The following is a 68,772-nucleotide window of genomic DNA, read 5'->3' as shown; positions in this document are numbered from 1 at the left end:
ATTCAGGACACGCTGCCACGATCGCTCTGGCCTGGTCGTGCTTCAAATTGAACTGCCGAACTAGGGGAGGCGCATTCTGATGGAACAACTGATGGCTGATTTTGGCCTGCTCAAATACATTTGGAATCGGGGCCATCACAGCTGGTGCAGTGAAGGCATCTGCCCTCCTGTTGCCTTCCGCGATGAATCCAGGCAGGTCCATGTGTGACCTGACGTGCATCACGTAAAATGGTTGCTCTCAGTGGGAGACTAGGCTAACCAATTTTGAGAGCAATTCATACAAGGCTGTGTTGGACACCTCTCGCAATATGGCATGTTCAGCTTTGGAGACTACCCCTGCTACATATGCAGAGTCAGTTATCAAATTAAAGGGTTCGGGGAATCTTTCAAAAGCCCTGACGACTGCGTCTAACTCAGCAACTTGAGGTGATCCTTCCACCTCCTTAGTATCAGCCTCCCACCACTGAGTTTGGGGGTCTTTCCAAGTCATGACTGACTTATAGGACGCCCCAGACGCGTCAGTGAAAACGGTCAAGGCCTTTAAAGGTTCCTTGCTCCGAATGCTCTTTGTATTTAATTCAATTTGATTTCCGAATTAAAAATTTTGTGGGCTGGCCTGTGTAAGGAAATTTGGCCTGTGTAGCCCTCCAGAGCGAACTGCAAAGCTTCACAATCATGAAGCAAGCTCTCCAACATTGCCTTGGTAATTTGGCCCGTTTGTGTCCTGATTGGTACGTGAATGCAGTCGAAGTCACATCCTGATAACTCCCTGATCCGGACTCTGGCCTTCCGGATCAGTTCAGCCATCAGCTCTTGTGGCCGTGTCATCCTTTTGGACCTATTATGACTGAGAAAGACCCACTCTATTATCAAGAGAGGGTCCCTCTGGTCCCGGTCTTCCTTACTGTTCTTTTTGTCTTCCCATTGGAAGACAACCCCGTGCAGGTGTGGCAGATTACCCAGGATGATGAACTTAAATGGCAAGTCAGGTCTATACCTGCTTGCTTGCCTGGTGGACATCAGGTGTTGCACCCTCTCCAGGGCTGTCCGCGCCTCTGGGGCAAGTGTCCGGGGAGAACTAAGCTCCTCTCCCCCTTTTAGTAAATCAAAAAGGGGGGCTAGGTCTTTGTTGGATAGACCCAGCCACGGCCTTACCCAATTTAGTGACCCACACAGTTGGTGGACATCTGCTAAGGTCTTAATATTTGTATTGATAGCCAATTTTTGCGGCACAATGGTCCGCTTTGTAATTTCCAGGCCCAGGTACTTCCAAGGTGGCATCCTTTGAATTTTCTCTTCTTGGAGCTCGAACCCTGCAGCAACCAATGCACTGATTGTCAGGTCAAGCACATTCGCAAGCATGTCATTGTCGGGGGCACACACGAGGACATCATCCATGTAGTGGAATATGATGGCCTCTTTTGTGGCTGCGCGAACTGGGGCAAGCAAGGAGGAGACATACCATTGGCAAATGGTCGGGCTGTTCTTCATGCCCTGCGGCAGCACTTTCCAATGGTATCTCTTCCTCGGGGCTTCTCGGTTGTTAACCGGAACCGAGAAGGTGAAACGCGGGGCATCATCAGGGTGCAGAGGAATTTGGAAAAAACAATCTTTAATATCGATTACTGCCAGGTTCCAATTTTGGGGAAGCATCGTTGGGGATGGCATTCCCGGTTGGAGAGAGCCCATGTCCTCTATCATGTCATTAATTTGACGAAGGTCCTGGAGGAGCCGCCATTTGTCTTTGTTAGGTTTTTTGATGACAAAGACAGGGGAATTCCAGGGGCTGTTGGTCTCCACGATATTCCCCTTCTTAAGCTGCTCTTCCACGAGCTTCTCGAGTGCCTCTAATTTCTCATTACAGAGCGGCCCCTGCTCTACCCACACCGGCCGGTCCGTTTTCCAATTCAGTTTTTTGGTAGGGCACTCTTCAGTGGCCGCCACGCAAAAATTTATCGGGGGGTCAGGTATGTCAATGGTGACTCCCCAGTGTTGCATGAGGTCTCTCCCCAAGAGGGGTTCCTTGTAATCCAATACGAACGGACGTATGTTCGCCAATTGTCCGCTCGGCCCCTTAATTTGCATGACGCTTTTGGACTGTTTCACTAACTGGATGCCCCCAACACCCTGCACGTGTCCGGTCACGTTTTGCAATTCCCAATGTGCCGGCCATTCCCATGTGGGAATGATCGTCACATCTGCCCCTGTGTCCAGAAGCCCCTTAACGTGTAGGACTTCTTCCCCTCTGTTGATCTTACAGTCTACCCGCGGTTTCCCTGTTCCTATTACATGTGTGGCACACACCGTCGGGTGTGGCCCTTCTGCAGGGATAGCCTGGGCGACCATCTGCCCTCTAGGCAGAAACAGAGGTGGACGGACACAGCGCAGCCAGAGAACGGGTCCTTCGGGACTGGATGTCATGAGTCCCGGAGCGACTTCGATCTCTGGTGGTGTGCATTTAACATCTCCAACAATGACATACCTGCTAGGGCTTGGGTCCCACGTCCCCAGCTCACCACCGACACTTACTGGTGCAGCGTGCCACTCGTTGGTTTTCAGGAAGAGCGGTGTCGACAGCTGCAACCTGAAAGAACCATCAGCAGGAGAAGTGAAGTCAGGCTGAAAACTCACGTCTGGTAATTTTGTGTCATCGCTATCTGCCCTCCCCTGTCCCTCCTCCCCCTCGCGTCCCATCCCTTTTTTGTCTTCACATGGGGCGGGTGCGCGCTCCTCATTCAGTTTTTTTGTTCCCGGCCCTCAAGCCCCCCCGACCCTTGTTCTCTTTTAAATTGATAAAACTGTCTCTTGAGTGGACAATCTTTGGTCCAATGCCCGGGCTGGTCGCAGAGGAAGCAGGTGTTCTTGGTCTGCTGTTGAGGCCACTTCTGGCTGTTCTTTGCCGGAGGTGGTCTGTTGCTTCGGCCTGCGGTCCTCTTCTGGTCCGCAGCAGTATGGTGTGTTGCTGTTCCCACTGAAATCGTTCCCTGGGATCGCTGCTTATCCGAGCCGGCAGGTTGTAGGTGTGGCGCCTTCGCAGCGCAAACCTCTAACATCGCCTGTATCGTCGGCGGAGGGTCCAGGGGGAGGCTCAGGATGGCCGCCTTGCACTGCGGGTTGGCGTTGACCACTGCCATCTCTGTGATGACCTCCTCTCTGGCCGCCGGCTGCTTAACCTGCAACTCTATGGCTCGGGTTAATCGCTCCACAAACCTTAGGAACAATTCAGTGGGTTGCTGACGGACCTGGGAGTACGTTAGCACGGGTGCGTCTGGCCTCAGGCCAAGGAATGCCTTTCCGGCCGCTTCCTTGACCTGTTGCAGCACCTCTAAAGGCAGACCTTGGGCCTGCTTCGGCGCCAACGCCCATTCTCCCTTGCCACTCAGATGATCCATCGTTATTTCCTGATTGTCGGCATCAACGGCCGTATCCGAACTTTGCAGAAGCACCGGAAGGAGTCAACGGAGCTCCTTTTCCCATGCTGATTTCCAGAGCAGAAACTCTACTGAGGAAAGCAAGCACGAGAAAAGCTGACGCAAATCAAAAGGCATCATTACTGCTCCGGAGAGATTTGCCCTTAAAAGACCGCGAAAATATTCGCTTTCTCTCCCAAACTCTTTCTGCACCTTGCAAAGCTCCTTTATTGTTTGATGGGAGAGGGGTTCCCAGTTGGTGTGGGTCATTCCCCCTCTCCTGGACCTTTGATAAAAAACCGGAGCAGCTGAAGGAATGGGGTCCAGTTCCGGGTTCCGGTCCTCAGGCCCTCCCCCTTCCGGCCACTCACCGTGGGAACCGGAAGGCCAAGCGTGGGAACCGGAAGCAGGAAGCGGGTGGCAGCCAGACACGGACCTACAACAACTTCTAGGGGCGGAGCACGGGGGCGTGCACTGATGACAAGTGGGAGGGGCAACAGGGGTGGACCCAGCTTGGTGTGGGAGGAGTTAGGGTACTGGGAGGGGTCATGACGAAAGGGGTTGGGACTTGAGAGAAAGGGGTTTTGGGATGAAGAAACGGAGGGAGGGCAAGAGGGGGTTTCTGCCATGTGGCACCCGCCATCTTGTCCTCGTCGGGCAGGGAATCCATTTTCTAAGTTCTCAATATAACTAAAGCGAACCCGGGGTCTAGCAACTGGGGAAGTCGGGGAACAGGATAAGCCCCGGGCAGTCTGGCCAGGACTGTCTGGGCGGGGGGGCCGAGAATCCCGAGGAAAGCCAGGGAGTCGGTAGCAACCCTGCGCAGCATCGCAGTTTGCTTCCTTCAGGATGCCCGGTTTAGGGGACACGGGTTTAGGAGAAGGCTTAGGGGTAACTGGGGAACCGGGGACAGGCTGTGCTTCCCTCTCCCTTTTTTGATTTAAAGCAGACTGAATTTGTAGGTATAATAAAGAAAATCTATCTAGATCTTTTTCTTTTGTCAATTTGGACTGAGCTATTCTTGCTCCCACAGCGTTCCAAAAGGGATCGCTTAAAACCGAACTGTGGGAGCACTGAGGGAAGTGCTGGAACAGCCACCGCACAAACCGTTTTAAACACCCTTTAGAAAAATGCTCCCCCCCCCAGGAGTCCCGCAGCTTGGAAAAATACCCCCTTTTGTGCTGTGGACAATTTTGTGCCCATAATCCACAGCATGACGTCTGGAGCTTTAAAAATAAACCAACCCTCGGACACCGATTCCCCGAAACTAGCCGGAGGCAAGCAACACACGCGCTCCAGGGCTGCGCAGCCTACTCTGGGCTCTTACGAGCCGCGGACTGTGCGAAGCCATTCACCACGCGCTGCGCGCGGCCGGGTGGGCACCGCTGGGTCCCGCCGCGCCTCGCTCTGCCGCTGACACTGCGGCTCGTGTGGCTCCGCCCACACGCGGGAACTGCCTCGAAAGGCTTTACGGTAAGTTCCCCCCCCCGGGGAAATACTTACCTGCTGGTGTCCAGGCAAGCTCCAGGCGTCCCGATTTCCACCGAGGACGACTCTGCTGGCGCGGGCGGAGCTACCGTCCTCCTCCCCAGGAGCGCAGCTCACTAAAACGGAGCGTGCTACAACTGGGGTAGCTTGACGTCCCAAGGACGCACTTGGAAGTCCAATCAGTCCCTTCCGTGGGGTCCGGTGGAAGCGGGGGCCCCGCGATGGGCGCCAAGCTGCCTCTGCATCCTTTTTGGAGCAGTTCCCACTTTGCCCGGTCAGCTCTGGACGCAGCAGGCTGCGGGGGCCAGCCTCCGGAATCCGGGAGACCAGAGGTCTGGCTCGTGGGTCCTTCCACAGGACCACGGCAATAGAGGCAGGTAGTGGAAGAAGGAGGCAGGCTCAATTGTGGATGAAATCCGGAAGGTTTATTGTGTCTCCGAACAGGGGACCTCGCCCCCCGGGGGTGTCCAGCAATGAGCAACCCTGAGCGCGCCTGCCAGGGGTTTTATGGGGGGGTGGCGACAGGGGAGGGATGACAAAGGCATCGAATCAGGGAAGGAGTAGGACGGGTCTGCGGGATGAGGGACACACAAGGGAACCTATCTCGGGAAAGGAAGGGAGGGATCCTCCCCCCAAGACCAATCACTCGACGCCCCTGCCAGAACTTTCTAGAAGCTTGGGAGGGGTGCCGGAGGGATTGGCAGGGGTCTGGGAGGAGACAAATAGAGAAAGCAGGGTTATGAACACGAAACCAGGAGGGTATAAACTGGGATGGTACAGTAACACGAAACCCAAAGGGGAGACCCGGACTGAACAAAACAAGACACACTCCCAGAGTGGCTAAGCTTAAGTTTGCTAAGGTCAAGTCTGTGAAGGGCCTTCCTTGGCCTGCATGTTGTTTTAAAACTTGGCAAGTGCCTCATTCTGCCTTCATGTTCTCAGGCTTGTGACTCAAAGGCTGATCTCGAACTTCCTGGGAATGCTGGTGTTTGTCCCACACGGGGACACGAGTGGCTCAACCAACCTTCCCCTAAAGCTGCCGAGCCGAGTGGGGCAGCACAAAAGTTTTGCTGGCAGTGCTGTGCCTGGCTCAGTTCCCAGGTTGTTCCTGCAGCAGAGAAAGCCCCTGGAATCTGGTGTTTGTGAGGAACAGCAGCACTGATGCTGGATTGCAATGGTCAGGTGGCAACTGCTGCCCCAGCCAAAGGAGGGACAAAATTCTGTTTTCCCACTGCTGCTCAGGACAGAGGAATCTGCTGCCAGCAGGAGGACAGGATCTTTTGGGGAGGAACCAGCCAACAGCTCCAGAGGAGCCAAAAAGACTTCTCTGGCCCCGCTCCAAGCAGAGCCACAACAGCCCCAGGAAAACAACGCCAATGCAGCTGCCCCGTGGCAGCGAGTCTCCTTCCATCTGGACCCTGCCTTGTCCCAAGGACTGCACTGAGCACAGACTTGGCCCTGGTGCAGCGCCACAAGAACCAGGACAAGCCAGGGAGGCTCTTCCCAGAGCTGGGGGAGCTTTGGGATTGTGGCCAGTCCAATCCACTTCCACTCTCAGTGAAACACAGAATTTTAAGAGAAACTTTAAAGATTTAGTTAGAAAGTTAGCTTTGCTGAATTTAGTTAAAATAGAAGTTAGTTTAGGCTTGGCTAGAATTAATTAAAGGTTAATTGTTAAGAAGAGCTGCGCCTGAAATGAGTTTTTAAGATGCGAGTACCTGATTACTGAATAATTGATTGTCTGTCACTTCTGTGTTTGCTTAGCTGTGCTTAGAATGGGAAACAGAAACATTGATAATGTTGGTTAAAGGAATAAGGACAAGTACCAATTTCCTCCCTCTGTGAGAACCGATCCAAAAGTCACCCAAGAGGAAATTTGGAGGTCACCAAAGTGATTAGGATTGTTCAAGTTCAGAAAGGCAAAAAGGTCAAAATGAGGAAGACGAGTTTTACTTTATCTATCTGGGACCATTCCCCAAATAAAAGACCACCGACTCAATTCAGAGAACACACTACACATGCTTAATGACATTTAAGTTCATTTCCACATGAAGCGGAGAATGGGAAGTGTAAATGTTATAAATATGCATTTATATTTTAGATATTCACAATTTTTGTAGATAAATGAGCATGTGTTTGCTTGTATCCTTGCACTGCGTATTAGGGAACTGTCCCGTGCAGCTGCCCGGCGCTGGAAATAAACATACACTTTCTAACTCTAAGCTGTTAGAGAGACTTTGTCTGTCTTATTTGGATATTGATGCTAGATCCTTATCCATATTTTGGGAAATCATCAGCAGAGCCAGGGTGTGCGAGCCAAGGGACGCACAAGGGCTCAGCAGGTCCAGCAAGGGCTCCAGTGGCTCTGGCCTTTCCTGCTTTGAGGAAAAGCAGCTGGAAGTTTTCACTTACCAGTAGAATTTCAAGAGCAGGAAGAATTCCCAGCTTGGCCAAGCTTTGTAAAAATGCCTCTCTGTTCTGGTGGAACATGACAGAAAAGGCACAGAAGTCCTTCACAAAGGTCACCTGTTGCATAGGAAAAAGAATTTCAGGTGTCTTGTATTACCGCAGGCCTGGTTCCTACGGTATATCACCATGTCTCGCAGCCATAGGGAGGAGGAGGAGGAGAAGATCCAGCAGGCAGGAATTGTGCAGCAAGATTGATCTATTTAATTATTTTACAAACTCATTTATAGACTTTTTTCTTCATAGTCTAATTGGACAAAGGACCAGCCACCCCTTGGGGGTGATTGGCCAAAATCCTAAAACATCCATGATCAAAATATTTTCTACTATACCATAAACAAGACTTTCCAAGGTTGCAGGTGGCTTGGTTGTTTACATTCCCTGCTACCTCTTCTGTGAGAGAGAAGAATCTCTCACGGACTTAGAAAAATAACAAGAAGTCCTCACTAACAGCATTTTTGTACCTACAATTCCCCCTTTTTGTTTTATAAGATAACAACTCTACTATTAATCCTAAATAGAAATCCACATCAGTTAATAATTCTAAATATGTTCTTAAGGCTTTAACTATCTGACTCCATAACAAGAAATTTAAAGTTCAGTCTCTGCTTGTGGAAGGACCATCCCAGTCTCTGCTTGTAGAAGGACCATCTGCCTGATGGTTGACATCCTGGTCATCATCAGAAGAGTCATTAGGCTGATGATCTACATTCTGGTCGCCATTTGGATGGTTGGCGTTCTAGTCATCATTTGGAGGTTGCCTGTTCTGCCTCTGGTGCTGTAGGTCAGGGCGAACGCATTTTGAAGGTAGCCACCGTACTCCAGTATCTGTGGAAACGCAAGCATACCCACGACCCCAAACGATAAGCTCATGCGGGCCTTCCCACTGGTTAGTGAGTAAATTCCGTACCCAGACTTTTGCCCGGGGCAGTTGTATGTCGCCTGCAGACTGCAATGAGAGAAAATGATTCAGAATAACAGGATTATTTGAATTTTGTGGTACTGCAAGGTGATTAATTGTATACAAAGCTTTTGCTAGTCGGCTTCAGTAACCAAATTCAAAGGTTCCTGTGAGAATCGCTGAAAAGCCATGATAACAGCCCTTAATTCAACTAACTGAGCAGAGTCTGACTCGGATTGGTGTGTTAATGAACCACTGCAAAGGCAGTGTAGGATACTGTGCGCCCTTACGCACAGTGACCCCTGCTAAAAATTTGTCCCAATCCATATGCCCCAAGCTGCCAACACATCCCGTCCCCAAAGGTTATGGGAAGTGGTAGCAACATAAGGCCTAATTGTAGCTGTGTGCCCCTCTGAGTCCTTCACCACCACAGGCCGTTCGCTTAAATAGCTCTGTGTGGTTCCTCCTAACCCTGCGATGGCCGAGTCCACCAGGGCTAAAGGCCATGAGGGAGGCCACGCAGTGAAGGAGATGATCGTTACATCAGCACCAGTATCAATCAAACCTCGAAGCTGAGTCTGGGGTGGACGGGCGTTCGGCAGGGCCAGGGTACAGGTCATCTGTGGCCTTTGGTCAGAGATGTCTGCAGTCCAGAAGGCCTGCGGAAGTCCCGTAGATCCACTGCCATTATCTTCGTGAGTTTGTTCTATCCTGGGGACACAAGACTTAAAAGGCACTAATTTAGCAAGGCAGGTCTTTTCAGGAATAGTTACAGGGGGTTTTTGCGTGGAGACCATAGCGCAAATCCGACCTTTAAAGTCAGCGTCTGTAACTCCTGAGTGCACTAAGATTCCTTGATGGGCAACGTCAGGTTTTCCCACCAGCATCGCACTGGATCCCTGGGCTAAGGGTCCATATGCGTCCAAGGGAACCTTATAAATACCGCTAGAGTCTAAGACGACTGTGGCTGCGGTGTGGATGTCAAAACCGTCCGATCCGTGGGTGCTGTCTGATCCCTGGGTGCCATCTCTAGGGTGGCTGGGTAGGCCTGTGCCTGTACCTGTGCCACTCTCTGGGGGAGCGACTGCATCGGAGAGCAATTCCCCCTCCTTGCACCCCGGCGGAAGTTTCCCAGCAACAGCCAACCATCGGCATGAGTCTGGGATCTACAGTAGCCCGTGCAATGCCCTGGCCTGCCACACCTCTTGCACTGGGGGATCGGTGTGTTCTCTTTTTGGCTCGGCTTAGGCCGCTTCCGTTTTTTCGACTGTTTGGGTTGCTTTGGTTCACGACCAGAAGATGCGCGAACAGGCTGCAGCCAAAGCAGACCTTCTCTGGTTCCCAGATCCCACCTTAGTGCAGGCTTCGACCATGTCTGTTACCTCAGGATCCTCTGGTAAGGCATCTATGATTTTTCTGCACTCCTCGTTTGCATTATCTCTCACTAACTGCCTTAACAACATCTGTCTTAACCCGTCATCCTCAACCTGCTTCTCAAGAGAAGCAGCGACTTTCTCTACAAAAGAGAGGAATGACTCTGATGTCCCTTGAACTATTTCAGTATATCGCTTTCTGGATGCAGACAACTCTATGGTTCTCAACAGGGCAGCCATGCCAACCTGTTGAGCTTGCTGCAGGACGCCAGAGGACAAGGTACCCTGTAGACTGGGATCAGAGAAGGGAGCAGTCCCCATCAAAGCATCCACTCCTGCTGTCTGTCTAGGATCAGCAGCAGGGAGCTGTATATTTCCTAATGCAGCCTTGTCAGCCAGCTTTCTCCAGGTTTTCTCAAAAACTGTAAATTGTACAGGTTGAAATAGAATTTGACCTCAGTGTCTGATACCAAACGGAGAAAGTAAATCTGTATTTATCACCCTTATTATCTGCATAACCTCAGCAGAACCTAGCCCATATTGTGCCACCTTGGATTGCAGGTCCTGGGCAACTTTCCAAGCAATTACTTCATGCTTGTCATGCTCCCTGAATCCGGGAGAGCCTTATACACTGGGAAAGCTTGGATCTCTTTCAGGGAACCACTACCATCCTGAACTTCTGGCACAGCCTGCGGATGGAGTGTAACAGCTTCCCAGTTATGCCCAGAATCCTCAGATCTATTTGGCATTCCAAGGATTTCTAATAACCTCCAGTCACCCTCCCCCAATGCTCGCATCTTAATAGACTCTAAGAAGCTATTATAATGCATCGGACGTACAGTTACCGTGCAGTCCTGAAAAGTCCAGGGGCGAGACCGGCGCAGCCTTTTCCTTCGCCGCGTGGCCACAGCCGCCTGACGACCTGGGGCCAGAACCTCATCTGCCTCACTGCCTGACGAGGAATCATCAGGCAAAGGCAACTTTGGGGTGCTGGGAGTGAACAGAAACGTATGGGGAGGAGGGGCACTTTGGCTAAGTTCGCCAGAGCCAGAACAGACAGCACAGACTGCAGCTGGCTGTGCGGCAGTTTTTACAGCAGTTTCTTTACAGGAGACCATCTCGGCCAGATCCGACCGAGTCGGTACTGAAGCTGCAGCCACCGTCTCTAGGGCTATGGCTGCGCTCGGCGCCGCAGCCGGCACCGCGGCCGGCGCCGCGCTCGTCTCTCGCACAGCAGCCACGTTCGGCGCAGTCACCTCTTCCACTGCTGTTTCGCGCTCCCCGGGCGCGCTCGGCGCCACCATCTCTGGCCGGCGCTCCGCGGACGCGCCCGGCGCTGCCGCTGGCCCGTTCTCTGCGGACGCGCCCAGCGCCGCCACCTCTGCCCGCCGCTCCGCAGCTGCTGCCGCTTCCGGGTTTCCCTGCAGCAGCGCTGTTTCTGGTTTCGCCGCCGGGCGCGCCATTTCTTGGCTCGGAGCCACGGCTCCCGCAGCTGGCAGGGGGGGCGCAGGCGGCGCGGGTGGTGAGGGCTTGGGCATCCTCCGCTCTAACAGGCTGAGCAGGTCCTCCATCCTTCGGGATAGATTCGGCAACTCTGTCAGAAAAGGCAGATGCTGCATTAAAAGGTCCATGGCTCGGTTCTGCGACTGCGCAGAACAGTACAGCGCCAGGGAGAGCAGCGGACCATAAGCAGGCAGTCCCAGGGCAGGCACGCCCGGCGCTACGCCCGCTAAGTTAGATCCAGGTACAAACGGAACCGAACTAGGGGCCTCTCTGGGCGTCCAAGTTGCTAAGCTGCTGATCTGCGGATAAGCCGTGGCTGCCGTCCAGCCGAACGGCAAGGCAGGCTGTGCACCCTGCCTCTGCCCTGACCCCCCTGCCTCTGCTGGCGAGGGGCTTCCTGCGGGCTGCGGAGTCCTGCGACTGTGCAGGGTGAGGCGGCGCAGGCTCTGCCTGTGGAGCCGCGGGGGTTTTTCCGAATCCACCATCATTTGCCCCGGAAGCCCAGTCAGCGGGGCCCCCCTCGGACATTCCTCCGTCACTCATCACCAAGATAGGCGATCCAGCCCTGCTATCACAGTCAAGGGCTGTCAGCAGAATAAATAACAACCGCCAGGTTTTGTATAATTCTAACGCTGCCGGCTCCCCTGTCGGGAGCTCGTGTCGGACAAGACAGCGGAGTTCCTGCCATAAGGAAAAGTCCAGGGCAGTATCTCTGTCCATGGAAATCCCTTTTAAAGTAGCCCAATCTAATAATTCCCTAACTGAGTTCTCAGGAATGGAGGTGCACAATATGCTAAACACACCTTTCCAGACCAGTACCACAGCGTCGGTTTGTGAGCCACTGTTCGCCATTTCTCAGTTCTGTCGGACCTCCCGGTCCCGGGGGGGAAGGGGAACAGCGTACCTCTAGAGGAATTCGGCTTGGCTCGCAGCACCAGGACACGTCAGAGAGTGCAGAATCACGTCGGGGTCACCAAATATTACCGCAGGCCTGGTTCCTACGGTATATCACCATGTCCCGCAGCCATAGGGAGGAGGAGGAGGAGAAGATCCAGCAGGTAGGAATTGTGCAGCAAGATTGATCTATTTAATTATTTTACAAACTCTTTTATAGACTTTTTTCTTCATAGTCTAATTGGACAAAGGACCAGCCACCCCTTGGGGTGATTGGCCAAAATCCTAAAACATCCATGATCAAAATATTTTCTACTATACCATAAACAAGACTTTCCAAGGTTGCAGGTGGCTTGGTTGTTTACATTCCCTGCTACCTCTTCTGTGAGAGAGAAAAATCTCTCACGGACTTAGAAAAATAACAAGAAGTCCTCACTAACAGCATTTTTGTACCTACAGTCTTGGAGTCAGACAACTCTCTGAAAGGAGGAAAGGGTTGCAATTTCTAGCAGAGGAGGAGCCCAGGGTTGTTGTGACCTTCCTAGAGAATGGTCTTCTTCTCGTGGAGTCTCCTCCGAGCTTTGCCAACATCAACCAAGCAAAGCCACGGAACAGAAACACAGAGAAAGAAGAAATTCCTCAGCTGGCCTTGACCTCAGAAAGAAAGACGGTGATACAGAAATAAAGTTCTCTGGGATGCTGGAGCTTTCTGGGAAGAAAGCAGAGCTTGAAGTCGAGGGCGTTGGCTCTGTGCTGGTCCTTTCTCCACAAGGAAATCCTGATTCACATCAAAGACACCAGAGCTTACATTGCCAGAAATATTTCTCGGAGTGAGGACTTAAATGAAGACTGAGCTGCACTGGCAAGGATTGCTGGGTTCCAGAAAGACCTCAAGGACTACAGAAGGCCTCGAGAACAGTTTCCCTTTTCCTCCTTCACCCCTCTCCTTTCAAGCCTTGGAGGAAGCCCCGCAAGCACTGACTCACCAGTTCCCATCGCTGGTGGGCACCTGTAGCTCCAGCTGTTAATTGGGCCAGAACTTCCAACCAGAATTTCTGGTCTTTCTGTGGAACACACAAAAGGAACACAACTGACAGGGGCCTCTGGAAAGGCAGAACTTCCATCTTGAGAGGATCCCCCCCTGCCACAAGCCCAAGTCTCCACCCCTCCGTTCATTGCAGCCCAAGAAAGGCCAACGCCAGAGAGCACAGATCCCGCAGGATCCGTCCTTCCCAGGGCACTGTGTCAGCAGTGCCTGTGTGCAGCAGAAGCAGGGCCAGAAGCCCAGAGCCCCAGGGGAAGCTGAGCTCAGGGGAGGCTCCCGAAAAGTGCAACTCCCAAGAGCCAGCCGAGACACAGCTTGTCCCGTGCGGCACCTGCCCCGCTCCCCCTGCCCTGACAACATCCCACAGGGATCCCTTTCCCTCCTGAGCAGCTGCAGTCCTGCAAAGCATCTTTCCAGGCCCCCCGGGGCACGGGGGAGCAGATGAACAGGTTCCCAGCTGGCTGCAGCCACGGCCTGGTTGCCCTTCCTCACACTCAAAGCAGCTCCCCCCTTGCAGACGCTCTGCTTTGCGCTTCTGCCCCAGCCTTGGCTTGGCACAGTCACAGCCTCTGCTCCCAAGAGAGACTTCAGGACCTCCAGGACAAGAGCTCCCTTCTGGCCAAGCATTTCAGTTCCCCCATTGCTCAAGCCTCCAGTGGGACAAGAAAACCAGCCTGAACATCATCATCACCATCATCATCATCATCTCTCAAGGCTCTGGATGCTTTCTGCCCTCTCTGTCCCTGCATTTCCCGGCACTCCTTCCCATGGGAAGCAGCGTTGGCAGCGTTCTCCCCGAGCCTGCTCTTTGGCATCTCAGGGCCAGAATGAGTTCCACAGGCATCGCACCAGGCCCTGAGAGGGAATCCCAAAAGCTGCTTGTTCCCCAGATCCCCCCACAAACCATCTCCAAAGCAGTCTGTTGCTTGGGCATCAAAGAGCAGAGCTTGAAACTCTTGACAGCCCATGCAGGAAATGGTTAGATCCTTCCCCGCGCTGTTCCCTTTCTAAAGGACAGAATCCAAGGGAGGAGAAAGAAGGGGGATCATTCCCACGCTGTGCGCATGAAAGCGCCTCTGGCGAACAGCGACCCCTTGGCAACTGCAGCTGCAGGCCCCAAGCCATCGAGAGCAGGCCAGAAGCCCCTTACCTCCAACACCCGGAAGATCTCCTCCCTGCGGCTGGCTGAGGAGACAGCAGAGGTGAGCAGCTCAGCAACCTCTGCCAGTCTGTGGGCCTTGCAGGGAGGAAGGTTGTTCCCAGGGCCAGTTGCAGCCATGTCTTCCTGCTGTTCCTCTGGTGGCTGCAGAAGATGCAGGGTGGCTTCCAATGCAGCCTGCCAAAAGGGAGCGAGAGGGAAGCGACAGGGAAGCACGAGGGAAGGCCACGCTGCGCTTGCCTCCTGTCGTCTCTGCGCCTGGAGCTGCCTCAGCTTCCCCTGGCTCTGGCCTTTCTGATGTCACCTGCAGCACGAGGCTTCCATTGCTCTGCTCCTTGATGACCTGGCCTCAGGCTGCCAACGGTCCTACACTCTGCCGTGTCCCCCATTACCAACTGGTGGGACTTGAGGAGACAACTTGTACAACTGAGGGGACACATGCCAGCAGCTCCCCAGTAGCCACCAGGAGAGGACCACCTGAAGGCTGCACAGGGACTTTTCCCAGGGCCTTCAGGGATGGGACAGAACAGGGGGAATTGCCTGAAGCTGAGGGAGGGCAGGTTTCAATGAGGTCTTGGGAAGAAATTCTTGCCTTGAAGTGTGGCTGGGTGTAGGGACTCAGTGGGTTCGGTCTGGACCGGGCGTAGACGGACGGAGAGATCTCTATAGTCTGATCTTGGAACACATGCAGTTTATTGCAAAGGGCGTGGGTATAGGGGCACTGCTTAGAGCTGCCAGACTCAGCTCGGAGCAGGCCCAAGAGAGCAAGAGAGTAAGCGGGTAAGAGAGAGAGAGAGAGAGAGAGCGAGTGTAAGAGTGGAATGGAATAGAATAGAATGCAATGGTGAAGTCCTGGTTACAATACAATAAATCATCTTCTGTACTGAATATTCTAATTGTCACTAACCAATCTAATACAAGATACAAATCCTATAGCATTTACATACAGCCTATAAGAGTTCTTATATTACCATAGAGTGTTACATCTTAACTTCTAAAAACTACTCTTTGGACCCCTTCTGCTGAGCTAGTAGGGTCTGCTCTGACCCTTGGACCTGCCTGCAAGCAGAGGGTATTGTTCCATCAAGAGGGGATTACCTTCAGTTGGCCATACCATTGTTTTCCAGTTGTTCAGTAACTAAGACCTGGTATTTCAAAAGTGGCTTTCATTTCAATGTTGCCTGTAGTTTTCATATTCCCAAAATCTTTTGTCAGGCAATCATATTTATAAGGCTTTCCTGTTTCATCTTCCCCAACATCTCCCCCTTTCTGATGAAGAATTAAGATATTAGACATAGTCCTACTCGTTATTTTTTGCACACACTGAAGTATACAAGGTACTGCTACTAAAACTATAATTATTACTACTAGAATAATCAAGCCTATTTTACAGAGTTCCCTTAGCCAAGGTGCAAAGCTCCAACCATCAAACAAACTGTCTAGCCAAGACGGGTTATCTGTTGTAATTTGGTTAGCTAGGTCCCTTAGGTTTTGTAACTGTTTGTGAATGGAAACAGAATGATCGGATAGGTTCATACAGCATAATCCTTCAAAATCTTCACAGCCATGCCCATGTGCTAATAAAAGATAATCAATGGCAGCTCCATTTTGTAAAGTGGCATGTCTGACTGCCTCTTCATCGGTTAACAAGTCACTGATCATAGTAGAGGTGGCATTTACCTCCTTGCTGAGCCAACATCCCAACTTGTTTAACTGTTTTAATGCAATTGAGGAACTTAACTGAGGAAGAAAAATGCTCGCAACAATTGATTTTTCAGAGTTCCAAGGGTGAAAGTCACTATCACAGTCGGTCTCATACTGATGTCCCCAGGAAGATCTAATCTTTCTGTTTTTCTTTTTGATTACTTCTTTGACACTGGGAGCAATAATTGTAAGTTGTCCCAGAGCACAAGGGCCACCATCTATTTTTGAAGGTATACCTTGCCAGGCTCTGTCTCCAAAGATGAGCCAAATTCCTCTAGGGAATCGAATAGGAAGTTTGTTAAAACAATCTGCATGAGGTTCGTCATATATAAGAAGCTTAGCTTGGTTGCACCAAGAAGTTACATTGCTATAAGCTGGGTGATATGGGGTAACGTTTAAATGAGGACGTTCTCTCCTAGAAAGTGAAAGAAATAGCAGGTATCCATAGTTAACGAGCCTAGGATTTCTAGCTCCTGAAGGTCAGATTTATCAATTTTAGAATTATCAATATAAGTTTGGTGTTTATGGCTGGTAGTTGGAGATACTTGATGATCGTCGTATGGCCAGTACTTATCAAGAGTAACATTATCAAAACCTTCTGGTAAAGGTATTCCAACTAAACAGGTTGAAAAAGGTTTGTCCGGGCTTGTGTCAGATAGACAGATGGTATCGGAGCCTGCAGATTTGGCTAAGGCAACCCAGACATTTGTCTTTGGTTGATTTACAGGTAAAGCTTCACTACAAAAACTAAAACATAAGAATAAAAGCAACATGCACGCGCGCAGATGAGAAAACTCCATTATTTTCTTGAGCTGTTTTTGGCAGATCACTTTCTTCTGGTGATTCTGCGCACTTCAGGTTTGGGTGCTTGCTTCCTGGCTTCCACTTGCAGGGTCACTGGCTGGTGTGGAGGCGTCGGCAGGTTTTGATGTGTGGTATGGCCTCACGTTTTTTGCTGGAACCCACTTGAGCTCTCCACCTGTGGAAACACACGCAAACCCCTTCCCCCATGTTATAAGATTGTATGGTCCTTCTATTTTTCCTGATTCTAGATTCTTAATTAAAACTAGGGGGTGCTCCTTCAGTTTTGCTTTTTTGTTGTTTAAGAAATGTCTGAAAATGGGGAGATCAGGCTCTTCTGCAGAGCTATTCAAAAAATTATAAACATACAAAGCCTTATTCAACCTCCTTTGAGGTGTATCCTGGGCTTCTCCCCCTTTCTGTTGATCTAAAATGCGTTTTAGAGTTTGATGTGTTCTTTCTATTATTCCTTGACTCGTGGGGGAGTAGGGAATGCCAAATGTATGGCGGACACCCCAGTCATTTAAGAATGCAGCTAATTCTTGTGAAACATACGAAGGACTGTTATCAGTTTTAATTTCTTGTGGGATGCCCAAATAGGAAAAAGCTTGTGAAAAATGATGGCAAACATGCTTAGCTGTTTCTCCTGTATGCACAGAAGCGAAGACTGCATTTGAGAATGTATCGACAGAGACATGGATATTTTTAAGTTTTCCAAAAGAGGGGTACTTAGTGACATCTGTTTGCCATTTCTGTAAGCTCTCCAACCGCCGTGGGTTGGTGGCTCCTGAGGAGGGGATAGGTTGAACAAGCTGACAGTTTGGGCAAGCTCGTACAATATTTTGAGCTTGCTCTAGGGTAATGTGAAAATCTCGTGTGTGCCTGTGCATTTTGGTGAAAGAACGCATGACTTAATTTGGCTTGTTCAATAGTGTTAGGCAAGGTAGTTGCAGCAAACACCGAGGTAGGATTTTCGATGTCTGCTGCAATTTCTCCATCCGATGCTGCTGATGCCAATGCATCAGCTCGTGCGTTTCCTTCTGCCATAAATCCTGGAAGACCAGAATGAGCTCTAATGTGGCAAACGAAATAAGGGTTAGTTCTGTGTGATAAAATTTGGTAGAGACAGGTGAGCCAAAGACACAATTTGTCGTTGTTCACATCCTTTAAAACAGATCCTTCAATCCTCTTAATAATACCAGCAACATATGCTGAGTCAGTGATTAGGTTGAAAGGTTCTGGAAAGAGCTGAAAAGCTCTTAGAACAGCTGCCAATTCAACAATTTGAGGAGAACCTTCAACTTTTTGAACATCTTGCTTCCAGACTTTAGTATCTTTATTTTGCCATGTGACCACAGAATTGTGTGTTCGCCCTGACCCATCAGTGAAGATAGTGACCGCATCTAGAGGCTCTTCACTGATTAGGGGTTTTTCTTTGTAGCACAATTTAGCTTTGATTATTCCGTGTGCTGGGTAATGAATAGAGCAAACGCCTGGAAAATCGAGCAAGGCATACATCAAGTCCTCTGATTTTTGCATTGCCCAATCGAAATAGGATTTAATCATGGGCAAATAAATAATTGCAAATTCACAACCTGTTATTGAAAGAAGCCTTGCTCTGCCTTTGATGATGATTTGAGACATCATTTCTAAAGGTGTGAGGATTGTCTTTGGCGACCTGTAAGGAAGAAAAACCCATTCAATTATCAACAGCGGTTCTATTTGAGAGGAATCCCATTGAAAAATGAGGCCGTACAGTCTCAACTTTTCTCCTAAAACCGCAAGGAAAAAGGGTTTGTTAGGAATACAGCGATGTGCCTGCCTGTTCTGCAGAGCATCAGTAATTTTTTCCAGGGCCTTGCAAGCTTCAGGAGTGAGAGATTTAGGGGATTTAATGTCACTGTCTCCTCTCAATAAATCAAAGAGTGGAGCAAGTTCATCATTAGTGATTCCTAGCACAGGCCTGACCCAATTGATTTCTCCTAAGAGCCGATGCAAGTCCTGCAAGGTACGAACATCAGTTCGAATTTGTATTTTTTGAGGTGTAATAGACTGTTCTGTTAGTTTCCATCCTAGATATTTCCAGGGAGCAGTCTCTTGTATTTTTGATTCAGAGATCACCAGCCCAGCCTTTCTGATTTCAGCAACAACACTGTTACGAGTTTCTTCCATTTGTTTTTGTGTTGACGCTGCAATGAGCAAATCATCCATGTAGTGGAGAATAACTGATTGCGGGAATTGCTCATGGACTGGGGACAAAGTACGGGCTACAAAATGTTGGCAAATAGTCGGTGAGTTCTTCATGCCTTGAGGCAAGACTAGCCAATGATACCTTTGAAGTGGCTCTTGCAGGTTTGTACTTGGAACGGAAAAGGCAAAACGAGGAGCATCGTCTGGATGCAGTGGGATGTTGAAGAAACAGTCTTTTAGATCGATAATTACAAGCGGCCAATTTCTTGGGATCATGGAAAGGTTGGGCAGGCCAGGTTGGAGAGGGCCCATGTCTTCAATTACTGCATTGATTTTTCTGAGATCATGTAACAATCGCCACGTGTCAGAAGTTTTCTTATGGATTACAAAACACAGGTGAGTTCCAGGGACTGTTAGTAGGTTTAATGTGGCCTTTTTGCAGTTGTTCAGCCACTAGTTTTTTGAGGGCACTCAGCTTATGATCTGGCAGGGACCACTGGTCGACCCAGACAGGGGTGTCAGTTTTCCAGGTCAGTTTTAAAGTACTGAGTGCTTTAGTGGCCCCTATGAAAAATCCAGTTCAATTTTGGCTCCCCATTCAGAGAGCAAATCTCTTCCCCACACTGTGATGGGTTTTTGCACTACATAGGGACGGATCAATGCCTTTTTCCCTTGTGGTCCTGTAATACTGATGACAGATTCGCTCCGCAGGCATGGAGTGACACCTCCAATGCCTGTGAGAGCGCCTGGGGGGGTTATTAATTTCCAATCTGTTGGCCAATGATAATAAGAGATAACAGAAACATCTGCCCCCGTATCAATCATCCCCTTGATGTTGACTTGAATCCCACCATTTGACAATTCACAAGTTAGCATTGGTCGTTGTTGACTTATGTGTTGAACCCATAGAACCTCAGGACTTTCAGGAGCAACTGAGAAACGGCGCGGTGGTATTTGTTCCGCAGTTCCCATGGGCAGTGCTATGGCAATGGCTATAGGGGTTCTAGGTGGGATATACAATGGGGGATGGCAGGCATTTGCTAGCACTAGCAGTTCTTCATTGCAGCTAGCAGATATTACGCAAGGCAAAACCAGCAGTCCCAGGATGTCATTCCTCTCTTTACCAACAACCAAAAAGTCTTGTCTAGTTTGTGAAGTCCCTGTAATTCTTGTTGAAATATAGTCATAACCATTATCCTTTAAAAAGGTTGTTGGCTTGGAGGTTGCCAAAGTGCACTGGGACCCTGGGGGTAGCAGGCCTGGGTCATTACTTGGGATTGCGCTGATGGTGAAGCGAAGTGGTTCTGAGTCGGGGTATTCATAAATTTTACCTTGGGTGTTTGGGGTGCCACTATTTGTTTCGTCACGCGATGGCATTGCGCGCTCGTATTGGAGTTTTTTGGACTGTGTTTTCCACTTGTATCTTGTCTGGATCGACACTGCGAGGCAAAATGCTTTCCCTTCTTGCAGATAGGGCAGCGATCTGGTGCTTGTGCACCCTTTTTGAGTTCTGGGCAGTTCTTCATGATATGGCCGGGTTTTTTACAGGAATAGCAAGGTCCTGAAGTTACAGCAGCTTGCATAACAGTCATGGTGTTGCTTTGTTGCTGTAAGTTTAGATGCAAGGCAGCCAGGATTTCAGTAAGTTTTTGGTCTCGTGCTTCTGCTTGTGCTGCCTGTGCAGCTGTTTGTACTGTTTGAGCTGTCAGAGCCCTCTCAATTTTTTCTCCTAGAGCTTTTCCAAGTTCATTTGCTTGGATAGTTGCCACCTGCTGTGGACCTCCTATTTTGTTACAGGCATCAATCATCTCAGGCACTGTGGGTCTTTCTTTTCCCAGAGTTTTGATAACTTTTTTACATTCCGCATTGGCATTATTTTCAATAATGTCCCGTATCATTATTGGGTGAGCTATGTCGTCGCTGCATTGCCGTTCTGCTGCTTGGATGACCCGGTCCACAAATGTGGTGAATGGTTCAGACAACTCTTGGCTAATGAGATTATAGGCTTTCTCAAAACTTCCTGCAGGCTGAATTTGCAAGAAGGCATTGCGAGCCATCTTTTTGATGTCATCTAATGCTGTTTTGGGTAAATTTATTTGATTGTCATTTTGATCATCAGGATGGTCACCAGTCAGCTTAGATATGACAAGGGTACGAAGGTCTGCGTCAGTACTTTGTTTATAAGTGGCTAGTACCCCTGCAAGCAGTCTCTTCCATTTGAGTTCCCATAGCATATATTGTGAGTCTGTGAGAATTATACTCGCAAGATTTTTACAGTCATTTGGTGTAAGTGCATGTCCTTCTAGGGTACTTTTCAGCAGTTGCTTAAAGTATGGAGAGCAGATACCACTGTCCTTTATTGCTTTCCGCAACTCTTTAATCTCATGGTGTGGGATAGCTTGCCATGTTCTAGGACCACCAGCTTGCTGGCTGAATAGTACAGGCATAGCTAAAGGATTTAGATTTTCCTCTTTGCAAATTTGGCGTCTGACTTCATGCCAGTCTGTAAATTGAAAATTATTGAAACATTTTTGGGAGTTTTCTACTTTTGGGATTAATGCAGGCGAATCTTCAGGGTTTAGTGTCTCTTTTTGAGTTGAGAAGTCTGTCCCAAACACTGGGGGGACACCAGAGCTGTTTGGGAACAGACTTAGTTGTTTTTCGGAATTGTTTTGTATTGGGATTAAGGGGTTGGCATTTGCAGGGGCAAAATATTTCTCAGTCTGTCCTGTATTTATAAAAGCAGGTGTCATATTCCACCCTCCCCCTCCTTGTTGCACGGCTTGTGTGCTTGGCTGTGGCTGTGCGATCGATTGGTGATAGAAAGTAGTCCCATTCGGTGTCAGGAGCGTAGAGGGCAAGAGCGCGGCTGGGTGTTCGAGGGAGTGCAGGCGTGATTCGGTGCTGCTTGGGTTGGCTCCGGGATGCAGCGGCGGAGTCAGGGAGGCAGGCGGCGGAGTCGCGGGAAGATGTGCGGCTGGTCCCGGGAGCGGTGCTGTGGTTGGAGGAGTGTGAGCGGAGTGATATCGCTGATCCGGGAGTTGCAGCAATTGCGCATGCGTGTGTTGCAGCAATTGCGCATGCGTGGGTTGCGTCATCAGGTCAACGCGACACGCTGTGATGGCGGCAGTCCGTGTGGCGGGCGGTTCGGGCAGAGCGGGAGATGGCAGGACTGCAGAACCAGGGGCTGGGGCTGCGGCCGCGGTCGAGGGAGGGGGCGATAGGACGATCATGGATGCCGGTGGCGGTGGGACTGCAGTATTCAGCAGCTGAGAAGCGGGAGGCTGCGGTGGAGACGGAAGGGTGCGGTCTGGGGCCACGGAGGCGAGCGGCGGCGGCAGGGCTGCCGTATGGGCAGGAGATGACCTCGGAGCGGCGGGAGGCAGGAGGGCCGGTGGCTGGATCGCGGCGTGCTGCCACTGGGAGCTTGTAGGCTGGGCTGGGGTGGGTGCTGGTGCAGCGGGCAGGAACGGCGCTGCCGGAGCGGCGGTGCCGGGAGACGGGGCTGGAGCAGCGGCAGGCACGGAGGAGGCTGCAGACATCCGTGCAGACACTGCAGCACCGGCACCAAGTGGCTCGCGGAGCTGGGGCGCTCTGCGTCCCAGCGCAAGCGACGGTGTGCCGGGATCGGGGAATTGCACAGGAATGGTAGCAGGGACGGGAGTAGACATAGGCGTCTGTGCTGCCGCGGGGCCGGGGGACAGCTCGGGGCGTGCTGTGTGCGCTTGAACGGCAGGGTGGGGGTGTAGGGTTCCTGCGGTAATGTGCACAGGGGGTGCCGGGGACACCAGCGCGGCCGTGACAGGCGCTGTCGGCACTGGTGGTTCGGGAGCGGCAGGAGACTGTGAAGACGCAGCAGCGACGGACGCGGATGGAACAATGGCTACCATAGGCGCCGTGTCGGGGGGGGGGACCTGGGGGGCTGGAAGAAGGGTCGACACTTGGCTTTGCGGGGGGGCCGGATATAATGGCAGCCATGGCCATAACAGGCGCGGCTGGGGGAGGGGTAACACCCGTAGGTAGCAGAGGGGTAGCCGCTGGCCCCGCAGGGGTACCGCTGGGGGGCGGGGCCACCATGATGCCAGCAGCGGGGGGTGGGGTAACAATGACGGCAGCAGCGGGGGGTGGAGCCGCGATGACGGAAACAGGGGGGGGCTCGTGGGGGCAGGGGCAAGGGGCGGGGCCGCGAAGACGCTGGAACCGAGGGCGGGGACTCCGGGAGCTGGGACAGCGGGGACGAGTGGGATGGCGGGGGCGGGGATGGCGGGAGCGGTGGGAGGGGCCGTAGGGTCTGGTGGGGTGGCTGGGGCCGGGGTAACGGGTGCCGGGACCACGAGCGCGGGGGGCGGGGCGGCGCGAGTCAGCCGGACCGCGGGTACTGGAGCCGCGAGGTCCGGCAGAGAGGCGGGGGCCGTGTCCCGCTGCGGGCTCGCGGCGGCAAGGGGCGGGCTAGCAGCAGGAGCCAGGCTCGGCGGGGTGACTGCTGCGGGCAGCGCCTTCGCAGCAAACAGCTCTACCAGCGCTCTGCAAGCTGGGATCAGCTGCGCGGCAGCCATATCTCGGTAGGAGACATTATTAAAGAGCTTAACCCCAAATGTGTCCCAAAAGTCTCTTGTAAAGACGGCTGAACGGTCAGCATTTGGGAAATTAACTCGAGTCCATTCTAAAAGATTTTTTAGCTCCTGTTTAGGTAACTGACTTGGACCAGAGCTTATAAGTAAATGCTTAAGTTGCTTATAGAGATCTCTGTCATGGGCAGAGTGGATTTGTCCCATTATTAGACCAGTATGATACTCACTTAGATGATGTCGCAGGAGCAGTGTCCTTAGTCAGAGGTCTGTCGTGGGGAGATGGCCAGGCACTCCACTCGGCACTCAGGACGCTGCTTTTCGGTCCTTTCCCAGAGCTCCGGTTTTAGGCGTCGCGTGGCAACGGCTTTCCGTGCTCAGGACCTCACGGGTGGGTCCGCACTGAGCTCCAGCGCGGGCGGTGCTGAGCACTACTCGCCTGTGCTCGGGGCGTGCGGCAGGGTCCCTCCGTAGAGCTCCGGTCGGCACTGCTTAGCAGCGTGTCCGTGCCCGAGGGGTGCTACGGCAGACTTCCTCAAAGAGCTCCAGGTAGCTGCTGCGCAGCAGTGGCCGCCTGTGCTTGAGGACTGCCAGGCAATTCCCTCCAAGAGCTCCAGGAAATCCCCGTGCTCGAGGGCTGCCTCAGCAGAATTATAGAGCTCCAGCTTCTACGATGCACAGCAACGGTATGCCGTGCTCACGACACGTTCTAGGTGGCTATAACTGGTCTTTTAGTTACCGTCCATGGAGAAGTCTCTCACAGATGGAGAAAGCTGAACCGGGCGTTCAATCACGTTGTGTGCCAGACTGCAGGTGCTGGGTGTGGGTTCAGCAATCACGATGGGCGCCAGACTGTAGGGACTCAGTGGGTTCGGTCTGGACCGGGCGTAGACAGACAGAGAGATCTCTATAGTCTGATCTTGGAACACATGCAGTTTATTGCAAAGGGCGTGGGTATAGGGGCACTGCTTAGAGCTGCCAGACTCAGCTCGGAGCAGGCCCAAGAGAGCAAGAGAGTAAGCGGGTAAGAGAGAGAGAGAGAGAGAGAGAGCGAGTGTAAGAGTGGAATGGAATAGAATAGAATGCAATGGTGAAGTCCTGGTTACAATACAATAAATCATCTTCTGTACTGAATATTCTAATTGTCACTAACCAATCTAATACAAGATACAAATCCTATAGCATTTACATACAGCCTATAAGAGTTCTTATATTACCATAGAGTGTTACATCTTAACTTCTAAAAACTACTCTTTGGACCCCTTCTGCTGAGCTAGTAGGGTCTGCTCTGACCCTTGGACCTGCCTGCAAGCAGAGGGTATTGTTCCATCAAGAGGGGATTACCTTCAGTTGGCCATACCATTGTTTTCCAGTTGTTCAGTAACTAAGACTTGGTATTTCAAAAGTGGCTTTCATTTCGATGTTGCCTGTAGTTTTCATATTCCCAAAATCTTTTGTCAGGCAATCATATTTATAAGGCTTTCCTGTTTCATCTTCCCCAACAGCTGGGCACTGGGCCAGGTTGCCCAGAGAGGTGGTGGACTCACCAGGCCTGGAGGTGTGCAGTGGGCTGACCCTGGTCACACACCAGGTACCCACCAGAGCCACTCTGTCCCTGCCCTCTGCACCTGGACAGGGCAGAGGAAATAGAACCAAGGGTCCCTGGGTTGAGATAAGGCCAGAGAGAGATCCCTCCCCCATCACCGTCATGGGCAAAACTGCCTCAAATTGGGAATATCGACTGAATTGATTACTCCCACCATCAGGGCAGCATCATGAGGAGTCAGACAAATCTCACAGTCATTTTTGCCCCTTCCCATACTCTCCTCCCCCGCAGAAGCGCTGGGAGACGGGAATGAGGGTTCTGGTCAGTTCATCCCACGTTGTCGCTGCTGCTGCTGCTCGGGGAGAGGAGTCGGAGTCCTTGCCCTGCTCCAGCGTGGGGTCCCTGCCACGGGAGACAGTTCTCCAGGAACTTCTCCAACGGGAGTCCATCCCACGGGAAACAGCTCTCCACAACCTGCTGCCTTCAGGCCCCTCCTGCTCCAGCCTGGGTCCCCCACGGGCTCCCAAGGCCTTGCAGCAAACCTGCTCCAGCGTGCAGGGCTCCTCCTGCACGGCTCCGCGGGTCCCTGCCAGGACCCTGCTCCAGCAGGGGCTTCCCAGGGGCTCACAGCCTCTCTCGGGCATCCCCCTGCTCCAGCGTGCGGGGCTCCTGCAGGGGCTGCAGGGGGATCTCTGCCCCCCATGCCCTCCATGGGCTGCAGGGGCACAGCTGCCTCTGCATGGGCTGCACCACGGGCAGCGGGGCAAGCTGCACCTGGCACAGCTTGTCCCAAACTTCTGCACAGCCCCTTTCTCTGGGAAACTCGGTGCTAAATCCCAGCAGTCAGGGATTCACAAGGCGGGGCTTGGGGTGACCTTAGCCCTAACTAAGCCCCCTGCCCACAGGCTGGTACTGCCCGTGCACCAGCACCCCCGAGTCCTTCCCCTCAGGGAACGCCACCGGCTTTGGATGAGGTCTGACCAGTATTTTTGATGCCTTGATTGGTTTTGGTCACTGCTTTGGGCACCTCTGGCCCCAGCTCACTGTCCCAGGACACTCTTTGGCTGGACCTTCTGGTGTGAGCATTCCCGCGTGCCCCCGTGGCAGAGCCCGGCCCGTTTCAGCCGCACCGTGCGTGCAGATCTCCCTGAGTGCTTTGGGAAATGGGCCTGGAGGGGGTGGAACTGCCAGGTGGAATTGGGCCTGCCTGGGGAAGCTGGAGCCGTGCAGAGCAGAGGGTGCCAGCCCTTCCCACTGCCACATCCCGCCATGGCACAACACGAGCTGGTGCTGATAGCCATGGCACTGCCCGGCCGGGACGCAGGGAATTGCACAATCCCAGAGCCCTTGTGGCTGGAAAAGCTCTCTGAGAGTGTCAAGTCCAACCATTCCTCCAGCGCTGCCACGTTCAGCACTAACCCATGTCCCTGAGTGCCAGGGCCTCACCACCCCCATTGTACAACAATTCTTGCTTATGTCTCATAAGCTCCATTTTGTCTGTGGAAAAGCTGCAGTAAGGTCTCCCTGGAGCCTCCTCTTCTCCAGGTGAACACCCCCAGCTCTCCCAGCCTGGCTCCAGAGCAGAGGGGCTCCAGAGCCCTCGGAGCAGCTCCGTGGCCTCCCCTGGACTCGCTGCAGCAGCTCCAGGTCCTTCCCGTGCTGGAACCCAGGGCTGGAGGCAGCTCTGCAGGTGGGGTCTCAGCTGAGCGGGGCACAGGGGCAGAATCCCCCCCTGCCCTGCTGCCCACGCTGGGGGCTCAGCCCAGCACACGGGGGGGTTCTGGGCTGCCAGAGCACGTGGCCGGGGCACGCTGAGCTTCTCATCCACCAGCACCCCCACGTCCTTCTCTCCAGGGCTGCTCTCAGTTCATTCTCCGATCTGCCCCGGAGGCTCCTTCTCCCGGGGGTGAGATGGGGGTCCCGGGCAGCGTCAGGAGGTGCCGGGCGCTGTCGGGGCCGGCCCGGCCGTGCCGTCCTCCCCAGCCCCGTGACATCAGTCCCGCCGCCGAGCGCCGCCGCCCCCGACCCGCCCTGCCCCGCCAGCGACAAAAGCGCCGAGCTCCCGACACCGGCACCGTCCCCGGACAAATCCCCGGCCCGGCCGCAGGTCGGTGTGCAGTGTTGGTGGCTGCTGGGTCCCGCCAGGTGCAGCGGAGCCGCCTCCCCGCCCGTGCCCGACGCTGCCGCTCTCCCAGCCCGGCACTGCCAATATACTGTGCATACCATGCCCGCTCTTATATTGAACCTTTACATTGATTGGTTCCAACAGTTCATAAGTTCATCAATATTCTTATCCTAAAACAATCACCGGTCGTCTCTGCTGAGGTCTACTGATTCCTGGAATCCTTAACATTCAAATCAAGACGGGAAGCGTAGTGGGTTTGCAAGCAGCACAACTGGTGAGCAGGACGGGCTGCAGTTTCTTGACCCAAACAGAAGGGTCCAGTAACTTCTGGGTGATATTTCTACAGCTGCACATTCCAAGCACAGCACTCCTGATATTTCTACACCTCAGACATCACAACTTGCTACTTACAATCATAGCTGAGCCTTTCATACAACAGAATGGACTCTTTGATGAAAATACTGGTAACAGTGCCGGAGCAGTGGCGCACAGGGCGGGGTGTGGCAGCCAAAGCTCCTGCACCAGATCGGGGGCAGCTTTGCTGACCCAGCCGCGAGCGTGCCTTGATCCACACGTGGGCACTTCCCACCCGCATGCCGGACTTCCAGTCACTGGAACCTGCGCTCAGCATTCCTGTCCCCTTTGGAAAATGTCAGGGTTTGGTCTTGGGCTGGGCTGTGAGTGGACCCCTTGTGGGCTGTGCCCTCCCCAGACCTTGGGCTCTGCTGTCCCTTCCCTTGGCAGGCTCAGTAAAGCTCATTTCCAGGGAGCCTGAGGCAGCTCAGCTGTGGGCTCAGCTCACTTCCCAGAGGAGATTTGCACCGCGGTGCACCAGGCTGGGCACACGCTCGAGCACAGCTCCAGGTGCTGCTTTGCAGCCCTCAGAGCCCCAGCCCGTGGCAGGGGGTTCAGGAGCACTGGGCAAAAGCCGCAGCTGCTACCAAGTCCCTGGATCAGATCTTCTGTCTCTCCCTGCGTGAGAAGGGGCCAATGCTAAAACAGTGTGAGGGGTGAGGCTGGCTTTGGGTGCTGCTCCTCCTGGCTCTAGAGCTCGGGGAAGGGTGAGAGGAGAAGGCCTCCAAGGAGCAAGTGTGGTCATTTGGTCTGTTCCTGCTGGAGCAGAGGAGCCTGAGCTCAGAGCTCCCCGGGCTCTGCAGCTTCCTCCCGAGGGGCAGCGGAGGGACAGCTTCAATCTCTGCTCTCTGTGAGCAGGGACAGGACCCAGGGAAGGGCTGGAGCTGTGTCAGGGGAGGGTCAGGCTGGAGCTCAGGAAAAGGTTCTTCCCCCCGAGGGTGCTGGGCACTGCCCAGGCTCCCCAGGGAATGGGCACTGCCCCGAGGCTGCCAGAGCTCCAGGGAGCATTTGGCCAAGGCTCTCCGAGATGCACAGGGTGGGATTGTTGGGGTGTCAGTGCAGGGCCAGGGGCTGGATGTGATCCTTGTGGGTCAATTCCAGCTCAGGACGTTCCATTATTCTGCTGGGGGTGAGGCTGGCAAGGTGCAGTGGTGTGGCTGAGCACTGGGCCCTGGGGAGGGTTCAGCCCTTCCCAAGGAGCTCGGGGCCGCTGCTGCACAGACAGCTCAGGGCTGTGCTGCTCCCGTGGGTCACGGGCTCTGTGTCAGCCTCTGCTGTGCCCTGCATCAGGGCCTGTCCAGCCGGGATGGCAGTGCCTGAGCGCTGCCTCAGAGCAGCTGAGCTCGGCTCCTGCTCCTGGGAGGCTGCACCAAGTGGGGAGGACGCGACCAACTGGGGCATTTCAGGGCTTTGGGGGAGCTCAGGTGAGCTGGGTCAGGTGATGGATCTTGATCCCTGTGGGAGTCAGGAGCTTTCCTAAGCGTCCCTGAAAATGCTGCTGCTTTTGTTCTGGATGCAGTTGGGATCTTCATGGAGGACCCTGCTTCCAAGGAGCCTTTGTAAGCCAAGCTTGGGAGCAGTGTGTGCGCAGGCAGAGGCCCATGGCCGTGAGAGCCGTATCTGAGTGGTGGCTTACAGAATTTGAGACTTTTGGGGTTGTTTCCCTGTCTGTAGGTCTGAGTTTCCTATTGTCCTGGGTTGCAGTGTATTCTATTACCATCCTCATGAGCTGTTGAAATCAGGTGGGGCAGTGTTTCCTTGCCTCCTCCCCCCAGACTATCTTTCTGTTCATGGCCCATCATTGTCCTGCTGCATGACTCAGAGATAACTCCCTCCAGACTATCTTCTGTTAATGAGCCTAATCAACACTTGGCCTCAGGACTCATCACCCCCATTGTGAGATGCTCAACGCAGAGGGAGGAACCAAGCATTCCATCCTGGATATAATCTGAGATTCTGAACCCCAGAAACAACCCTTCTACTGGATTTCCAGAGGACAGGAGGTACACAGCCACCACTGGACCTGAGGAAGAGCAGACCCTTTTCCTACAGGATCATCACTTCAGAGGACTGCAGCCACCATTCTACCAGACTGCTACCCCCACCCTGCCTAACGGGGTGTCAGGTTGTATCTTGACTCTGTCAGTTTGAACCAGTGTTTTCTTTTAGTTTTTCCTTTTCTTTAATTTCCCCATTAAAATGTTATTCTGACTTGGTGCCTCCCACTGGTTTGTTTTCAAACTAGTACATAATTTGGCACCCAATTTGGGGCTTGCTCTGAGAGAAAGTCAGAATTAAAATTTTGTATTAACAGAAACCTATTCACCATGGTGCTCAGCTTGTTTACATGGGTACTGTATCTTGCTCTCTATATTTTTCCTCACATGGGGAACTACCTGCCTGTTGTATTACTCCTGTTAAAACCAGGGAATGGTATGAGAATTGCTTTATTGGTTTGTAGATACAAAAATGCTGCTAGCGAGGATTTTCTTGCTATTTTCTAAGTCTGTGAGAGACTTTTCTCTCTCACAGAAGACGTAGCAGAGTTATGTAAACAACCAAGCCACCTGCAACCTTGAAAAGTCTTGTTTATGGTATAGTAGAAAAGTATTTTGACAATGGATGTTTTAGGATTTTAGCCAATCACCCCAAGGGGTGGCTGATCCTTTGTCCAATTAGACTATGAAGAAAAAAGTCTATAAAAGAGTTTGTAAAATAATTAAATAAATCAATCTTGCTGCACAATTCCTGCCTACTGGATCTTCTCTCCTCCTCCTCCCTATGGCTGCGGGACACGGTGATATAGCCTAGGGCCCAGGCCTGCGGTAATATTTGGTGCTGCCCGATGTGATCTGCACTCTCTGATGTGTCCTGCTGCTGCGAGCCAAGCTGAATTGCTCTAGAGGTACGCTGTTCCCCTTCCCCCCCAGGACCGGGAAGTCCGACAGGACTGAGAAATGGCAAACAGCGGCTCTCAAACCGACGCTGTCATACTGGTCTGGAAAGGTGTGTTCAGTATAATGCACACCTCCATTCCTGAGAACTCAGTTCGGGAATTATTAGATTGGGCTACCTTAAAAGGGATTTCCATGGACAGAGATACTGCCCTGGACTTTGCCTTATGGCAGGAACTTGGCTGTGCTGTCCGACACGAGCTCCCGACTGGGGACCCAGCAGTGTTAGAATTATATCAAACCTGGTGTTCGTTATTTATTCTGCTGACAGACCTTGACTGTGACAGCAGAGCTGGCTCGCCTATTTTGGTGATGAGTGACGGAGGAATGTCTGAGGGGGACCCCTCTGACTGGGCTTCCAGGGCAAATGATGGTGGATTCGGAAAAACCCCCCCCGGCTCCACAGGCAGAGCCTGCGCCGCCTCACCCTGCAGAGTCACAGGACTCTGTGGCCCCCAGGGACCCTGCGCCGGCAGAGGCGGGGGGGTCAGGGCAGCGGGAGGGCGCACAGCCTGTTTTACCACTTGGCTTGGTGGCAGCCATGGCTTATCCAGGGCCGCAAATCAGCGGCTTAGCAAATTGGACCCCCAGAGCGGCTCCTAGCCCGGTTGCATATGCACCTGGATCTAACTTCTTAGCCGGTGTAGCGCCAGGCGAGACTGCAACGAGACTGCCTGGGTGTGGTCCGCTGCCCTCCTTGGCGCTGGACTATTCTGCGCAGTCACAGAACCAAACCATCAACCTTTTAATACAGCATCTGCCTTTGCTGACAGAGTTACCGAACATATCCTGAATGCTGGAGGACCTGTTCAGCTTGCTACTGCAGCGGATGCCCAAGGCACCCTGCCGTGCAGGGTGCGCCGGGCCCGCTCCACCAGTGCCGCCCGCGGGAGACGCGGCTCCAACCAGGAAGCGGCGCGGCCAGCGGTGAACCTGGAAGTAGCGCTGTCGGGGGAAAACCCGGAAGCGGCAGTGGGTGCGGAGCGGCGGTGGCCGCGGAGCGGCAGCCGGGGAGCGCGGCGCCGAACGCGGTTGGGGAGCGGGAAACAGGAGTGGTTTCGGCGGCGGCGCCGAGCGCCAGCGTGGACCAAATGACAAGCACGGCGCCGAACGATGCCGCAGTGCAAGAGACAAGCGCGGCGCCGAGCACGGCTGTAGCCCCAGTGATGGCGGCAGCAGCTCCAGTACCGGCTCGGTCGGGTCTGGCCGAGACAGCATCTCGTAAAGAAGCTGCTGTTCAAACTGCAGCGCAGCCAGCTGCAGTCTGTGCTGTCTGTTCTGGCTCTAGTGAACTTAGCCAAAGTGCCCCTCTCCGTCCACCTCTGTTCGCTCCCAGCGTCTCTGAGTTGCCTTTGCCTGATGACTCATTGTCGGGCAGTGAGGCAGATGAGGTTCTGGCCCCAGGTCGTCAGGTGGCTGTAGCCGCGCGGTGAAGGAAAGGCTGCGCTGGTCTCGCCCCTGGACCTTTCAGGACTGCATGGTAACAGTGCGTCCAACCCACTACAGTCGCTCCTTAGAGTCAGTTAAGATGCGAGCATTGGAGGAGGGTGACTGGAGGTTATTAGAAACACTTGTAATGCCAAATAGGTTTGAGGATTCTGGGCGTAACTGGGAAGCTGTTACACTCCATCCACAGGCTGTGCCAGAAGTTCAGGATGGTAGGGATTCCCCAAAAGGGGAGATCCAAGCTCTCCCAGTGTACAAGGCTCTCCCAAATTCAGACGAGCATGGTAAGCATGAGGTAATTGCTTGGAAGGTTGCCCAGGACCTGCAATCCAAGGTGGCACAATATGGGCTAGGTTCTGCTGAGGTTATGCAGATAATAAGGGTGATAAATACAGATTTGCTTTCTCCATTTGATATCAGACACTGAGGTCAAATTCTATTTCAACTTGTACAATTTACAGTTTTTGAGAAAACCTGGAGAAAGCTGTCTGACAAGGCTGCATTAGGGAATATGCAGCTCCCTGCTGCCAATCCTAGACAGACAGCAGGAATGGATGCTTTGATGGGGACTGGTCCCTTCTCTGATCCCAGTCTACAGGGTACCTTGTCCTCTGGCGTCCTGCAGCAAGCTCAACAGGTTGGCATGGCTGCCCTGTTGAAAACCATAGAGTTGTCTGCATCCAGAAAGCGATATACTGAAATAGTTCAAGGGACATCAGAGTCATTCCTCTCTTTTGTAGAGAAAGTCGCTGCTTCTCTTGAGAAGCAGGTTGAGGATGACGGGTTAAGACAGATGTTGTTAAGGCAGTTAGTGAGAGATAACGCAAACGAGGAGTGCAGAAAAATCATAGATGCCTTACCAGAGGATCCTGAGGTAACAGACATGGTCAAAGCCTGCACTAAGGTGGGATCTGGGAACCAGAGAAGGTCTGCTTTGGCTGCAGCCTGTTCGCGCATCTTCTGGTCGTGAACCAAAGCAACCCAAACAGTCGAAAAAACGGAAGCGGCCTAAGCCGAGCCAAAAAGAGAACACACCGATCCCCCAGTGCAAGAGGTGTGGCAGACCAGGGCATTGCACGGGCTACTGTAGATCCCAGACTCATGCCGATGGTCAGCCTTTGCCGGGAAACTTCCGCCGGGGTGCAAGGAGGGGGAATTGCTCTCTGATGCAGTCACTCCCCCAGAGAGTGGCACAGGCACAGGCCTACCCAGCCACCCTAGAGATGGCACCCAGGGATCAGACGGCACCCACGGATCAGACGGGTTTGACGTCCACACCGCAGCCGCAGTCGTCTTAGACTCTAGCGGTATTTATAAGGTTCCCTTGGACGCATATGGACCCTTAGCCCAGGGATCCAGTGCGATGCTGGTGGGAAAACCTGACGTTGCCCATCAAGGAATCTTAGTACGCTCAGGAGTTACAGACGCTGACTTTAGAGGTCAGATTTGCGCTATGGTCTCCACGGAAAAATCCCCTGTAACTATTCCTGAAAAGACCTGCCTCGCTAAATTAGTGCCTTTTAAGTCTTGCGTCCCCAGGATAGAGCAACAAACTCACGAAGATAACGGCAGTGGATCTACGGGACTTCCGCAGGCCTTCTGGACTGCAGACATCTCTGACCAAAGGCCACAGATGACCTGTACCCTGGCCCTGCCGAACGCCCATCCGCCCTGGACTCAGCTTCGAGGTTTGATTGATACTGGTGCTGATGTAACTATCATCTCCTTCACTGCGTGGCCTCCCTCATGGCCTTTAGCCCCGGTGGGATCGGCCATCGCAGGGTTAGGAGGAACCACACAGAGCTATTTAAGCGAACGGCCTGTGGTGATGAAGGACTCCGAGGGGCACCCAGCTACGATTGGGGCTTATGTTACTACCACTTCCCTTAACCTTTGGGGATGGGATGTGTTGGCAGCTTGGGGGTACGGATTGGGACAAATTTTTAGCAGGGGTCACTGTGCGTAAGGGCGCACAGTATCCTACACTGCCTTTGCAGTGGTTCATTAACACACCAATCCGAGTCAGACTCTGCTCAGTTAGTTGAATTAAGGGCTGTTATCATGGCTTTTCAATGATTCTCACAGGAACCTTTGAATTTGGTTACTGAAGCTGACTAGCAAAAGCTTTGTATACAATTAATCACCTTACAGTACCACAAAATTCAAATAATCCTGTTATTCTGAATCATTTTCTCTCATTGCAGTCTGCAGGCGACATACAACTGCCCCGGGCAAAAGTCTGGGTATGGAATTTACTCACTAACCAGTGGAAAGGCCCACATGAGCTTATCGTTTGGGGTCGTGGGTATGCTTGCGTTTCCACAGATACTGGGCTACAGTGGCTACCTTCAAAATGCGTTCGCCCTGACCTACGGCACCAGAGGCAGAACAGGCAACCTCCAAATGATGACCAGAATGCAAACCATCCAAATGGCCACCAGAATGTAGATCATCAGCCTAATGACTCTTCTGATGATGACCAAGATGTTGACCATCAGGCAGATGGTCCTTCCACAAGCAGAGACTGAACTTTAAATTTCTTGTTATGGAGTCAGATAGTTAAAGCCTTAAGGACATATTTAGAATTAATAATTGATGTAGATTTCTATTTAGGATTAATAGTAGAGTTGTTATCTTATAAAACAAAAAGGGGAACTTGTAGATACAAAAATGCTGCTAGCGAGGATTTTCTTGTTATTTTTCTAAGTCCGTGAGAAACTTTTCTCTCTCACAGAAGAGGTAGCAGAGTTATGTAAACAACCAAGCCACCTGCAACCTTGAAAAGTCTTGTTTATGGTATAGTAGAAAAGTATTTTGACAATGGATGTTTTAGGATTTTAGCCAATCACCCCAAGGGGTGGCTGATCCTTTGTCCAATTAGACTATGATGAAAAAAGTCTATAAAAGAGTTTGTAAAATAATTAAATAAATCAATCTTGCTGCACAATTCCTGCCTACTGGATCTTCTCTCCTCCTCCTCCCTATGGCTGCGGGACATGGTGATATACTGTAGGAACTAGGCCTGCGGTAATAATGGTTTATTATGTCTATAGCATAATAACCTGCGAGGCGATGAATACCATTCGGAGTATATACTCAATTTTGTTTGGCTGTCCTAGTCTGGGCTCCTATGTCTGGGATCTCCTCAACAATCGCACCCAGCCCCTGGTGGGTGGAGTAGAGAGTGGTTTCTTCCAGCCTTTCAGGCCAGGCACAGCAGTTTTTGAAAATATTGAATTCCCTCTGGATGTCAAAGACGGCATAAACTTGCTGTTAGTTCTGCTTTGTCTTCTCTATACAGCCTGTACCATGTACACCATGCTTAGAATCAGAGCTATGGCACAGCATCCTCAGGATGAGGGAGGGAAAAAGAGCAGAGCAACAAACACCATGTCTACAGACCGTCACAGAGAAGAGAGAAACCAAACGCAAAGCAACAGCGTCCATCCCTACGCAGACTGACACAGAGGAGAAAGAAACCAAAGGCGCTGTCAGCATCTCCACACAAACCGTCACTTAATCAGAACAGCCTAAACCGATTGCAGTTGCCCCCGTTCAGAAGAAGAAATCAAAAAGCAAATCAGTCCGCATAGTGACTGATGAGGATGCAGCAGGACCTTCGCACCCTGCAGAAGAGGCAGAGCCAGAGATCAACACTCGGTCGCTATCCCTGGGTGAGCTGCGAGACCTGCGGAGGGAATTCACCCGCCAGACGAACGAGTCTATCCTGACCTGGCTGCTCCGCATCTGGGACGCTGCAGCCAATGACACCATTCTGGACGGAAGTGAGGCCAGGCAACTGGGATCTCTGTCCAGGGATGTGGTCATTGACCAGGGGATCGGGAGAACCCAAGAAACTCTCAGCCTCTGGTGGCGACTGCTGACAAGTGTAAGGGACAGGTACCTTTGTAAAGAAGACCTCCAGGTGCACCAAGGAAAATGGAGCACAATGGAACAAGGTATCCGGTGCCTGAGGGAATTGGCTGTACTGGAGATCATTTTCTCAGAAGACAAGAGATTTCCTAAGAGCCCAGATGGTGTCCAGTGCACATCACAGATATGGTTGAGGTTCGCATGCCTTGGACCAGAGATGTACTCCCGTTACCTGGCAACGCTGCAATGGAGGGAAGGCGAGGACAGGGTGGGCGACTCTGTCCACAAACTGAGGATTTATGAGGACACCGTCACAGCCCTGTTTCGCACCCATGTCTCCTCCATGGAAACAAGGATGGCTGAGCAAGTCCAGAGCTTGATTGAAGAAGGCCATCAGAAACTGAAAAAGGAACTGAAGGAAGAGATTTACCAGATCTCCCCAGAACCAACAAGAGTCTCTGCCATTAGGAGCCGGCATCCCCCAACCAGGAAGAGAGGATACACCCCACGAGGTAACCTCTGGTTTTTCCTTCAGGAACATGGAGAAGACATGAGTAAGTGGCATGGAAAACCCACCTCCTCCTTAGCGGCCAGGGCACGTGAACTAAAAAGAGGGACAACTACCACAAGAAGCTCATCCAGAGTCAACGCTGCTCCGGTCTCTCGCACACAGAACTCCAGACAGCATAGGAATGATAATATGACCGATCCTCTTGAAGAGACCTCAGGAGCATATTCACTGGAAGGGAGCAACATGTACCATGACCAGGAATAGAGGGGCCCTGCCTCTAGCCAGGTAGAGGAAAGGGAGAATCGGGTCTTTTGGACTGTGTGGATCCGATGGCCTGGCACATCTGACCCACAAAAATACACGGCTTTGGTTGACACCAGCGCTTAATGTACTCTGATGCCATCAAGGTATGTGGGAGCAGAACCCATTTCTATTTCTGGGGTGACAGGAAGATCCCAGCAGCTGACTGTACTGGAAGCTGAAGTGAGTTTAACTGGGAACGAGTGGCAGAAACACCCCATTGTGACTGGCCCAGAGGCCCCATGCATCCTCGGCACAGACTATCTCAGAAATGGATATTTCAAAGACCCAAAAGGACATTGTTGGGCTTTTGGGATAGCTGCTGTGGAGACGGAAGATATCAGACAACTGAGTACATTGGCTGGCCTCTCAGATGACCCCTCTGCCGTGGGACTGCTAAGAGTTGCAGAACAACAGGTGCCAATCGCCACAGAAACAGTGCACCGCCGGCAATACCGCACCGACAGAGACTCTGTGGTTCCCATCCATGAGATGATTCGCAAACTGGAGAGCCAAGGGGTGGTCAGCAAGGCCCATTCACTCTTCAACAGCCCTATATGGCCAGTGTGTAAGTCCAGTGGAGAATGGAGACTGACGGTGGACTACCGTGGCCTGAATGAGGTCACGCCACCATTGAGCGCTGCCGTGCCAGACATGTTGGAACTTCAGTACGAGCTGGAGTCCAAAGCAGCGAAGTGGTACTCCACTATTGACATTGCCAATGCCTTCTTCTCCATTCCTTTGGCAGCAGAATGCAGGCCCCAGTTTGCTTTCACCTGGAAGGGCATGCAATACACCTGGAACCGACTGCCCCAGGGGTGGAAGCACAGTCCCACCATTTGCTATGGACTGATCCAGACTGCACTGGAAAAGGGTGAGGCTCAGAACATCTGCAATACATCGACAACATCATCGTGTGGGGAAACACAGCAAAGGAAGTATTTGAGAAAGGAGAGAAAATCATCCAGATTCTCCTGGAAGCCGTCTCTGCCATCAAAAGGAGCAAAGTCAAGGGACCTGCCCGAGAGATCCAGTTCCTGGGAGTAAAGTGGCAAGATGGACGACGTCAGATTCCCACCGAGGTCATCAATAAGATCACTGCGATGTCTCCACCGACCAACAAGAAGGAAACACAAGCTTTCCTAGGCGCCTTGTGCTGAGGAAGCCCCACCATATAACGAGCTACCGGAGACTGAAAGACATTATGCCCTCTTCCTGCCGAATTGTAGGCGCTAACCGGAAGTGGAAAGCTGCCGTATGGAGCCCCACACGACGAGTTGCACAAGCTACCGAGGGACAAGGTGGATCGACTCAGGTTGCAGAGCTTAAAGCTGTCCAGCTGGCTTTGGATATTGCTGAACGAGAGAAGTGGCCGAGGCTCTATCTCTGCACCGACTCATGGATGGTAGCTAACGCTCTGTGGGGATGGCTGGCTCGCTGGAGAAAAGCCAACTGGCAGCGCAGAGGGAAGCCCATCTGGGCCGCTGAGATTTGGCAGGACATCGCCGCCCGAGTAGAGAAGCTGACCGTGAAGGTTCGGCATGTGGATGCGCACGTACCCAAGAGTCGGGCTAATGAAGAACATCGCAACAACGAGCAGGTGGACCGAGCTGCCAAGGTGAAAGTATCTCAGGTGGATGTGGACTGGCAGCACAAGGGCGAATTACTCCTAGCTCGTTGGGCCCATGATGCCTCTGGTCATCAGGGGAAAGATGCAACATACCAATGGGCCCGTGACCAAGGGGTGGACCTTACTGTGGACAGCATCTCACAGTTGTGAGACCTGTGCTGCAATCAAACAGGCCAAGCAGGTGAAGCTTCTGTGGTACGGTGGACAATGGTCAAAGTACAGGTATGGGGAAGCCTGGCAAGTTGACTACATCACCCTTCCCCAAACCTGCCAAGGCAAGTGCTACGTGTTGACCATGGTGGAAGCAACCACTGGATGGCTGGAGACCTACACTGTGCCTCATGCTACAGCCCGGAACACCATCTTGGGCCTGGAAAAGCAAGTCTTGTGGAGACATGGCACCCCTGACAGGATCGAGTCAGACAACGGGACTCATTTTAAGAACAGCCTCATAAACACCTGGGCCAGAGAACACGGTATCGGATGGATATATCATATTCCTTATCATGCACCAGCTGCTGGAAAAGTTGAATGCTACAATGGACTACTTAAAACCACCCTAAAGGCTCTTGGTGGGGGGACCTTCAAAAATTGGGAAGTGAACTTAGCAAAGGCCACCTGGATGGTCAATACCCGAGGGTCCATCAATGGAGCTGGTCCTGCCGAGTCTGAGCCCTTGCACACAGTGGATGGAGATAGAGTCCCTGTGGCACATCAGAGAGGTATTTTAGGAAAGACTGTTTGGATTAATCCCACCTCAGGCAAAGGCCAACCCATCCGTGGGATTGTCTTTGCTCAAGGACCTGGTTACACTTGGTGGGTAATGCAGAAAGATGGAGAAACCCGTTGTGTACCACAAGGAGATCTAATCTTAGGTGAGAACTGTGTGTAGGGTTTCACTGTATATATATGTGTGTGTGTAGAATTTAGGGAAGGTATTGATTTAGGATGATGTAGATGGTAATAGAATAAGGGGTGGATGATGTCCTGGATTGCAGTGTATTCTGTTACCATCCTCATGAGCTGTTGAAATCAGGTGGGGCAGTGTTTCCTTGCCTCCTCCCCCCAGACTATCTTTCTGTTCATGGCCCATCATTGTCCTGCCACATGACTCAGAGATAACTCCCTCCGGACTATCTTCTGTTAATGAGCCTAATCAACACTTGGCCTCAGGACTCATCACCCCCCCCCATTGTGAGATGCTCCAACACAGAGGGAGGAACCAAGCATCCCATCCTGGATATAATCTGAGATTCTGAACACCAGAAACAACCCTTCTACTGGATTTCCAGAGGACAGGAGGTACACAGCCACCACTGGACCTAAGGAAGAGCAGACCCTTTTCCTACAGGATCACCACTTCAGAGGACTGCAGCCACCATTCTACCAGACTGCTACCCCCACCCTGCCTAACGGGGTGTCAGGTTGTATCTTGACTCTGTCAGTTTGACAGTGTTTTCTTTTAGTATTTCCTTTTCTTTAAGTTCCCCGTTAAAATGTCATTCTGACTTGGTGCCTCCCACTGGTTTGTTTTCAAAATAGTACACGTATAATCTCACTTTTAAGCCAAAGGAATTGCCTTAGAAGCCAAGCTGGGGCTGTCCCCAGCAATTCACATGCAGATTCACAGACATCTTTTGGAATCCTCTCCTGGTTTGGCCTGGAGAGTCTGGAAATGAGACCAGGAGAGGTCCCGCTTTGCCCATGGCATTCCATGGCTGACTGCCCTGGCCAGGAACTCCCAGGAAAAGAGGCAAACACACCCATTCCAGTTCCACAGAACATTTTATCCAAATAACATTTATCGATAATACGTCTTCTACAATTACAGAGTCCAATGTCAGTTCCCGAATGTTACAGCTCAGCCTTAATCTATTAATCTTAACACCTATTTTCAAATGAGAACAATAAATTTTATTGGGAACTTGAACAGAAAGGAAACTTCTTCTTGACCTAACTCTACCAACTTGTCTATCAGTAAATCTCTTAACAAACGGAAGCTAAACCTAATACAAACTACTACTACAAAACATCTAACTGTTCCTATCCTCTGAAACGCAAAATGCACTTCCCTTCCTTAGGCCAGATGCAGCCTTTTCTTTGGGATTATCTCCTCCTCTTGATCACTGGTAGATTCTGCTGGCTGACGTCTCTGCCAAAAAGAAAAAGGAGAAAAGGAAATTCTCACCTTGAAAGAACACTCAGGTGCAATTTCTGAGTATTCACCCAAATGCCATCTCCTCTGTCCATGCCCCAGCCCGAGCAGCCAGTGGGCAGGGCAAGAGCCCAGGAGTGGCCCCAGTTGAGGGATGCAGAAGCAGTGAGATCAGACTGTGCCCCCAGGTCAGCAGCAGACTCCAGGGCCAGCCCATCCTTCCTTCAGGCTACCCCCCAGCTGTCAGGGGGGTGAATTGAGCCCTAACTAAGCCCCGCTGCAAGCCCCCGTTGCCCTGGGCCAGGCCTGGGCAGCAGCTCAGCCCAGTTCTCCCACCTTGGGGGCCGTCAGCTGCGGGCGCGGGGTCGCCTTGTTGGAAGAGGAGCCCTTGGAGCTCGTTGGTGCTGTCTGAGCTGCGCCCCCTTGGTCTGCCCCGATGTTCAATTGGCCTTCCTGCCCTGAGGCTCTTGCACCTCTGCCTGAGAGGGATGGGACCCTGCGGAGAGACAGGACAAGTGATCCTGGCTTTGCTGCTGCTCCCGACTCAGCCAGGACCGGCAATGGCTCGCAGAGCTTTGGAGGGAGCGTGGCCCATTTGGGAAGGCAGTCCAGCTCCACAGGCACTTGTGCCCTGCCCGTAAGACTCAGCAGCCCCCGGCTGAGGCCCAGGCAGGCTGAATCCTCCCTGGCAGGGACACAGCAAGATTCTGCTCTGGGGAAGCTCAGGGCTTTCTCAGAGGAGCAAGGAATGCCCGGAGCAAGAGCAGCTCCACTGCAGAGGGCCACAAGGAAAGGCAGAGGGGGCTTTCCTCTCATGCCACAAGTTTTCCTCCAGAAGGAAAGCCAAGGCCAGCGCCAGCCACCTGCTCCTGCTGCCCTCTGGCAAAGAGAAAACCAAGGAGCAGCCCTGCCCTAGGGCAGTCCCAGCCAGGCTCCCAGCACAGAGACCGGGGCCTACCTGTGCACGCTCTGCTTTTGTCGGTGCTTGTCTCTCTCGTATTTCCTCTTCAGTCCCTGGAATGTCTGCACATAGCTGATGGACTGCAGTGCAGGATAGAAGCTCTCGATGACATGGGCAACCAGGGACTTACAATCTTCCTGCAAAAGGAGGAACAAAACATGCTCTCAGTCTCCAGTGGTCACAGGCCCAAGTTCAGAAAGCTTCCAAGGAATGCCTTCCTTGGCCAGAGCCAAAGCCCTTTTGTCCAGAGCAGTTGGGAAGCAATTGAGATTGATCCTGAAGCCAAGAGCTGAAATGGGGAAAGAACGATTCATCTTCCCGTGGCACGGGGCACCAGGGTCAGCAGTGTCCCCAGGCTGTTGGTGACACTTGCATGGAAGCGGGAGGCTGCACTGGACCTGTTGAGCTGAGAGGCCACAGCCGTGTCTGAGCTGAAGCTGCTGCTGAACTCACCAGTCGGAGGAATTCAAACAGCTCCAGCACAGCCCAGTGGAGCAGGTTGGACGTAGCTCCACTCTGCAGCAGAGCCTGCACAAGGGGTGCCAAGAGCTTTCCCTGGATGATGTAACAGGAATACAGCTCATCCTTCAGGCCAATGATCTTCCTCAGGAAGTGCAGAGCCCCTGGTGAAGAGAGAAATGCAAGGGTTGGAAGTGCTGCAGTGCAGCAATTCATTCCCATCCCTTCCCACGAATCCCGAGTTCAAGGGTCCCCTGGAACACCTCCCACCTGGGACACACACAGCCTGGCAGGAGGAAATGCCAAAGGCTACTCACCCAAGGCCAGAAAGGTGTGTTTGGAATTGATCAAGAGGAGGACTCGTCTTAGCAAATCCCAGTGGAAGATGTAAGCCCTCATGTGCTCCTTGTGCCGTGTCACACAAAAGGTCAGCAGCTCCAAAATCAAGGCCAGGAGTTGTGCTGTTTGATAATCATCTACAGGAAAAAGTAATGCCTTCAATGAGCAAAAAAGAAAAATAAAAAGCAAGAGATGTCCTGTGCTGCCCACCCAGCTCAGGTGCCAGTGCAGTTCCTGACATGGTTTCAGTGGACTTTGGCTTTCCTGGGTTGCTTTAGGAGGGGGAAGTTTGGGGGAGAACAAAACACAGAACAAAGCACAGCCTGAAGCCATGTCAGCACTCGGAGGGGCAAGAAGGGGCTGAAAAGTGCTGCCTGCAGCACCCCTGTCCCTGGGGAGCAGCACTTTTCCTCAAGCACATTCCCAGCTGGCCTGGCAGGCTGATCGCTGGCAGCACCCCTGTCAGTCCCTTCCAGGCACTGCAGGCCTCCAAGGGGGGGAACAAGGAAAAATCCTCATTCCCTATTTCCCAGGTACCTTTGGCTGCATTGGCCAGAAGCGGCGCAGTCAGAACAGGAAGGCAGCGGGTGTAGAAAGAGTTGAAAAATCCAATTATTTTGGATACCTAAGGGAGGAAACGGCTTCATTAAATCCTGGCCTCGGCAGAGACCTTCCCAATCAGAGAGCGCAGTACCAGCAGAAAGAGCCTGCAGAGAATTCCCGTGGCCCCGACAGCTCTGCCTGTATCTTTCTGGTGGGGCCCGAAGCATTCAGGTGTTCCCTGCACAAAGAGCCATTTCTTTCTTTGGGGGGAATCTGAGAGACATCCAGCCCACCTTGCTCTCCCCAAGAGAATCCCCACCAGGGATGCCAGTCTATCCTGGCAATCCATCCGTGACTCGCCAGGCTTGACAAAGTGTCCTTCGAGTCCTCTCCAATGCAGCCATTGCATCAGGACAAGCTGCCATCCTTTTCCCAGCTACTCCTGTCCATCGCAGGCTATGAAGCCGGGCACTGGGGGTGCCAGGGCCTCTCCTGGACTCTGCTGCTGCCGGATGTCTCCCCCAGGCAGCGGGAGCTCTGGCCAGGCACTGCTGTGTCCCTGAAGCGCTGCTTGGGGGAATGACTGCGGGCACAGTGCCCCACACACAGGCCTGGCCTCAGCCAAAGGCTCTGGCAACTTCAGCTGCTTTGGAGCTTCTTGCCGTTCAGGCTCAGAGCACACACCACAGCCAAGCGCTGAGCCCAAGCCCAAGCTGTTTGCATGCTGTGCCCACAAGAAGAGCCCTCGAGAAGATCAGGGTTTCCCTTGGCTGAGACAGCCCCGTGTCTTCAGCCCTTTGCATTCCCTTACATCAGCTGTAGCCAGCAGATTCCTGGGATCGAGCAGAGTCTGCAACAGCTCCACGACCTGATCAGCTCCTCCTACTGCAGCAGCAGGATGGTGGAACAGCTGCTTCATGAGCACACGGATGAGGTCGGTACCCTGCAAAACCCAGACAAAGTAAGCCCCCAATAATCAGAGTGCAATGGGTTTCCTGGTTTCTATCAGTCTGGTTGGTTTCTTCCAATAAAAATGAAAAGGAACTGGAAACATGGAGATTGTGTTTGGCTGGTCTGTTTCCCGTTTGCCCTAAGCCTGGTCTATCCAGGCACCCACAAACCACTTTTACTTACATGGTCCCTCTGCTGGGCCTCTTGCATGAGAAACTCATGGACCAGGAACGGACAGAAGTCGACAAAACAAGACAAGATCTCTGTGGCAGCAGATGCCACTTGCAGATCATCCATTCCCTAAGACAAAAGAGTTTAATTTGGTAGGGTAAATCAGGTTTGCTGTTTCCTATCAGGTAAAGCTGCAAAGAAAAGGGAGGGAAAGGTTTTGGGAAGGTTTCATTCCCAAGTTTCTCTGAGAAACACAGTCATATGGTTCCAGAGAAACTACAATAAGCCAGCAACCTCTTTTGCCCACCCTTTGCCTCCTTTAGAAGGGACACAAGGCTCTCTGTGAATCTGTGAGTCCTCACGTAGGCAGGAACCGTTCCCATCGTGCCACTTCCTGGCTGGAACAGCTGAGACACTGATCTTCTGTACCTGTTATCCACAGCTGATTCATTTTGTACCAAAGGGCCAATTGCACACATCAGTCTCTGTCTCTTTCCTCTGCTCACTTCTTCTTCTCGTTGAAATAGATTGGAAGGCAGACTAAACAGTGCCAGTCCCTGCCTTGTCGTGTGGGTCAGTTAAAGGTGGCTAAGCTTAAGTTTGCCAAGGTCAAGTCTGTGAAGGGCCTTCCTTGGACTTCATGTTGTTTTAAAACTTGGCAAGTGCCTCATTCTGCCTTCATGTTCTCAGGCTTGCGACTCAAAGGATGATCTCAAGCTTCCTGGGAATGCTGGTGTTTGTCCCACACGGGGACACAAGTGGCTCAACCAACCTTCCCCTAAAGCTGCCGAGCCGAGTGGGGCAGCACAAAAGTTTTGCTGGCAGTGCTGTGCCTGGCTCAGTTCCCAGGTTGTTCCTGCAGCAGAGAAAGCCCCTGGAATCTGGTGTTTGTGAGGAACAGCAGCACTGATGCTGGATTGCAATGGTCAGGTGGCAACTGCTGCCCCAGCCAAAGGAGGGACAAAATTCTGTTTTCCCACTGCTGCTCAGGACAGAGGAATCTGCTGCCAGCAGGAGGACAGGATCTTTTGGGGAGGAACCAGCCAACAGCTCCAGAGGAGCCAAAAAGACTTCTCTGGCCCCGCTCCAAGCAGAGCCACAACAGCCCCAGGAAAACAACGCCAATGCAGCTGCCCCGTGGCAGCGAGTCTCCTTCCATCTGGACCCTGCCTTGTCCCAAGGACTGCACTGAGCACAGACTTGGCCCTGGTGCAGTACCACAAGAACCAGGACAAGCCAGGGAGGCGCTTCCCAGAGCTGGGGGAGCTTTGGGATTGTGGCCAGTCCAATCCACTTCCACTCTCAGCAGAGCCAATGTGTGCGAGCCAAGGGACACACAAGAGTTCAGCAGGTCCAGCAAGGGCTCCAGTGGCTCTGGCCTTTCCTGCTTTAAGGAAAAGCAGCTGGAAGTTTTCACTTACCAGTAGAATTTCAAGAGCAGGAAGAATTCCCAGCTTGGCCAAGCTTTGTAAAAATGCCTTTCTGTTCTGGTGGAACAAGACAGAAAAGGCACAGAAGTCCTTCACAAAGGTCACCTGTTGCATAGGAAAAAGAATTTCAGGTGTCTTGGAGTCAGACAACTCTCTGAAAGGAGGAAAGGGTTGCAATTTCTCGCAGAGGGGGAGCCCAGGGTTGTTGTGACCTTCCTAGAGAATGGTCTTCTTCTCGTGGTGTCTCCTCCAAGCTTTGCCAACATCAACCAAGCAAAGCCACGGAACGGAAACACAGAGAAAGAAGAAATTCCTCAGCTGGCCTTGACCTCAGAAAGAAAGACGGTGATACAGAAATAAAGTTCTCTGGGATGCTGGAGCGTTCTGGGAAGAAAGCAGAGCTTGAAGTCAAGGGTGTCAGCTCTGTGCTGGTCCTTTCTCCACAAGGAAATCCTGATTCACATCAAAGACATCAGATCTTACATTGCCAGAAATATTTCTCGGAGTGAGGACTTAAATGAAGACTGAGCTGCACTGGCAAGGATTGCTGGGTTCCAGAAAGACCTCAAGGACTACAGAAGGCCTCGAGAACAGTTTCCCTTTTCCTCCTTCACCCCTCTCCTTTCAAGCCTTGGAGGAAGTCCCACGAGCACTGACTCACCAGTTCCCATCGCTGGTGGGCACCTGTAGCTCCAGCTGTTAATTGGGCCAGAACTTCCAACCAGAATTTCTGGTCTTTCTGTGGAACACACAAAAGGAACACAACTGACAGGGGCCTCTGGAAAGGCAGAACTTCCATCTTGAGAGGATCCCCTCCTGCCACAAGCCCAAGTCTCCACCCCTCCGTTCATTGCAGCCCAAGAAAGGCCAACGCCAGAGAGCACAGATCCCGCAGGATCCGTCCTTCCCAGGGCACTGTGTCAGCAGTGCCTGTGTGCAGCAGAAGCAGGGCCAGAAGCCCAGAGCCCCAGGGGAAGCTGAGCTCAGGGGAGGCTCCCGAAAAGTGCAACTCCCAAGAGCCAGCCGAGACACAGCTTGTCCCGTGCGGCACCTGCCCCGCTCCCCCTGCCCTGACAACATCCCACAGGGATCCCTTTCCCTCCTGAGCAGCTGAAGCCCTGCAAAGCATCTTTCCAGGCCCCCCGGGGCACGGGGGAGCAGATGAACAGGTTCCCAGCTGGCTGCAGCCACGGCCTGGTTGCCCTTCCTCGCACTCAAAGCAGCTCCCTCCTTGCAGACGCTCTGCTTTGCGCTTCTGCCCCAGCCTTGGCTTGGCACAGTCACAGCCTCTGCTCCCAAGAGAGACTTCAGGACCTCCAGGACAAGAGCTCCCTTCTGGCCAAGCATTTCAGTTCCCCCATTGCTCAAGCCTCCAGTGGGACAAGAAAACCAGCCTGAACATCATCATCACCATCTAACGCAGGGTTTGGTGCTCGAGGCACCAACTCTGGCGTGCCCCAGGTCAGAGGGAGTCCAGCTGCGTTACTTCCACACATCGCTGAAGCGGCTTCGAAGTCAGGAAAAGGGCTGCTTGCTTTACAGCATTCAGGACTGGCTCTGGTGTATTTTGAGCCTGGTTCTGTGGCTTGGACAATAACCCCTCACCGGTAAGGTGATCCATAGAAACCCCGTTGTTTTTTGTATCCCGAAGTAAAATTGGGAGGACCTCTCCCAGTTGCTTTCTCCAACCTTCTTCCCATATTTGAAACTCGGATGGGGAAAGGAAGCAGGAGAAAATGCTTTTGAGGTCATGTGGCACAATCACTGTACTGATGAGAGTCATCTTAAGAAGGTTTTTAAAATACTGACTCTCCCTCCCAAATTCTTTCTGGGCTTTGCAAAGCTCTTTGAGCCCTGCAGCATCAAAAGGTTTCCATGTGGGATTATTGCCTGCTCTGTCATAGGTAACAGGAGCGGCGAAGGGATAGGACGGGGCTGAGGGGACTCCCAGGCCCGATTTCAAGATGGCGTCGGTTCTGGTACTTTCCCCGTGGGAACCAGAAGTTCTCCACAGGGGGCGGGGTCGGAGGACCAGGAGGAGCGGCCACGGGATGGGCGGGGATTCTGACACAGGGGGCGGTACCCAAGGGGTGGGAGGAGCCCGATGACGTCACATCTGGGGGATAGGAAAGGGTTGGGGGTGGGCGGGAAAAAGGGATTGTGGGAAGAAGAAGGGGGGGAGGGGTGAACTGTGCCATGCGGTCGGCGCCATTGTTCAGACACGTGGAGTGGGGGGGGCAATGGCAAACAGCATTTAGAACAGTTTTCTGGGATTACAACTGGGGAAGAGGGCGCGGGATACGGGGTTTGGGAAGGGGTTGAGGCAGCCTGGCCAGGGCTATCCCGACAGGGCGGCTGAAAAGACCGAGAAGGGTCAGGGAGAAGGTAGCAACTCTGTGTCTGTGGGCGTATCACCCCATTCTGTCTTTCCAACGAAAGGGGAAGCGGGATAAGGAGCAGGAGGGGAGGAAGGAGGGTTACAGGAAGAACTGCGGGGGGGGGGGGGGGGGGGGGTTGTGCTTTTCTTTTACTTTCCGGTGCATTTTATGCAAGTCCCAAAGGACTAGAACTAGAGGAAAGAATTTTTCTCCAGAGGAGTCTCCCTTTCGCTTTAAATCAGTAATCTTATCCCCCACAGCCTGCAAGAAGGCAGGAGATTTTAAATTTGTAAGAGATACTTGAGGAAGGTGAAAGAAAAGCCAGCGAACAAACTGTTTTAACAGACCCTTAGAAAATTCAAAACCACTAACTTGAAGGGATTTCACAACTTGGAGAAAAACCTCTCTTTGGGGCTGAGAGAGTTTTGATCCCATCTCTCTCTCAGCACTTCTTCCACCCGCCACCCGCAAAATAAAAAAAGAAACAAAGTGTAAGGGACTGCGGATACTCACACAACATGTAGAACTGAGGGGACACATGCCAGCAGCCCCCCAGTAGCCACCAGGAGAGGACCACCTGAAGGCTGCACAGGGACTTTTCCCAGGGCCTTCAGGGATGGGACAGAACAGGGGGAATTGCTTGAAGCTGAGGGAAGGCAGGTTTCAGTGAGGTCTTGGGAAGAAATTCTTGCCTTGAAGAAGGCTGGGCACTGGGCCAGGTTGCCCAGAGAGGTGGTGGACTCACCAGGCCTGGAGGTGTGCAGTGGGCTGACTGTACCCACCAGAGCCGCTCTGTCTCTGCCGTCTGCATGTGGACGGGGCAGAGGAAATAGCACCAAGGATCCCTGGGAAATTCAGTTCTTGAGGAAATTTGGCGGGAGTCCATCTGGTGGGAAACAGCTCCCCACAACCTGCTGCCACGTGGGTTACTCCTGCTGCCACGTGGGTTACTCCTGCTCAGGGTCAGGCCTTCAGGCCCCTCCTGCTCCAGCCTGGGTCCCCCACGGGCTCCCAAGGCCTTGCAGCAAACCTGCTCCAGCGTGCAGGGCTCCTCCTGCACGGCTCCATGGGTCCCTGCCAGGACCCTGCTCCAGCAGGGGCTTCCCAGGGGCTCACAGCCTCTCTCGGGCATCCCCCTGCTCCAGCTCCAGGGGCTGCAGGGGGATCTCTGCCCCCCGTGCCCTCCATGGGCTGCAGGGGCACAGCTGCCTCTGCATGGGCTGCACCACGGGCAGCGGGGCAAGCTGCACCTGGCACAGCTTGTCCCAAACTTCTGCACAGCCCCTTTCTCTGGGAAACTCGGTGCTAAATCCCAGCAGTCAGGGATTCACAAGGCGGGGCTTGGGGTGACCTTAGCCCTAACTAAGCCCCCTGCCCACAGGCTGGTACTGCCCGTGCACCAGCACCCCCGAGTCCTTCCCCTCAGGGAACGCCACCGGCTTTGGATGAGGTCTGACCAGTATTTTTGATGCCTTGATTGGTTTTGGTCACTGCTTTGGGCACCTCTGGCCCCAGCTCACTGTCCCAGGACACTCTTTGGCTGGACCTTCTGGTGTGAGCATTCCCGCGTGCCCCCGGTGGCAGAGCCCGGCCCGTTTCAGCCGCACCGTGCGTGCAGATCTCCCTGAGTGCTTTGGGAAATGAGCCTGGAGGGGGTGGAACTGCCAGGTGGAATTGGGCCTGCCTGGGGAAGCTGGAGCCGTGCAGAGCAGAGGGTGCCAGCCCTTCCCACTGCCACATCCCGCCATGGCACAACACGAGCTGGTGCTGGGAGCCACGGCACTGCCCGGCCGGGACCCAGGGAATTGCACAATCCCAGAGCCCTTGTGGCTGGAAAAGCTCTCTGAGAGTGTCAAGTCCAACCATTCCTCCAGCGCTGCCACGTTCAGCACTAACCCATGTCCCTGAGTGCCACATCCGCATCTGCCACATGAAAAGGGATTTTCTTTACTGTTAGTGTAGGGAGATTTACTTGACCCTCAGTGTTTAATTTGTCTCTCAGTGCCCCAGCAAAGCCGAGACCCTTGTGCCCGAGCAGTCTGTCAGCGTCCCGTTAGGGGGAGCCTTCCCCGAGCCATCCTGCTGGATCGGAGGCTGGTTCCACTGACTTACTCCAGCATAAGGAAGAGCACTCGGCAACTCTTCCCACTTTTTGACTCCTCAGGGGCTCTTCCTCTTTATCCGAGTATATTCCCTGCTGCTGGCGACTCCAGGGAAGGACTCACTCTCAGAGTTTACAGAATAACTCTCTTTATTGATATAAAACTGTGACAGGTTACAGTTCGAGGATTGTCTGGGATAGGATGTGTCAGTGATAGGATCTGACTGCATAAACGTGTTCAAAGATTAAGACAAGCCTTAATCCTCAATTAAACATTCAGTGTGCACAGAGTACAGTTCTTACCCAATAGGTCCTGACAGGGAAGAAGGCAGGTTCAGCCCATCAACTGAGCCCTGCAGTTACCATGGAGTCTTCCCTCGCTTTGCCTTCATTCTCAACTTACTTTTTAAATTCGTCCTGTTTAGGTGGAACTTGAGTGACTCAAGTCATGCAGACCTTTATGTAAAAGGTGTAAAATTCTTTTGCTTTGCTTTTAAAGGTAAAGTCACAAAGATCACCCCAGTGAGAGGTGGTTATACGGGGGGGGGGGGGACCTTTGGGATGGAGGGGTGTGTTAACGATACAATTAGACTTTAATGAACCATGTTCATCAGAGGAGAGCATTTTCACCCCAGTTGCTGGCTCGGCAGCAGGACATCTCCTCCTCCCTGCCCTGACTGGCAGGTGCTCAGCAGTTTCGAATCTGCAATCACCATCGAGTTTTCTCCAATACCCAACCTGAACCTCCCCTGGGGCAACTTGAGGTCGCTTCCTCTTGTCCTGTCCCTTGTTCCCTGGGAGAAGAGGCTGACCGTCCCCTGGCTGTAAGTCCCTAAACGGAAAACTGCTCTCCTGCATCCCTGGGCTCTGCTGGGTGCTGCTGGGGAGATGGGAAAGCTGCAGCAGGTGAGAGGCAGAGGGACAGCCCCAGGCAGCCCCAGGTTACAGAGCCCAAGAGACACCACTCTGCCGCTGGGGAGACACTGGGAGGTGATCTGGGATGGGCTTTGGGCTCTCTGCACTGCCAAAAGGGGCAGAGAGTGTCACACAAGGCCAGAGTGCCAGTGCTGGCAGGAGCCAGGCCTGGGCCCCGCTCCCTCTGCAATGGGGTCCTTCACAAGCCTGGTCCCCTTCAGAGCAAAGACCAGAGATGGAGTTTGCAGCAGTGGAATTGGGGGATACAGGGATCCTTTCTGAAGCTGACAGGCAGCTTTTAATCCACCTGCTCTGCCTCTTCTGGAGAAAAGAAACAGGAGTAGGAGAGCCTCTGAAACCTGGCAGCCCCTGCCTTGCTCCTGTGGGATGGAGGCTGGAGGGGGCAGGTCTGCCCAAGTCTGCTGCAGGTTGGCATCTGCAGCACCATCTCCTGCACCCTGGATTAGGCACAGCCTCTGAGCCATCTGGCAGAGGTTTCCCAGCCCCCAGGGAAAGGATGCTCATCTCCAAATGCTGCGGTGACATCAGATCTGGGATATGTCTCCAATGCTCTACAAGGCCTCAGGGAAACCTGTGGGAGATCCCTGGCCACCAGGAGCAGCTGCAGTGGGTGATGTTTTGGTTGACAGCTGTTTAACATGAGTGGCCAGTGTGCCCAAGTGGGCAAAGAGGCCAGTGGCATCCTGGCTTGCACCAGCCACGGTGTGGCCAGCAGGACCAGTGCCTGTCCCTCTGTGCTGGCACTGCTGAGGCACCTCCAGTCCTGGAGGAAGTCCGGGGGCCCTTATGGCAAGAGAGACATTGAGGGGCTGGAGCATGTCCAGAGAAGGGAACGGGGCTGGGGAAGGGTCTGGAGTCCCAGGAGCGGCTGAGGGAGCTGGGGGGGCTCAGCCTGGAGAAAATAAGGCTCTGGGGGGAGCCTCTCCTTTTCTACAACTACCTGACAGGAGGTTGGAACAAGGGGGAGGCCTGGCTCTTCTCCCAGGTAGGAGGCAACAGGACAAGAGGAAATGGCCTCAAGTTCTGCCAGGAATTTCTTAGCCCAGGGTTCACAGCAAAATTCCTGTGGAATCTGGTGCCAAAGCTTTCCAGGTCCAAAGGAAGCAGCTCCCTGCTGCACTCCGTCCTCCTCCCTTCCTGCCAGTTTCAGCTGCACAATCCCAGCAGCTGCAGCAGCCTGGGCTCCCCAGCCCCTGCCAGCAGAGTGCTGGCTCCCGGCGAGCCGCGCTGCCTCGGGAGAGGAGTGGGAGTGGGAAGGGTCCCTGGGCCCCAGAGAGCTCCTTGTGCCAGCTGCCTGTTCCTCAGTGCCCACTTCCATTTGTCGAGGAGAAAAAGGCCAGCTCAGGCCAGAGAAATTCAATGGGAGCCTTTGCCAAGGGCACCCTGGCCTCTGTTGACAATCCTGTCCATGGCCACTGCCATCAGGAGCACTGGAGCATCCAGCTTCTCTCCAGCCTCACCTGCTGCAAGGGCTGGCAGATCCTTGCGGAGCACAGGGGCTCCCAGGGCAGCAGCTCAGGGTGGGAAGCTGTTTAGCCACCAGCAAAACTGTTCTGTTCTCCTACTTCCCCTCCAGGAGCTTCCTGTGGAGCTGCTCCTGGAAAGGACAGCCTTTTGCTGGCCTCCAGGTTCAGGCAACAGAACACGGATGGATGGAATCTTCTTGGAGTCTTCCAAGACACTAAAAATGCCTAAGAAAGGGAAGATCCTTTCCCTGTCCGGTGCCACCTGGTTCCTGTCCCCGTGTGGGGTTTGCTGGGATCAGGGAGGGTGTCCCACTCCCCTCCCTGCCCTCCTCCACAGGCAGTGCCAGAGTGCCAGAGGGGGACAGATGCCGGGCGGTGTTTCCCAAGGGGAGGAGAGCAGAAGTTTGTACCCCAGCAAGCAGCAAATCAGGCAGGGATCAGCAGACACCCAAAATCCAGGTGGGATGTGGGGTCCTGCCAGGGTGCTGAGCACGGGAGCAGTGAGCAGGGTCAGACAGAACATTCAGCGTGGGGTCAGGCTGCAGGGCCCACACGTGGACCACCCTTGGCTTCCAGGGTGTGAACAGTGTCCCCTGGAGCCCTGGAATTGTTTGTCACAAGGTCCTGGGCCTTCCTGGGCTCCTGTACTGCCCTGGCATAGAAACACACAGGAAAAAGGGAAAAGCAGCTTTGCAGCCCTGCAGCCACACTTTCTGTAGGCTGCTCTGGAAATGTTTGGGCTCAGAGGGACACATGTGAGGGTACAGAGGGTCTGTGGGACATCAGGGAGAGGCAGCAGTGTCTCTGCTCCTGCAGTGCTTTGGCCTCTTCACTTCTCAGAGCTCTCCCTTCACAGGGAGCCAGACCCCCCCTGTCCTCCAGCTGTGCTGGGAGTGCTTCCCCAACACCTCTGCAGCCGTTCCCGTGCAGTTTGGGGCTGGGCATATTTCTCCCCCCTCTGACTGCACCCAGAGCAGCGTTGCTGGGGGGGGGGGGTTCCCATGGGAACCATTGCCAGAGAGTCTCTCTTCACTCCCCTGCTCTGCAATTTGTCATGAGAGAGTCACAATCCCAGCCTGGGTTGGGTTGGAAGGCACCTGAAAGCCCATCTTGTCCCACCCCTGCCATGGGCAAGGACACCTTCCACTATCCCAGGTTACTCCGAGCCCCATCCAACCTGGCCTTGGACACTTCCAGGGCTGGGACAGCCACAGCTTCTCTGGGCAACCTGTGCCAGGGCCTCAGCACCCCTATTGTACAACAATTCTTGCTTATGTCTCATAAGCTCCATTTTGTCTGTGGAAAAGCTGCAGTAAGGTCTCCCTGGAGCCTCCTCTTCTCCAGGTGAACACCCCCAGCTCTCCCAGCCTGGCTCCAGAGCAGAGGGGCTCCAGAGCCCTCAGAGCAGCTCCGTGGCCTCCCCTGGACTCGCTGCAGCAGCTCCAGGTCCTTCCCGTGCTGGAACCCAGGGCTGGAGGCAGCTCTGCAGGTGGGGGCTCAGCTGAGCGGGGCACAGGGGCAGAATCCCCCCCTGCCCTGCTGCCCACGCTGGGGGCTCAGCCCAGCACACGGGGGGGTTCTGGGCTGCCAGAGCACGTGGCCGGGGCACGCTGAGCTTCTCATCCACCCGCACCCCCACGTCCTTCTCGCCAGGGCTGCTCTCAGCCCCTTCTCCGATCTGCCCCGGAGGCTCCTTCTCCCGGGGGTGGGATGGGGGTCCCGGGCAGCGTCAGGAGGTGCCGGGCGCTGTCGGGGCCGGCCCGGCCGTGCCGTCCTCCCCAGCCCCGTGACATCAGTCCCGCCGCCGAGCGCCGCCGCCCCCGACCCGCCCTGCCCCGCCAGCGACAAAAGCGCCGAGCGGCCGCCGGCCCCGGCGCGGCTCCCGACACCGGCACCGCGACAGGGACCAGCATCGGCACCGGCACCGACTCCGGCACCGGAACCGGCACGGAACCCAGCACCGGCACCGACCCCGGACTGACACCGGCACCGACCCCGGCACCGTCCCCGGCCCGGCCGCAGGTGGGTGCGGAGCGGGGGCGCCGCCGGGTCCCGCCAGGCGCAGCGGAGCCGCCTCCCCGCTCGTTCCCGGCGCTGCCGCTCTCCCAGCCCGGCGCTACCTCCATCCCTCTCTCCCTCCCTCCCTCCATCCCCCCCGGCTGCCCCATCCCCGCCGCCCACAACCCGGCAGCGGGGCAGATGCGGGGCTGGAGAGGGGCACAGCCCCCCCCGTGTGCCCGTGGGGTGGGCACGGGAGCGGTGGGACCCCCTGAGGCTGCTCCCAGTGCCAGAGCACCGCGCACATGGCGGGATGCGGAAGCCGAATCTCTTTCATCCGATCGACTGCACTCAGTAAAGCTCATTTCCAGGGAGCCTGAGGCAGCTCAGCTGTGGGCTCAGCTCACTTCCCAGAGGAGATTTGCACCGCGGTGCACCAGGCTGGGCACACGCTCGAGCACAGCTCCAGGTGCTGCTTTGCAGCCCTCAGAGCCCCAGCCCGTGGCAGGGGGTTCAGGAGCACTGGGCAAAAGCCGCAGCTGCTGCCAAGTCCCTGGATCAGATCTTCTGTCTCTCCCTGCGTGAGAAGGGGCCGATGCTAAAACAGTGTGAGGGGTGAGGCTGGCTTTGGGTGCTGCTCCTCCTGGCTCTAGAGCTCGGGGAAGGGTGAGAGGAGAAGGCCCCCAAGGAGCAAGTGTGGTCATTTGGTCTGTTCCTGTTGGAGCAGAGGAGCCTGAGCTCAGAGCTCCCCGGCCTCTGCAGCTTCCTCCCGAGGGGCAGCGGAGGGACAGCTTCAATCTCTGCTCTCTGTGAGCAGGGACAGGAGCCAGGGAAGGGCTGGAGCTGTGTCAGGGGAGGGTCAGGCTGGAGATCAGGAAAAGGTTCTTCCCCCAGAGGGTGCTGGGCACTGCCCAGGCTCCCCAGGGAATGAATGGGCACAGCCCCAAGGCTGCCAGAGCTCCAGGGAGCATTTGGCCAAGGCTCTCCGGGATGCACAGGGTGGGATTGTTGGGGTGTCAGTGCAGGGCCAGGGGCTGGATGTGATCCTTGTGGGTCAGTTCCAGCTCAGGATGTTCCATTATTCTGCTGGGGGTGAGGCTGGCAAGGTGCAGTGGTGTGGCTGAGCACTGGGCCCTGGGGAGGGTTCAGCCCTTCCCAAGGAGCTCGGGGCCGCTGCTGCACAGACAGCTCAGGGCTGTGCTGCTCCCGTGGGTCACGGGCTCTGTGTCAGCCTCTGCTGTGCCCTGCATCAGGGCCTGTCCAGCCAGGATGGCAGTGCCTGAGCGCTGCCTCAGAGCAGCTGAGCTCGGCTCCTGCTCCTGGGAGGCTGCACCAAGTGGGGAGGACGCGACCAACTGGGGCATTTCAGGGCTTTGGGGGAGCTCAGGTGAGCTGGGTCAGGTGATGGATCTTGATCCCTGTGGGAGTCAGGAGCTTTCCTAAGCGTCCCTGAAAATGCTGCTGCTTTTGTTCTGGATGCAGTTGGGATCTTCATGGAGGACCCTGCTTCCAAGGAGCCTTTGTAAGCCAAGCTTGGGAGCAGTGTGTGCGCAGGCAGAGGCCCGTGGCTGTGAGAGCCATCAGGCTGGTGGCTCAGTGCCGTGCTGGCCTCTCTTAGGCCTCTTTTCTCCACAGCCGACCTGAGGCTGCCTTGGCAGCAGAATCATTTGTGATTGCTGATGGAGTCAAGCCTGACTGCTCTTGGAGTCATAAGAGTAGATGAGCCCCATGTGAGCATCACTCTGGAGCTCAGAGCCTCCTGACTTCCTCTCCTCCTATCCCAGCAAAGCCCTCAGAGGCATCTGATGTGATCCAGCTGCATCTCCTGGGGCAGCTCTGTGATTTCTCCCTGGTACTTCCCAGCGTTTTTCCATGACTCTGAGCTCACCAGCCTCAGGTCCCCGTTCTCTTGCTCACCAGTTCAGCATCACTGGGTCACATGTGACCTTCGCTTATCCTTGTTTACACTGTTGGTGGCCCATGGACTCCTCACGTTACTGCTCCTCCCAGCTCATGACACAGCAGGGGACAAGGGGACAGTTCTCGCTTTCCCCTTGTAGGGCTATTCCCACCTGTGCCCAGGTGATAGGAAAGCTGCTCTGTGACACTTCCTGTTTGCCTGGGGCAGAGTCCCCCGTGGGTCCGACTGCAGGTCCCGGTGCTGAACCCCTGGTGCCATGTCCCAGGGCTTTCCCAGGGGATGTTCCCTGGTGTGTCCCTGGGAGCTGGTTCCTCTCTGCTCTGCCCATGTCTCATCTGTTTGAGTCCCTCCTGCTTCAAATTTCTGCCCATTTTATGGTCGTGCCAGCTGCTCTGTAAACTGGAAGGCACTACTCAGTCCCCCGGGCCTGGGGCTCCTGCTGTGTCCTCCTGCCCTTTGACTCTGCCAGAGCATGAATTAATTCTGCCTGCACTGCTGTGAACATCCCTAGGAGTGAATTTTGTGCAGCACTGATGGTGCTCATCTGTCATTCACTTGTTTTAATGCTCTCATTGGGAAAAAAACCACCCCTTTTTATGGGCCAGCACGAGCCTGCTGTTCCTCAGTGATCTCCAAGCACAAAGTGATTGCTCTGCAATTAATTACTGTAGGATTTTAGTAGGGCACAGACACGGGAAGGTTTTCCAGCTCTTGCAGAAGTTTGGATGGTTGGGTTGACATCCCGGTGGCCTGCAGGGATGTTCCTCCGAGTGTGACGGGGTAGGACCTGCCCTGCCCTGAGTGCTCCCATGGCCATGGAGCTGCATCCACACAGCCACGGGTGCTGCTCCAGCTCCAGCAGTTCCCACCCAGCTGCTCTCAGAAGGGCAGGGTGGAGGGTGGCAGCTTCGGGGGCAGTCACAGGAACACACTGACCTTTCAACCCATTCAAAAACCATGATGACTGTGTTTCTGCTGCTTGATGGCTGCATCTGCTCACTGCTTCCCGTTACAGCCAGTGATGACATCCCGAAGCACCAGTACATACTGGTTCCATACTGGTTCATGCCTGGTTGTTCAGTGTAGCTTACACTGCCTCCCAGACTGGTGCAACACAGCACCTCAGGTGAGTCTGAGCCCAGATTTCACAGAACCACAGACAGTTTGGGGTTGGAAGCGACCTCAAAGATTATCCAGTGCCACCCCCTGCCACAGGCAGGGGCACCTTCCACTATCTCAGGTTGCTCCAAGCCCCGTCCAAGCTGGTCTTGTCTGGAGAGCTGGACTGCTGCAACATCAGACTCTGGAACTGGGGTTAATCTCCAGCAAAGGTCAGCTTTGGGTGGTTCTGCACAAGCCTCCCCTGTGTCTGTGCTCCTCACAGTGCAGCTGCTGCTAAAGGATGGGATCTTGGTTTCGGGGGCCTCTTCCCTTATCTGTAGTGGATGATGGAGTGGCTCCAGGGCCAAGCCCTGCTTGGCACCGAGGGTGGTGTTTGTAGGGCTCTGGACATGTTTGCTGGGAGTTGTGCTCCATGGACTGTGGAGCTGCAGGGGGGAAGGAGAATAATCTTGGTTTTTTGGCAGCCCTGGGTGGCCCCGTGCCTGTGCTCAGTGAGGTCATTGGCTGCAGGACTGTCACCTCCTGTTCCTTATTTTGCATGGGGACCAGAGTGACCTGGAGAAGTGTGACTGTGGTCACCGAGTGTTGCAACTGGGCAAAATACGCAAAGTATTCTGAAAATAATGCTAAAAGGATTGCAAACACTGTGACATATCTTAAAGTGGCCATTCCTTAGGGAATTGGGAGGATGGATCTGTCTGGATGGCAGCTGTGAGGACTTTGTTGGTCAGGTCCAGGCACCCAGAGCAGGGTTTTCTATTCCTTTTTTTGCTGCTGATGCCAGCCTATAGCACAAACTGCTTGTTGGTCTCTGTGTGGCCTGCTGGGCTCTCAGCATGTGGGGGGTGTGTTGTGGACTAACAGGGAATTTTTAGCAATGTAAATCTTATCTCAGGCTTTCTCTGTGTCCAGCTGTGAGCCTTCATGTGGATCCCCAGGACAAACTGATTTCCATGGTCTCTCCCCTCAGAAAACCCATCCTGGTGGGTGCTAGGAGGTTTTGCTGGGATGTGGCTTTGCTGGGACTGTGTTTGTACTTCATGGTGAGAGTCACCTGCTCAAATCACCTGGCATCATTTAAACTGAGTGGAGGCACCTGCAGCCTTCCCATGGTGGATTGAGGAAAATCAGCAGCAAGAGGGTTTGGACCCCTCTTGTGGCAAATGTCAGATGAACTTCACCCAGAAGCAGTTTTTCTCCTCTTTTAGGCTTCCAGGCAGCTCAGGGGAAGGTGTCCCCTCTGCTAATGTCTTGGTTTGGTCAGGGGTGCCCTGATGTTCAGGACAAACAAAGCCTTTTCCTTTGCTGCTGCTGCTGCTCTGAGGGGCACAAAATGTGCTGTGGAAGCAAAGGGGAGCAGCTGGTCCCAAACCGTGGGGGGCACTTGTGGATGGGCTGGCAAGAGGCTGCCCCCAAAACAAGGCCTGGGGAATCCAAGAGGTGGGGTCTGCCAGCTGTGGTGGTTGGAAAGGGCTGGGGGACCCAGAAAAATTGTAGCCAGAGATGTGTAATTCCTGACGCAGGGGCTGAAGGGGCTCAGGGGCTGGCAGGGGGTGCTGCTGGATGTTTCTGCCCTCCAAGGAAACTCCTGAACCAGGTCACGCCCTCCTCCTGATCCAGGGCAAAAACCCAGGCTCTGGAGAGAAACGGCCTGTGTCCTTTTAAGGCAATCCAAGGGCTGGGACTGGAAGAACCAGGCTGGGAGGGATTTGGCACAGCGGGAGGCCCAGCCTGCGGGGCCTTTGGAAAAGAGACTTCCCAGCTGCTCTGATCACACCCCAAACACTGCTCCCAGGAGCCAGCACAGCCTCTCCAGCCCCTGCTCCTGGCACCCTCCACTTCTCTGTCTGTCTGTCTGTCTGTCCTGCACTGAGACCCTCTTGGCATCTGGGAGCTGTGGCTGGGATAAAGTGGGGTCAGCAAGTCAGCTCTGACCCCTGTCCTGGTAACCAGGCTAGGATCAGTTTCCCTTTTCCTGACAAAATCCTCTCACACAGGGAAGATCTCGAGTTCCCCATGACCTGGGAGGTGTAGGGATCTTGCTGTGCCTGTGAGCCCTTCATGCTCCCCATCTCTGTCTGATGTTTGTATAACCCCCAGTCCTGCTGGGTTTAGCACCCACCTCCCCATCTGGGAGAGCCACTGGGACTGGAGGCCCAGGGATGGGGCCTCAGCTGCCTGAGGTGCCCCAGGGGATTGAATCTGCTGCAGGGGGGGGGCTCCAAGGCTCCTGGTGTGCCCCGGCAGACCCAGGTCCCTTCCTCATCTCCACACAGCTGAGCTGAGGGAGGTGATGAGATCCTACACATGTGGTGGGCTGGCAAATCTTGTACTCTGAAGATGGGGTTTGGTTTTTGGGGACCTTGTCCTGCTGCTTTAGCTGTTCAGGGGTCAGGAAGCACATGGCAACTTCTGCTGCCTGTCCCCAGGTGAGAGCAGGATGGAGAATTACAGAGGTGTTGATGGAAAGAGGGCCCTGGAGACCTCTCAAGCTGCAGCTTGTGCCTATTGACCTTTCTTGTATCATTGGGCCTCTCCAAAAAGTGTTTTATTGTCTTTGTAGCAACCCCGGGTTGCTGTTTGAGCCTCCTTAGCTTCCTCTTGGCCACACTCAACGAGCCTGGCTCCCTCAGAATCTCCTTGCGGGGCTTTATTGTGTGAGTCTTGAGGTTTATGTTAACCTAGTCTTCACAAGTGTCAAGGCCCCTTGGGACTGGAGCTTTGCTCGTGTAAGCAACCCAGTATTTTGGGGTTATCTGCAAATCCAGGGACCTCTTGATGGTGTCTCATCAGACACCATCTGCCGCAGTTCAGGAAAGAGAAACAGAAGCCTTTATAGCCTGCTGAGGAGCTGGATGGTGGCTTAGGCTGGTGCCCAGGTCTTTGCCCTGCACTGTGTTCTTGATGTCAGATTCTCCAGGCTCCGTGACTCTGCCTGCAGTCCTGCAGGAGACTGAGACACCGGAGTGCAGGGGGTGCCTGGGAGGGGTTGGCCCCACAAGGCAGGAGCTGATGGTGCTGTGGGACACGGTGCCAGAGCCTGGGGTTTGGTGGGGTCAGGGGTCAGCCCTGACTGTCCCCTGCCCTGCAGTGGCTGAGATGGAGGAGTTGGTCAGGCCGGAGAAGCTGGGGCTGTGTCCAGGGGGGTGACAGCTGTCACTCCAGCACCAAGGCTCTGTCACAGTCCCCTGGCCGTGGCATGGGGTGACAGCAGGGCTGTGACCTGAGGAGGTGCCTGGGTAACTCCGTGAGCGCCGTCTCCCAGCATTGTCCTGCTTCCTCCCTTTTCCTGGCACTGACGGGGGCTGTGAGGTCTCATGGCTCCAGGACAGGGATTTCTGCTGCTCCTGGCAGACAGGACCCGTGGTCCCTGGGAGGCAGCTGGCACTGCTGGGTGCTGGCTCCCTGAGTTCTGCTGATTCTGCTCGTTGCCAGCCCTGCAGTCTGGGCACCCTGCAAACACAGCGGGTGCTCTCTGCACATGGGATGTGAGAAAGCTGCTGGAGCTCTGCTGCCTGCTCCAGCTGCCCCATCCCGGCCCCGCAGAGCTCTGCCCTTGTTCCTGACTGTGCTTTCCCCTGCAGGATGCCAAACTGGGGAGGAGGGAAGAAGTGTGGGGTGTGCCAGAAGGCCGTGTACTTCGCTGAGGAGGTGCAGTGTGAAGGGAACAGCTTCCACAAGTCCTGCTTCTTGTGCAGTGAGTATCACCCCTTCCCTGACCCCCTCTCTGCTTCCTGGGTGTGGGCTCCTCGGGATCTCTCCAGACCCCCTGGCGTGGCAGGAACACGGATCATCCCAGGACACAGGGGCTGTCCAAGCTGTCGGGGCTGACCTCAGCCAGCACCCATACAAAGACTTAGTCTGTCCCTACTCCAGGGAAAGGCCAGGCTGGGTCCTCTGGTCTGTGTCCAGATGTTTAGGATGGGAGCATGAGGCAGGGCCTCTCCCAGCAGTGGTGGCAGGAGCTGGCACATCCCATGCAATGCTCAGAGATGGTGCTTTAGCCTTCTAAGTGGCTTTGTCACAAAAGGTGATTGAGCCTGGGGAACTGGTGTGGAATCTCCTCATGTCTGAGGGATGATGGGAAGGAGATGTGGTCCTGTCCTGGCCCTTGTGCTGATGGAAAGCCTCCTGAGAAGTGCTGAAGCATCACCTCCAGCCTATCTGCAGATGCACTCTTGCTGAGGGTGTCTCTGGCATATGTTTGGACCAAACATACACAAGTGTAAAGTGCTCCTCCAGGGAGGGGCAGCAGAACAGGATCTGGCTGGGAGTGATCCAGTGCTGAGCTCCCTTCCTCTGCCCCTCTACAGGATCCTACAAATTCTGCTGGGATCCTGCTGCAAGTCCCCAGACACCCTTCCCTGCCTTTGGAGATCCCAGGGCTGGTGGTGTTACAGTGCTGAGAGCAGCTCCTTAAACCTGGGGCATCCAGAGGGGCTGCAGGACCTTTCAGGCAAAAGATGAGCAGTGTCCTCAGCCTGTGTGGTACCAGATTACTGTCCCCTGTCCCTGGAGACTGCCACGTATCAGAACCAGTGATTCTCCTGTGCCCACAGGAGATAGGGCTTGGAGCAGCCTGGTCTAGTGTGAGGTGTCCCTGCCCATGGCAGGGGGTGGGACAAGATGAGTTTTAAGGTCCCTTCCCACCCAAACCTCTCTGGAATCCTGTGGACAGGAGCACACTTGCTGCCTGCGTCTGCTGATGGCTCCTTGAGATGTTGCCTCTGCCACAGAACAGCAGAAGTGCACCTCCAGAGTGGCCCCACTGAGGTTTAATGTTTCCTCAGCTGGTCCCAGTGCCCTGGTCCCAGTGTCACCATCCCACTGCAGCAGGGAGCGCAGCTGGGATCTTTTCCATAGGAGCAGCAAGCAGAGCTGGCATCTGGAAACAGGCACACGCTGGAACTGACCTCTTCCAGCAGCGAAACACCAGTGTCCTCATTGGATGGTCCCTGCCATGCTCCTGTGTCCCCCTGGCCTGGCTGCTGGATACTTCTTGTCCAGCCTGCCTGGGATGCAGCACATACAGCTGGATCCAGATGTGGGAGAGGGAGAGAGAGACTTCTGCTGTGCCTGTGCTCCCTGCAGTGTGGAGGGTGGCCAGCGTGGCCAGGAGCTCCCATATGTGGGAGTTTCCAGGCTGGAAACTTGCTTTGGCTGGTAGGGCTCCGCAGGGGAGTTGTAGAGAGGCTTTTCCTGGGCAGGAAGGGGGTGGCAGGCTGGGTTCTTATGGCAGCTGCTCTGCAGAAGGAAATCCTGTTTGTTCTGTGGCCTCAGATAAGGAGGGTGGGGAATATTGCACTCACCCCCTATGCACACAGCTGGTTTGCCAGGAAAAGCTGCTGCCATGGGATGCTGGCACCCAGAGAGCAGGGCAGGTCTCCAGGAGCCATGAAATGAGGCTAAAGGCATTGCTTCCAGGTGGGAACACGTGGCCAGAGTGAGGAAGAAGGTCACCCTGTGTGTGTTCATGGAAGCAAGTGCCCAGGCAGCGCTCCTGGGCTCAGGGCTGCTGTCCCTGGCTTTTGTTATGCCACTCCACATGTACCCAGCAGCTCTGCCTGTCCTGGCTGTGGCTCCCCAGCTCAGGCTGTGGCTCATGTGCCAGCCCACCCTGCTGCCCACTGTTCCCAGTCCGTGCCACAGGCTGTGGGTAGTGCTCCTGAGCTCCTGCATTCCCAGCCTGTTCCCCAGTGCTGCATTTGGGCCCCATCAAGGAACTTGAAACCATTATCTTTAGGGGAGAATAACAAATACTTCAACCAGATCTGCCAAAAACATCATCTAAAAGGAGCCAAGCCTACCACAGTGCATTAGAGCTCAGGGAGCAACTTGGTGATTGACTCCTGGCCCTGATCCAGCTGCCTGGGTAGTGCAGGAGAATGAGCTGGAATGAGCCCCTTGGCCTTGGAAAGCAGAGGCAGCTCTTGCCTAATTGTTTTGTGGAGCAGCTCAGCTGCTCTTAGAAAAACAAAGGGTCCTTAACTCCGTGAGTGCAGTGCACTGGAATTTCTGCAATGCACAAACCCGGGGGCTGAGTAAAAAGTTTTTCTGTTGCCTCTCAAAGCTCTGTGAGTACATATGAGGGACTGTGAAAGCTTGGGCTGGAGCTCCAAATCCATCCAGATGCCACTGAGCTCATTCACTGCCACCTTGGGACAAAGCTCTCAACAAAGCCCTTTGAAAGGCCAGTGAAAGTGCCCAAATTCCCCTCCTGAGGGCCTGCCTGAGCAGGGTCACCCCAGGGCAATGCAGAGACCCCCACAGCAGCCCAGGAGCTTGGCAGCTTTGGAACCAGTTACCAGCTCTGGTCTCTCCCAGCTGGGATCCGTTCTCCATCCCCAGCTCCTGCTGTGGTGGGAGTGTGTAGCCAGGAGAGGACCCTGCCAGATCCTCCTTAGATGGCAGGAGATGCTTCCCTTTCCTCTCCTTGTCCCAGCAGAGGCACACAGGGTTCTCCCGGCCGTATTTAGTCATGGAAGGGCTGCCTCTGCCCCTGCTCAGTTTGTGCTGCTCCGAGGGGAGAGCTCTGCTCTGTTTGCATTCCTGTGATATTGGGAATGGCCAAGAAACTGCTCTGCTGGCCAAGAAGCTGCTGGAAGCCTTGACATTTAAGGTGTGCAAAGCAAGATGGGGGAAGCTGTGTGGCAGCTGCAGCCGGATCTGTTTGGGGCTGGCTGCCAGCGCTGCAGGCTCTGCCCTGGGACCTGGGATCCTGCACAGGGCACGTGAACACTGCAGATCACCTGGAGTTTGGGTGCTGGTGGCCTCCTGCTCCTGCTGGCTGGGCAGAGTGTCCCAGGAAGGGCTAGGAAGGGATGTGGCAGCCGTGAGCAGAGCTGGGACAGGAGCTGGTACTTCCAGGACCTTAAGGGGGTTTATAAAAGAGAAGTAGAGTGACTTTTTACACAGGCAGATAATGACAGGGCAAGGGGAGGTGGTTTTAAATGGAAAGAGGAGCAATCTAGATTAGATATAAGGGAGAAAGTTAGACTAGATACAAGGAAGTAATTATTTACTCAGAGGGTGGTGGGGCATTGCTTCCTAGAGAAGCTGTGGCTGCTTCATCCTTGGAAGTGTTCAAGACCAGGTTGGACAGGGCTTGGAGCAGCCTGGGACAGTGGAAGGTGTCCATGGCAGAGGGTTGGAATTGGATAATCTGAATTGAAGGTCCCTTCCAACCCAAACCAGTCTGTGATTCTATGGAAACCTAAAAATCAGGAGACGGCCTGAGGCCAGCACCAAGCTCAAGCTGTGGGTGGCCTCAGCAGGGCCCCTGAGCCTGGCTGCCATCTCCTCCTGCCCCGTCTTACATCCCGCATTGGACCCCCAGGACTCAGACACCCAGCTGAGTTAGTGTTCCTCACCTGAGACCCCCTCCTATGCACACCCCCAAACCAGGGCTAAGGTGTCACTTGAGCCTTCTGAGCTCTGGAGAGGTGACTGTGCCCCATGTGTGAAGCCCTTGCAGTGCCTCGGATGTGGTGATGGCCACAGGGCTGCTCTTGGTCCATCCAAACACCAGGAAAACCACATTTGCTTACATTTCTTTGCCCTGAGCGCTTCCTGCCGTGGATTTGCAGTGGACAAGGCATGGGGTCAGGACATCCATCCCCGGGCTTGGGAATCCTGCAGTAGGAAAAATTCAGTCCCACGGTTTAAGTGCAGCTGCAGGAGAGCAGCACCCAGAGGGTTAACAGAGCTTTCCTTCCCTTGGTATCACCCTCTTGGCTTTGGTGGTTGCTTCCTTTTAAAGCCAGACACTGCTCTTGTTGTGATCCTTATCTGCCCTGGTTTGCATGTGCTCCCCGAGGCTGGATCCTGGCAAGGGCTTCCCTGCTCCTTGAAAGCCGAGCTGAGCTATCCCTGTGAGGGCTTGTTTTCCCCAGCTAATTAGTGAGCTCTGGCAGAGCAGGCTGATGCCACACCCTGCCCTCTGTTCTAGTGGTCTGTAAGAAGAATTTGGACAGCACTACTGTGGCCGTGCATGGCGAGGAGATCTACTGCAAGTCCTGCTACGGGAAGAAGTACGGCCCCAAGGGCTACGGCTACGGGCAGGGAGCAGGGACCCTGAGCACTGACAAGGGCGAGTCCCTGGGAATCAAATACGAAGAGTGAGTCTGGGTCTTGTTTTTGACACCGGGGCTGTGGGCACCTTCTCCCCACACCTGTCCTGTGGTGCTCAGCTGTGCAGCCTGTGCTGAGCTCCCAGCACTGTCCATGGGCTGCCCAGCCCCTCTGTCCCTCCAGGGAACCCCACTGAACCCTGTTTGGTGGGTGGGATGGGATGGGACATGTCCCCATTGCCTCAGCACGGTGCCCACCCCCTCCCAGCACACAGCCCTGAACTTTCCATGGGGCTCAACACGTTGTTCCTAAAGTTCCCTCCTAAACTGGGCTGGGATTTGGGATCGCGTAGTTCTTTCCTGCTCCATCTTGCCTGTGCACCCCTGATCGTGAGCTCCCTCCCACCCACAGGGGCCAGCCCCACCGACCCCCCAACCCCAACGCAGCCAGGATGGCCCAGAAGGTGGGAGGAGCTGATGGGTGCCCCCGCTGTGGCCAGGCCGTGTACGCGGCCGAGAAGGTCATCGGAGCTGGGAAGGTAAGGGGGGATGGTGGGGACGGGGCACAGGGTGCTGCATGGCAGGGACACCTTCGGAGAGGGTCTGGACCCGCCCCTCAGGCTGGGCTGCCAGGGCTAGGCTTGGGTCCAGTGGCCACGTTCACCTGGAAGCCTGGCACCAAAAGGAGATCTTGGCATGTCTGGAAGCCAAGTTGTTCAGGCCGCAGTGCTGTCACAGACGTGTAGAGGGGGGAGAAATACATTTTATATTAAATATTCACAGCAGAGGCCACAGTGGACATCCTGCTGTGGATGTGCTGGGAGGGTGAGCAGTGACATGTGCCATGGCCAGTGTCACTGTTAACTGAAAAGTGCATCCTCCTCCCCTCAGTGCCACGGGCCGGGATGCTGCAGCCGGGATTTGAGGCAGGCAATGAATTCCAGTGGTCAGCACTGCCCACAGGCCGGGCAGGGTGTTGGAGCTGTGGGCATGAGTTTGGTGAATGCTCCTGGGGCTGTTCTGGTGGTGGCTGGGTCAGCTCAGGGTTTGGTGTGAAGGTCACTCTAACAGCCCTGGCACATCCCTTCACCAGGATTCTTTGCACCCCGAGCTGTGACCTGCTCCCAGCCCAGCTCCTCTGCAGGGCCTGGGGACCCCTTCTGCCCTGCCAGCCCTGGGACCCCGGGTGAGGCCCCTGCTGGAGCTGCCCTCCCCGTGAGGTCAGGCACATGCAGAGCTTGTCAGGGACACCAGGCCAGGCTTCTTCGCTTTGTGCCATGGGGACACGGTGGCCATGGTGGGACAGCCTCACCTGACTGGTGATGAGGGGTCACTCCCTGACCTGGCTGGGCTCTGTCCTCCTGGGCCTTTGTGCTTGTCCTGCATCCCCAGAGCGAGGAGAGGAGTCAGAGGGGCCCCTCAGCATCATCACCCCCCAGCTGGCTTGTGATGGACACGATGAGGGTCAGCCCAGGGTCAGAAGCTGAATTTACCCTTAAAACCATGATCTGGGCTTCCTGGTTGGCTTCTGGCCCCAGTGTTTACAGGGAACCAAAGCTGGGGAAGCAATTACATTAAAGTAGACCCAGAGAGGATTCCAGAGCGTGTATTTCATGTGCTAATGTTTGCTGGATGACTCCATCCAATACCTCCTCCTCCAGCCCCCGAATTTCGCATTTTCTTCCAAAAAAGGTTTCATGTTTTCCCAAGTGTTTATTTAAATTCCTCTGTGAGCAGCTCTGGCTACTCAAGGTCTGCCTGAAGGCTGTGAGCTCATTTATCTCCAGGGGACTGCTGGAACCGTGGGGGGTTATTTTTAAACACTGGCTGGTTTTGGCATTGTTCCTCTCTGTTTGCTGCCTTCCTTGGAGCTGTGGTTGTGTGGGGCAGTTGTTCCATCCCTGCTGCCACCCCAGCCTAACATCCAGCAGCTGTGGGGCTCAGCTGGACAATGGGGGGGATTTACCTTGCTGGTTAAGAGAGGACAGTCCCCAAAGAGGGGGGGATTGCTCCTTACAAATTATTGTAGAAATTACTGCAAAAATGACTTCTGTGAGTGCAGCAAAAGGTCTCCAAAACCAGCACAGGAGCAGTGACCACACCTGATGTTTCCTCTCTGTATCTTCCTTGTGGGGCTGGGAGGTCAGTGCTTTCCAGGGAAAAGCTTTTACCCCGTTCAGAGCTCTTTGCCAGCCCCTTTAGATCAGAAACAGGGCAGGGAGCCTGGCTGGTACCAGAGCGTGGCTGCCCTGTCCCTGGGGTGTGACCAGGCTCTGCTCCTGTCCCGCAGTCCTGGCACAAGTCCTGCTTCCGCTGTGCCAAGTGTGGCAAAAGCCTGGAGTCCACCACCCTGGCAGACAAAGATGGAGAGATCTACTGCAAAGGTGAGCCCCACCTTCCCTGCTGGCTTGTCCTGGGCTCTGAGGGGTGGGGGTGAAGGCCCCTGTGGAGGGACCCAGGGTGGGATGGAGGCTGGGGAAGGGGTGGCCCAGCAGCTGCATTCGGGGACTGGCTGTGCCAGCCACAGAGCTGGGGAATTTCCTGCTGAGCCAGGGCCTCCCAGTTTGCCCAACGAATCTGGCAAACCTTGTCCTGTCCTGTCCAGGCAGGGTGTGCCCCTTGGGGAGGACCCGCTCCTGTGCCAGCCTCACCTGTGTCTCCCTTCCATCCTCTGCAGGTTGTTACGCCAAGAACTTCGGTCCCAAGGGCTTTGGCTTCGGGCAGGGCGCCGGGGCACTGATTCACTCGCAGTGAGCTCCGGGGCTGGGCCCTGCGCTCGCCCAGGGCTTGTCCTGTGCTGCCCACCCGCCCCACGCCGCAGTGAGTGCCCACTGCCACCCCCAGCCACCGCTGCTTCGCAGCACCAGCCCCTCCCGCCCTGCCCCAGTGCTCCCCGGAGCCGGGGGGGGTCCCAGCCCTGTCCCCCTGGGGTCCTGCTGGGGCAGGTGGCACGGGGGGGTCACTCCCTCGCACTGCAGCGAGGCCCCAGTGCCCAAGTCCTGCTCCGCGTTGCCCGTCCCGCTGGCCGCGTGCTCAGCTGTGACACCGAGCAAGCAATAAAACATCAGAGACATCAAAGCCCACCCAGGCCTGGCCCTGCCAGTGATTCACTGTCTGGGGCTGAGGACAGGCCCTGGTGCCCGGAGCTGGGGAGGTGTCAGGAGGTGACAGAGGTGACGGGAGGTGTTTGCAGTCCTGTAATTACAGCACAATGCAGGAATGCGTGGTGCAGTTTGACACAGCCCAGCTGTGGCCAGCTGAGCTATGCAGCCTGGCTGGGATGTGCTCCCCCTCTGCTCCCATCAAGAATCAGCATGGAATGGTTTGGATTGGAGGAGACCTTAAAGCTCATCTTGTTCCACCTTCCACTAGCCCAGGTTGCTCCAAGCCCTGTCCTTGAACACTTCCAGGGATGGAGATAGCTATTCCAAAAGCAGAGGTTGATGCTGGGAGGCCCAGGACAGCCCTTCTGGGGTGTGTTGATTGCACCATACGTGTGCTCACCCTGTCAAAACCCTTATCAGTGCTTTC

At 54.2% G+C, this 68,772-nt stretch overlaps 3 protein-coding genes and 1 long non-coding RNA gene across 4 annotated transcripts in view; 2 read left to right on the top strand and 2 right to left on the bottom strand.

Moving 5' to 3' along the window:
- Positions 1–5,218, bottom strand: part of LOC116455466 (serine/threonine-protein phosphatase 4 regulatory subunit 3B-like) — an 11,650-nt gene extending 6,432 nt beyond the window's left edge. The window contains exon 1 of the mRNA XM_032133389.1: positions 4,914–5,218. The gene's annotated coding sequence lies outside the window, so the exon portion shown is untranslated. The remainder of the gene's footprint in view (positions 1–4,913) is intronic.
- Positions 5,219–31,691: 26,473 nt separating this feature from the next.
- LOC116455529 lies at positions 31,692–38,524 on the top strand. The gene is made up of 3 exons (XR_004244416.1): positions 31,692–31,702; positions 32,717–32,722; positions 38,376–38,524. It is a non-coding gene; the product is annotated as an uncharacterized LOC116455529 (long non-coding RNA).
- A 1,489-nt stretch (positions 38,525–40,013) lies between these two features.
- Positions 40,014–48,512, bottom strand: LOC116455507 (serine/threonine-protein phosphatase 4 regulatory subunit 3B-like). Its single transcript, XM_032133455.1, has 12 exons — positions 48,374–48,512; positions 48,142–48,274; positions 45,912–45,989; positions 45,242–45,355; positions 43,833–43,949; positions 43,510–43,641; positions 42,693–42,780; positions 42,134–42,292; positions 41,811–41,980; positions 41,355–41,494; positions 40,733–40,892; positions 40,014–40,393 (listed from the first exon to the last, which is right to left on the bottom strand). Exons 2-12 carry the CDS (start codon positions 48,166–48,168, stop codon positions 40,319–40,321), a joined length of 1,260 nt encoding a protein of 419 aa, XP_031989346.1. The 5' UTR covers positions 48,169–48,274; positions 48,374–48,512; the 3' UTR covers positions 40,014–40,318.
- Positions 48,513–53,975: 5,463 nt separating this feature from the next.
- Positions 53,976–68,324, top strand: CSRP1 (cysteine and glycine rich protein 1). Its single transcript, XM_032132942.1, has 6 exons — positions 53,976–54,153; positions 60,757–60,869; positions 65,121–65,289; positions 65,654–65,780; positions 67,532–67,625; positions 67,919–68,324. Exons 2-6 carry the CDS (start codon positions 60,758–60,760, stop codon positions 67,993–67,995), a joined length of 579 nt encoding a protein of 192 aa, XP_031988833.1. The 5' UTR covers positions 53,976–54,153; position 60,757; the 3' UTR covers positions 67,996–68,324.
- Positions 68,325–68,772: the final 448 nt, after the last annotated feature.

The sequence above is a fragment of the Corvus moneduloides genome, chromosome 24, assembly GCF_009650955.1.
Source record: "Corvus moneduloides isolate bCorMon1 chromosome 24, bCorMon1.pri, whole genome shotgun sequence".
Taxonomy (NCBI): Eukaryota; Metazoa; Chordata; class Aves; order Passeriformes; family Corvidae; genus Corvus; species Corvus moneduloides.
The sequence above is the reverse complement of the archived record's forward strand: the minus strand, read 5'-3'. Positions and strand labels throughout refer to the sequence as shown.

Coding starts and splice junctions, on each gene's coding strand:
- LOC116455507 (XM_032133455.1), bottom strand. CDS start 48,168: ATGTGTCCCCTCAGTTCTACATGTTGT. Junction 45,356..45,911: donor CCCACCAGCGATGGGAACTG/GTGAGTCAGTGC, acceptor CCTATGCAACAG/GTGACCTTTGTGAAGGACTT. Junction 40,394..40,732: donor CGCAGCTGACGGCCCCCAAG/GTGGGAGAACTG, acceptor TCTTTTTGGCAG/AGACGTCAGCCAGCAGAATC.
- CSRP1 (XM_032132942.1), top strand. CDS start 60,758: ATGCCAAACTGGGGAGGAGGGAAGAAGTGTGGGGTGTGCCAGAAGGCC. Junction 65,290..65,653: donor CTGGGAATCAAATACGAAGA/GTGAGTCTGGGT, acceptor TCCCACCCACAG/GGGCCAGCCCCACCGACCCC. Junction 65,781..67,531: donor AGGTCATCGGAGCTGGGAAG/GTAAGGGGGGAT, acceptor CCTGTCCCGCAG/TCCTGGCACAAGTCCTGCTT.